General features: G+C 45.9%; 1 pseudogene; it reads left to right on the forward strand.

Annotated features, from left to right (window-relative positions):
* Nucleotides 1-26,145: 26,145 nt before the first annotated feature.
* LOC123153459 (probable ribosome-binding factor A, chloroplastic) lies at nucleotides 26,146-27,016 on the forward strand (annotated as a pseudogene).
* Nucleotides 27,017-72,089: the final 45,073 nt, after the last annotated feature.

Below are 72,089 nucleotides of genomic sequence, written 5' to 3' on the forward strand. Positions count from 1 at the left end.
CGCGTGTGTAGCCATGATGGTCTCTTTTCGGCGGAGTCCGGGAAGAGAACACGGTCTCGTGTTATGCTTGAACGTAAGTAGCTTCAGGATCACTTCTTGATCATTATTAGCTTCTCGACCGTGCTTTGCTTCTCTTCTCGCTCTCTTTTGCGTAAGTTAGCCACCATATATGCTAGTGCTTGCTGCAGCTCCACCTCACTACCCCTTTTACTCCCTTTAAGCTTAAATAGTCTGGATCGCGAGGGTGTGAGATTGCTGAGTCCCCTGAGTCACAGATACTTCCAAAACAGATGCAGGTGTCGATGATGCCAGTGCAGGGGACGCTACCGAACTCAAGTGGGAGTTCGACGAGGATTCGGGTCGTTACTATGTTTCTTTTCCGGATGATCAGTAGAGGAGTCTAGTTGGGGCGATCGGGGATCTAGCATTTGGGGTTGTCTTTCTTTATTTAGGTTCCGTAGTCGGACCTTGATTGTATTGTGGATGATGTATGATATATTTATGTATTGTGTGAAGTGGCGATTGTAAGCCAACTCTTTATCCCTTTCTTATTCAGTACATGGGATGTGTAAAGAGTACCCCTCTTGCGACATGCCTACCATGCGGTTATGCCTCTAAGTCGTGCTCCGACATGTGGGAGATATAGCCGCATCGTGGGTGTTACAAGGTGACTGCTGCACGTTCAAATGACACGACGTCCGTCCGTGCATCTGCCGCCCAGATTGATGGCACACGGTTGCCGATGCGTCTCCTCCGGCGCCACCCGTTCGTCCCTCTACCGCCCGTCATTTCTATATAAGCCGCTGCCCCGGCCATAGCCGCATTCATCCGCCTCCGATCCCTCTCTGGGCCACTCCCATCATGTATTTCTCCCCAACCAAAGCTCTCTAGGATGAGCTGACGCCAGACCAGAAGAAGGAGATGGTCGACTTGCTGCCGGCTGGCTGGCCGATAGGCAACCGAGGGACGACGATGCCCCAATAGAGGACGCGGCCGCCGCCGCCGAGCCGGCGCCACCATCCTCGTCCGCGCCACCCTCTTCCTCCGTGGCATCCTCGCCGGTGCATTGCACCATGACCATCGGCGAGGCCCATGCCCATTACATGGACATGGTGCATGAGGAGCAGTTCCGAGAGCGCAGGCCGACCCCGCCTACAACCATCACCTCCTCCACGAGCATTTGCAGGCGGAGAAGCAGCTCGCCGCCGACAGGGCGGAGAAGCAGCTCGCCGCCGACAGGGCGGTTGCGCCGGACGTGGACATGGCGGAGCAGGAGAAACTGCTCAAGTCCTACGGCTCCGCCCGCGAGATCTGCCTCACCCGCATACTGCCAGCGGGTGGCGGAGTTGGCAGCCACCGGCAAGGAGCGCGACGATGAGGCAGTGTTCGACGAGATTGACGACGAGGAGGACATCGCCGAGGCCGCGCCCTACCGCCACGACCACGAAGTCGGCACATCCGCGGGTAGCAAGAAAGAGTAGTGCACACTAGGTTGCCGTCGCTCTGGTCCCAGAAAGGCCACCGCTCCTCCCCTCCCATCGACGCCAAGCTTGGTGGTCTGAGCATTATCGGCCGAATAGTCACTTGGCGGCGATGGGAAGGCGGACAACTTCCGTTCCCGGGGCTCCGGAGACGAAGGTTATGGAGGCGGAACTGAAAAGCGCTGAGGTGGATCTGGAGAAGAGGCCCCATTAGTTTCATAGGAATAGAGATACTAGATTCCTGAGCTTCATCTCCATATTGGCCGGATTACTATGGATTCTTAGCACTAGGCGAGATCTCCTGAAAATTTCTTAAGGATTGGAGTGAGAATGTCATCTCAATCTTTTACCTTTTCTATTCCTATGGTTTAGAAATAATGTAAACCGAATAAGCACTTAATGGTTTCAGGTTTAAATTGGACCATGGAATATATAGTTAAAGGCTTTCTTTCATAGAAAAGGCAACATGTATGCAATGTATCCATTGCATTATTCTCGGAAGAAGAAAAAAGCATGTATGCAATGCATGAGAATTGAGAAACATATACCAACCCATAGAATAAAAACTCGATCGTTTTGTGCATACATGCATGTTCAGTTTCCCGTGTTTTGCTAGCACAAGAAGTTTCCCTTATGAATGTGCAACATACGTATCAACACGTGGGCCCAGCATAGTAGTACCTTATCCGCAATGCACTCCTATAGTCGTCGTAGGCATGGGTTCGATGGTGCCAACTTTTTCCATGGAACAAGGTTCCCACAGTCACAGGCCATTTTCTCCTCCTCGCCCATACATGTATGTGTTCAGAAAGGATACATGAAAAAACACTACCGTCGTCTCACCATGGTCCAGATCTTGAAGCATCTACAGCCGAACTTGACAAATCTGGACCCTCTATACGTCCACGGGCGCGTCCGAACGCGTCTGCGAAGAGCACCTGCCGGCCCCTTATATAGTTATATGTTACGTCCCACATTCACATACCTCAAATGTTGATCATCAAATTCATACAATTTATGCACGTCGATCTACGATATAAATTGTCCAAATTTAACATTTCAAAACAAAGCAAAACAAATCTTAGTTCAACAAACCGGACATGCCAAAATAAAATCAATGTCCGAGCATGATGGATGGCTTCGCTGGTTGGGCGCCTGCTCTGAGCGTAATGCGTCTTGCTCGTCCTGCTCCGTCCGCATTCGGACTGCCTGCTCCGCCTACATCTTGGTTGTCTCCTCCGCTTGCATCCGAGCCGGTGCCGCAGCCGCGCTTGCCGCCTCGTACATGTCGAGGGCAGCCCAGGCGCCACCGGTGCCCATGCTCATCTGCGTCCGAACAAGCTGCCTTGAGTCACATATGTCGACCGTCGGCATCTGCGTGGGCGAAAAACTCTCCGGAATGGCCTAGCCGGTCGTCGAATCCTTCTCTGTCCCAACGGGGTTGGACAGCGTAATCCGCGTTGGCGCTCGGATGGAAGGGGTGCGGGGTTCCGGGCGCGGTGGAGGAGACAACTGCTCAACTATGTCCAAACCTCCTTGCGACGCCGCCGCCGCCTCCTTATCTCGTTGTCGGCGTCGCTGCAATTTCCGGGCGACGCTCTCCGCCCTGCAAGACGGAGCCAATGAAGGGACGCCGACAGACGAGGTGGACTGCCTTTCCGTCGAGGCGGTCGGGGACGGGCTGGATGACATCTCTGGCGGTGGATTGAAACCGGCGGTGAGGATGGGGAGAAAGAGTGGAGGATGGCGAGGGTTCAGACGCAGGAAAGATTGGAGGGCGGTGGGAGGAGGAAAAAGAGTTTGGTGGATTTGGTGCAGTCTGCGGTGGCATAGGGTTGTCGGGTTTGACGTGGCAGGTGTGTCAGGCACGCCCGGGCGCCCCCATATCTGCCCCATATTTGGGCTGGTATGAGGGGTGCCGGTCAGCCCGAGTAGTTGAGGCCCGTTTAAAGAGCTCGTCTGGATCAAAATTTCGTGACTGGGCGGCTCGCCCGGGCGTATGAGGCAAGTTTGAGGCACCCAGCTGTAGATGCTCTTAGCATCTACAATCTGACTTAGCAAATCCGGCTCCCTAAATATCCGTGGACGTGTTTGCTCAGTGTCGAGGCGTGTTCGTTTTGATCATCTTTTTGTCCGTGCATAGACATGCTTCTAATTTTTTCTCCTCATATGTTCAGTTATTGCACGTGATTGATATAGATGAAAAGAGAGAAATAAAAAAATAAAGAAAGAGAAAAGGTTGTCCATGATACGCCCCATCATAAATGAAGGATTGACCGTGGGTGTCCGCAATCTTTTATATTATTTCCCTTGTTGGTGTCACGAGTATTTCTCGACAATCCGAATGTATAGAGATGATATCTGCGGTCCGGTTGGGTCACATTTGATCGAGCATGTCCGTGGATATTTGCGCAGGGTTTGAGAGAACCAGCGGCTATAGATGCTCCTAGAACCATCACGAGGCCCTAGAGAAATCGACCCACGGTCCATTTCTGCTCGTACGAGAAACTTCAAGTCCGCCAAACAGCTACCTCCCTCTCAGTGTACATGCGTGGGTACATACGTGTTGGGAAACCAACGGTGCCTTGAGCCTTCTAGGGGCTGTGGCACTTCCTGGAACAAATCCCGCTGTTGTTCTCAAGGCGTACGTCCTTCATGCATGTTTGCCGCGTACGGCCGTTGCTAGGTTGCCGTCGAAAAGATTTGAGACGGGAGTGTCAGTGTGACAGTGTGATCCATGCCAAGATTCGTTATGTATCAATGTATGGCCATGTTACTTTCTGATCATGTTACATCAAACAGTACATACACCAATATGGTAGTACCACCATAATGTATTAAATTGTGTACATAAATGAGGATGGATGACATGTTAGACAACTGGTTGGTTTATTCACTGGTTACAAACTAGTAGATGTGGGTTGGCCTGAGCTTGAATCTGAGCTCGAAATGGTTGGTTTATTCACTGGTTACAAACTAGTATGGAGTGAAAGAAACAACCGTATATTCAATAACAAGGTAATCCATTTCTTGAAGGTCGCTGAGAGCATCATCAACGAGCTTAACTCTTGGAGAATCGCTGGATTCAGAGGAGCTCAATGGACTGACGCAAGATAGCATTCTTTCCTCCTTCCATGTGTACATTTGTATAGCTTTTACTTCTCCTTTCTGGCTCTCGGCCGTTCCGTAAATCTTGAACTGTATCTCTTGGGGTGGTTCATCTTACCTTAATGAATGAAATCAGCATAATGTTGTTTTTCGTCAAAAAACAAACTAGTAGATAGCCAAGCTACTCACCACGTGACACGCCACGTGTGGTAAGCAATCCAAATAATTAAAAAATAAATAAATAGCCAAGCTATCCCTACGTTTCTAAATATAAGACTTTTTAGAGATACCGTAATGAACTACATATGGATGTATATAGATATATTTTAGAGTGTAGATTCATATATTTTACTTCGTATGTAGTTCATAGTACATTCTTTAAAATGTCTTATATTTAGAAATGAAGGGAGTAGTATTTTATCAGTAATATAGTGCTAGACTTAATTAGTCTCTTGGTAAGTCCAAATAGTTTGTATGATGCGTCGAATAAAATTGTACTATACACGGAGATCATTCCTTCGCTTCATATCAACAAACGTCACAGCTGTACACGTGTTAGCCATTCGGCACCCATCCGCGAGTTTAAGCGAAAAGTTAGGGAGTACCGTGAACGTGAATTCGTAGCAGCCATGCGTACATAAAACTAGGTAATTTCCCCGTGCGTTGCTGCCGGAATATAAAGATTAATTACAGATGACTTATATATGAAGGAAAAGATCTAAATCAAAAGCTACTAATTTTAACATATAAATGTTATGTACTTGTATTTTGTGTAAATCAAGGCATTCCACAATCTTTAGGAAGTAAATAAATTAAATGATTATCTATTCTACTACATATGTCCAGTGACAAAAATAAACATATTGGTATGGTTTACATGGGCTGAAAAAAATTGTAGTGTATTGTGACGTGAGATGCTTGCATGTTGAGAGAATTAGTGATAATGGAATAATGTTTGCATGGGCTGAAAAATATTGTTAGTGGATGCTGATGTGGCACACTTGATGGGCACACTTGGTGAGATGAATGGCTTGCATGTTGAGAGAATTAGAAATAGTGGGGATCAACTATTTAGGTACTATAGATAAGCTTTGACTTTGCATGCATCTCCAAGCACATCTCAAGAAGGCCGCAGGGAACAGGGACTGCAAGTGCAAAGCTAAATTGAGATAGTGGAAGTCTGACGGGATGCCGCCTCACTCCACGCCCATGCTCCTGCAGCGCGTCGCTCCGGCGCCCGCAGCCACCCCAGCCGCCGCAGCCTCCGCCCAGATTCAAGCTCAGGCCAGCCCCCCTCCATCACCGCTACTCCCCCTAGGTTTCCCCTGCCTGCAGGCGTCTTTCGGTGCCTCTACAACCCCCATCTCGCCGCAGCAAGTGACTGGATCGCCAGATCTGGTTTTGCCGGAAGGGGCGCCGGCCGGATTGGGTTCCTTGTTCGTCGATGACCCCAGCCAGTTACCCCCATGGCCGTGGCAGGCGCAGGTGTAGGGCGGCCTCGCTCGGTCAGCTTCGCCATTAATGTGGAAGTGCTGGATTCCACCCCTCCGCCAGCCATTCAAGGCGCGCACCTGCCTTGCCTTAAGACGACCCCTGCATGCGCCTTCAAGACCCGACGACGTGCGGCGTGGGCGTCCCGTCGCTCGAGCCCCGAGCCGGCCGCTTCTCCCGGAGTCTGCTCTGAAGATGGCTGGCACATAGTTAAGCCGGCGTACTGGTGGAGGGCACTTCCCAGCTACCCAAATTCAAGATAGAGGAGGGCAGCGTCTTCTTATTCCCCTCCCGCGCACCAGGCTTTCGTCAAGCATCGCCACCGCATTTGCCTCCGCTGCCTGGACAAAGGCCACTGCAAGGCCACCTGCCGGAACCCTCTCAGATGCCGTGCTCGTCGGCCCTGCGGCCACCGTGCTCGTGACTGCTCGTCCTCGCCATCTTCCACGCCACCCTCTGCCTTGCCGACCCCAACACCGAGGTCTGCGCCGACTGCCGCCTCGCCTGCTCCGCCTCTGCTGGCTGGGGCTGCTGCAATGCCTCCACAAGTTGGCGACCCATCCCTGCGGCCGGAGGAGTGCCATGTCGTCATCACCTCCACGCCAGCAATGGAGGAAGCTGTAGCCTCCCTGGGCGCCTTCGTGTGGCCCGGGGGCAATCGCCCGCACGTCAACACCGCGGAAATCAGGGACGCCATCGCCAATGAGTTCTCCATCAACCACAACTACATCAAGGTCATCCCGCACTACCCAGAAGACTTCTTTGTGCTCTTCACTCATCCGCATCATCGCGACCAAGTCACGGCGTCCCCGGGCCGCTTCAACCGCAACGGTCTCGACATCCAAGCCGCCAACTGGAGGCCTGAAGCTAACACCGACTTGGTGGAGGCGTACTACCATGTGCATCTCTGCATTGAGAATCTGCCTCTCAATGCTTGGTGTGATGAGGTTGCTGCGCAGGTGCTTGGACCAGATACTTTCCTCCACTACTTTGATGTTGCCACCGTCAAGCGTGAAGATTCATCCTCATTCAACCGTTGGGCATGGTCTGCCAACCCTTCGACCATCCCCAAGGTTCTTCGACTGACGCTCGCCGGCAACCAAGCAGCGGGCTACAGCAGCGGCCCGAGCGCCGTGGTGGGCCGGCGCGGCCTCAAGCGGCGCATCCTGGTGCACCTTGAAACGGTGGAAGACTTCACTCCCGATGCCAATGGAGTTATCCCACGCCGCCCTCGCTCCACACATCCGTTCACCTTTCACTACGGTGTGATCGACGACGAGTCGAGGATGCGAGACCGCTCGGAGGTGGCCGGGCGGAGAAGGAATGACGACCAAGACCGCGACCGCCGCGATGACGATGACGACCGCGAACGCCGGGGCCGTGAGGATCGCTCCTCCTCCTGGCGTGCGCGCTTCTTCCGCAGCCGGTCGCGTGCTCTGGCCCGCCGCGAGGACGAAGACCGTCGTGGCTCCCGGGACGGCCGCCGTGATGGCTGGGGAGGTCGTCGCGACGACCGTGACGAATGCCGCAGGCCTGCTGGTGCCCCTGATGCACGCAAGATCGACTGGAAGCAGTTCCAGCGCCTTCCAGATGGTACTGTCATTCCGGCCTTAGGTAGGCGTGGCCGCCGTCGCCCTGAAGATCATGGCACGCGCTCGGCGCGCTCGGGCGGTGTGGCCAGCCCTGTCTGCGAGGACAGCCGTGGCCGTTCTCCTCCGGCCTCACCTAGGACCACCTCCTGTGATGTTGTGCAAGTCTCTTCCTCACCCGGCGATGCTTCCTGGTTTAGCTAGGTCGCCCCCTGCTTTGGTGCTCAGGTGAGGCCGACAGTGGTGTGCCCTGCAATGCTGCATCTGGACGCTTCCCCTCGCTCAACAATGCTAGACATCATTGAGCTGCATCCCACGCCAGCTCCAGGGCATCCCAATGGCGTGACTACATCACCACTGATGACAGCTGCTTCATCATCCAACGACTTGCCTGCTGCTACGGAGGCGGAGCCGACCACTCCGATTTTCATCCTGATGTCCACCCCGCCAGTCAGCCCTGTTGCAACCAACTCTACTGATCTTCCCACGCAGTCCCCGTTGTTTGTTCCTTGTGCTCCGCCCCTGCTGTCAGCGCCGAGCTCTACACCACCCAGGCCACCCAAGACAAGGAGGAAGACGCTCGCTGGTGCCTCAACCTCAACCGCTACAGCCCGCGTCTTCAAGCAAAGAAGAGGACCACGCCAGTGGCGCAGATGACTGAGAAGCTCCTCTATCAGCGCATGGGCATCATCAATGAAGGACAAGATGCTACTGAAGAAGCCATCAGCAAATTTGTTGCCATGTTCCAGGGACAACTTCCTGACATCATAGTTTCGGCCCTCCGGGCCCTCTTCAACCTTGACTGTGACCTTGCGAAGGCCGTGGAGGATGCACTGGTGGAGTATGGAGGCGCGGCTGGAACAAAACTACTGACCGCCAATGGAGAGGCCGCCGGCGAGGCGGCGTGACTGGGCATCCCTGGTCCTGATGATGTAGCTTATTTCTCCATGTTAGCCAAGGCCAACTATTACTTTCTGTTTGTGTGGGTGTGTGCCTGTTTCCTGCTATCGATAAAGATAGCTGATCCTTGTAGCCCTGGCAAGGCGAAAATGTGTGTGCTTTGTAGTTGCTGCAACTACTGTTGTTATCTGCTGATGTACTACAACCGCTACAGATTATGCTACCTGATGATGTTCTATGGGGTGTGCCATATCAACCCCAGGCAGTCTCTACGTACTATGTCCCAGCTTGCTGATGCTAAATTGATGTACCCAGTTTCAATATGCATGATCAAAACCTGAGTATTCTGAACTGGAATGTTCGTGGATTGAATTGTCCCAACCGTCGTTCAACCATCCGAGAGACCATTGCCGCCACACCTTGCCATTTAGTCTATTTGCAGGAGACCAAACTCGAGCAGATCGATCCCTTCATGGCTTCCTCTCTCGGTTGTCAGAGGCTCAAAAACTTTGCGCAACAACCTGCCATTGGTACTCGTGGTGGAATTCTGTTGCTGTGGGATGAAGACCTTGTCGATGTTAAGGACATTAGCACTGGATCTTTTTTCCTGTCTGCCACAGTCACCATTGCATGTAACAACTCTTCTTTCAAGTTCACAACCGTCTACGGGCCAACCCGAAGCAACCTCAAAGACTCTTTTTTCCAGGAGCTGATCAATGAGAAGCCAGCCCCTGGTACTAGATGGCTGCTTGCCGACGACTTTAATCAGATTTATCGGGCAAGCGACAAAAACAGAGCTAATAGTAACCGAAGCCGCATGACACGCTTTCGCAACACCCTCAATACTTGTCAGCTCAAAGAAATAAACTTGCAGAACAGGAAATTCATGTGGAGTAATGAACAAAGCGCTCCAACGCTAAGCAAACTGGACTTTTTTTTTCTGCAATGAAGAGTGGGACATCGACTTTGGCAATCATCTGTTGCATGCCCTCTCCTCGTCCCTCTCTGACCACTGCCCTCTCCTACTTGCCAATGACCAAGGGCCGCCAAAGACAAAGTGTTTCCGTTTTGAGAATTTTTGGATCAAAATGCCCGGCTTCAAGGAGATCGTGCAAGGTGCTTGGAACCAAAATGTGAACCATGTAGACCCATACCACATGTTATTTCACAAGTTGAAGAAGATCAGCCAAGCCCTCAGAAAATGGAGCAAGACAATCTTTGCACATTCCAAGGTGCAGCTACACATGGCACTGGAGGTCATCCTTCGCCTGGATGTGGCACAAGAGCTCAGGCCTCTCAGTGTAGAGGAACGTGATATTCGTACGAGGCTCAAGAGGAAGGTTGTCGCCCTGGCCATCATGGAACGTGCTCGAAAGAGGCAAAATTCAAGAATCACCAACCTCAAAGAAGGTGATGCAAACACCCGCTTCTTTCACTTGCGCGTCAACCACAGAAGAAGGAAGAACTTCATCCATCGTCTGAAGCACAACAACGGCTGGGTAGTTGATCATGATCACAAAAAGTCCATCATCCAAAACCACTTTGCCGAGGTCACGAAGCGTGGCCCGCCATGCTGCAAGGACATCAACTGGAATAACATCCCGGTGCCTGATGGCGACCTTTCTGTGCTTGGGCCGGCCTTCACGGAGGAGGAGGTCAGGAAGGCGATTTTTGATCTACCCCGTGATAAAGCCCGAGGCCCCGACGGCTTCTCTGGAGCCTTCTTCAAGGAATGTTGGTAGATCATCAAGGATGACATCATGACTGTTGAACTTGCACACGTCCAATCTTCATTGGCTCAACTCAGCCAACATTGCTCTCATACCTAAGAAAGAGGGGGCAGAGAGCATCTTGGACTTTCGTCCAATTAGCCTCATCCACGCCATTGCGAAGACCATCACCAAGGTGTTGGCTACGCGCCTAGCTCCTCATATGAACAATCTTGTATTCCCTTCCCAAAGTGCATTCATAAAGAAAAGAAGTATCCATGACAACTTCATGTATGTCAGAAACTTGGCAAGGAAGCTCCATAGAAACCGTACACCGACCTTACTGTTCAAACTTGATATCAAGAAGGCTTTCGACTCAGTGAGATGAGATTTCCTTATGGACCTGTTGAGACACCTTGGGTTCCCGGCCAGATTTCGAGATTGGATTTCGGCACTCCTCTCCACGGCCACCTTGATGGTTTTGATCAATGGGGTGGTGGGTGACCCGATGAAGCATGGTTGTGGCCTCCGGCAAGGAGATCCGCTATCCCCGCTCCTCTTTGTCCTGGCTATCGACCCCCTGCACCACCTTCTGAACAAGGCCACCATGCAGGGGCATCTCCACCCTATTGGTGGAAGAGCACCGACCATCAGGACATCTTTATATGCAGACGATGCTGCCATCTTTGTTAGACCCACGAGGGAGGATGTCCATTTTCTTGCTTCCTCCTTGGCCGCTTTCGGAGAAGTGACCGGTCTGGTTACTAACTGTGCTAAAAGTATGGTGGCTCCCATCCGGAGTGACAACATAAATCTGGATGACATTCTGCAAGCCTTCCCGGCGGTGCGCTCCGCTTTCCCAATGCGATACCTTGGTCTTCCGCTATCGGTCAAGCGCCTAAAAAGTATTCACTTCCAACACCTCATTGACAAGGTCGCCGGCAAGCTCCCCCCTTGGCTGGGAAGACACGTTGCCAGTGTTGGGCGTGTGATTCTCGTCAAAGCGGTCCTCACGGCCATCGCGATTTATCACCTCACGCCTCTCGACATCCCCGTGGAGGTGTTGAATGCTATTGACAGCCTTCGGCGTGCATACCTTTGGGCGGGTACAGACAAAGTTTCAGGTGGAAAATGCAAGATTAATTGGGATCTCGTCTGCAAGCCTAAACAGTTTGGTGGCCTAGGCGTGCTCAATCTGGACAAATTCGCTAAGGCCCTCCGTCTTCGATGGCTTTGGTTTGAGTGGGTGGACAAAAGCAAGCCTTGGATAGGCATGGGATCTCCATGCATCGTAGACGACCGTATCTTTTTTGCTGCTGCTACAACGGTTACTGTTGGAAATGGGCGCACAACAAGATTCTGGAACTCACCATGGTTAAATGGTTTGTGCCCCCGTGACTTAGCACCAAGCATCTTTGCCATTTCACGCAACAAGAATTCCTCCATCCAGCAAGCCCTTGCCAACAACAACTGGATTTCTCTCATTGACACCTCCAATGGCTTGTCGCTCGCTCATGTTCAGCAGTTTGCTAACCTCTGGGAGAAGATTTCCTTGACCTCTTTGACTGATGACATAGAAGATTCCATCGTTTGGAAGTTCACCAAGGATGGGGTGTACACTACTTCCTCAGCCTACAAGGCTCAGTTCGAGGGTCTCACTTCGTCGGATCTTATTCACTCGGTGTGGAAGGTTTGGGATCCCCCACGGTGCAAGTTCTTTGCGTGGCTTGTCCTTCAAAATAGGATTTGGACATCGGATCGACTAATATGTCGTGGCTGGCCAAACTGTGGTGTCTGTCCTCTTTGTAAGCAATGTCAAGAGTCGGCCGCCCATCTCCTTTTCCAATGCCGCTACACCACTCGCATTTGCAATCATATTCTTTCATGGCTTGGAATGCACCACATCTCTACGGCAGCTTGGCAAACAGTGACTTTGGTGAGAGCATGGTGGAACAGCAACCTTCAGATTCGCCTTGGATCCCCTAAGGCACTCGCCTCACTGATGATGCTTATCTCATGGGAGATATGGACGGAGCGTAATTCCAGGGTCTTCAGAAACACGACCATCCCTTCCACGGTTCTTATCAGTAAGATCAAAGCGGAGGTGTCTCTTTGGGCGATGGCTGGCGCGAAGCACATGAGTGTTGTAATGCCGCGAGAGTAGACCCCTTATTGTTTTTTCTTTTAGACGCTTTGCGGCATTTGTTTGGAACTTCCTTCTTAATCAATGAAATGGCAAATCGTTTGCCTTGTTTAAAAAAAAGAAGGCTGCAGCAAATAAACCTGGGAAAGTTTGCATGTGAGGGGTTGGGCACCTGTGCACGTGTCCTCTGCTGCACTACATTCGCGCGACCATGAGTTTCCTTGCAATTCTTACCTGGAGTGTGTAAGAGCACTTCAATGGGGCGACCCATTTTATCCGTTTGGATCAATCGGACACAAAAACTGGCTCAACTGGGCGATTCAAATCCAAACGGACATAGCGTCCGCCCGCTGTCCGTTTCGTGTCTGCGCGGACCCATTTTCGTCTCAAATTTGAGAAAATTTGGGTCAAAAGCAGATACAAAGCAGGCGCTCTCTGTGCCCTTCCCGTCCGCATCTGTCCGGCTGCATGTGCTGCCTGCCCCATTTGTCATCCACCCATCTGTCCCATCCTGTCTCTCTCCTTCTTTTTCTTCTCCCACCCACCCACCCACCCACCCACCCCGCTCGTCCTTCTCCGGCGCCGGTGCTCTGCCGTGGTGGGCTCATGCTCCTCCGGCGCCCATGCCGGCCGCGCCCGTCGACTCGCCTCACCCGGCCTCGCTGCTGGCCGCGCACATACTGCTGGTGCTGCTGCCATGCGCGTGCTAGCTAGCTAGCTATGCATGCATGCGTTGCTGCCCGCCGCGGGCGTGCTAGCTAGCTAGCTATCCGCCACCGGCCGTGCATGAATGCTGATGCGCGCATGTGCTGGCTAGCTAGCTAGTCGTGGATGCCGTGCGCGTGTGCTCGCGAGCTCGCGTGGCGGGCGCGGCGAACTGCGGGCGAGGTGGCGGAGGCGAGCTTGCGGGGTGTGGAGGCGGAGCAGCCGAGCGCGCGAAGTGCGTGGGCAAGGCAGCCTAGCTCGCGCGACGGGCGCGGCGAGCTGTGGGTGAGGCGGCGGAGCCAAGCTCACCCATCAGGTGTTCGACTAAATGCCAACGTGGAACACATAAAATGCGTCAGTCTCCCGTTGGATGCAGCTGCCGACCCAAATGAAAAAGCGGACGCGGACAGGTGGACGGGCGACCCAAACAGACAAAAAGCGGACAAAGTCGGCGTCCGTTTGGGTCGCCCTGTTGGAGTTGCTCTAAAGGTGGGTAGACTAATATGTTTCTTGACTTAGGTCATCTCCAACGACAACTCATAAATTTTTATCATCCGTGAACACGAATGCGAGAGGACATCATTCAATTGTAGCCGCATATTTTCACAACAACTCGAACAACCGGAGGGAATTCGCTCAAACAAGTCCGGAATTCATGTAAACACATTCGGATTTCATATAAACATACCAGATTTCATATAAACATGATGGACTTCAACGGTCCTAGGCAGAGACTCTGGAGTATAATTAATACCTAATCTAAATGTCCGCCGGCGTCCGATTCCCGTCTCTGGTTATCACCCCCGAGAAATGAAGCTTCACCGTCTCCAGTTTCGCCTCGATGCTCTCCAGCTCCGCCTCCGGAGCCCCTGGAACTGAAACTGTCCGCATCGACATCGCCGCCAAGTGACTAATCGGCCGAAGATGCTGAGCTCGGCAAGCTTAGCATCGACGGGAGGGAAGGAGCAGTGGCCTTGCTGGGACCCGAGCGGCAGCGACCTACCGTGCACTACTCTTCCTTACTAACGGGGATGCCCACGGACGTGCATGCTTCTTCGTGGTCATGGCGCAGGGGCATGGCCTCGACGATGTCCTCCTCATTGGTGTCGCCAAACAACACCTTGCCCGCGTCGTCGTCGCGCTCATTGCCGGCAGCCGCCACCTCTGCCACCCGCTGCCAGTACTGCTAGCAGGCGAGCCGGATCTCACGGGCAGAGCGGTAGGACTCGAGCAGTGCCTCTTGATCCATCAGATCCGCCTCTAGCGCGACCGCCCTGCCGGCGGCGACCTGCTCCTCCGCCTACGGATGCTCCTGGAGGAGGTTGTGGTTGTAGTTGGTGTCGGCCAGCGCCCCCCGGAAATGCTCCTCTGGCACCATGTCCATATAATGGGCACGGGCCTCGCCGATGGTCATGGTGCAATGTACCGGCGATGGTGGAGCGGAGGAGGAGGGTGCCGCGGAGGAAGAGGAGGGTGGCCCTAACTCGTCGGAGGAGGCGTCCTCCATTTGCACGTCCTCCGGCTGCTTGCCGTCCTGCCAGTCGACAGTAATGGCAGCCATGGCCTTTTTCTGCTCCGACGTAAACCCGTCCCAGAGAGCTTTGGCCGCAGAGGGATCCATGGCAGGGAGTGGTGTGGAGAGGGATGACTGTGGCTATGGCCGGAGCACCGGACAGCAATTTATATAAGACTGGTAGGCGACAGTGGGACCGATGGGTGGCACCGAAGGAGACACCTCAGCAACCGCGTGCCATCAATGCGGGCGGCAAACGGACAGACGGGCGGTCATCGTGTCGTTTGACCGCGCGGCAGTCCCCTGCAAGCGGCGCGGGTGGCACTCTCTTGGCCAGCACGCCGCTTCAATGCCGGCGCCAGTGAGTGGTCGTGTTCGCTCTATCCGGGCATGAATGCGGGCGCCGACGCTTTGGAGCGACGTTGACCGAAAACACGCAGGAGGGGGAGTTTTTTTGGTGGGCTAGGGCGGTCAGAAACGGGCTAGGGATCCGTCTGAACTCCCACAGACCTCCCCCGCTTTTGTCTTCGGTTTGCAGGAGAAATCACGTCCGGACCACACCGCGGACTGATACAGGCCCGCGTTGGATGGCCTCCGCGGTCCGGACCTGTGCGGGAGGTTTGTGAGTCGGTGTGGGAGATGCCATTACAAAGACTTGAATAGTTGAATGGTACATGCACTGCCTGTCAGAGGATCTACAGCCATGATGGCCAAATCCGGACGGGCATTGACCGGGCACACTACATATTTTGCAACTCTGCATCCGCGTATCCCATATCCGATGCCTTATATCCATACTACACATGCAATGTTGATATACTATATGTGATCAAATGATGGACAACTAAAATTAGCTGCAAAGGAACCCAAGATCAGCTGCAAATGGAGATTAACAAACTTCGCCACATCCAAAAGATCATAGTTTGTCACCGGACAAGTTCTTAAACTTCTACAACCAAAAACGATATAAACATTGAGGAGCGGGGAGGGAATCACAACTTCCTCGTCGGGCCTTTGCCCTTCTAGTCGTTGGCGCATCTGTAGGTCTCCGTGGCTGGTTGAGGGTCTTGGTTGTCCGACGAGGAGGTGCAGTTGTCGCCGTCGTCGGAGTCGGAGTCGGAGAGGAAGATGAGCGCCTTCATCTAACGGACCACCCTGTCTTGCCCCCGCTTCAACCTGGCGACCTGAGCCTTCTTCACCGCTGCCTCCTTCACCTCACATTCCGACTGCTCAATAGCAAGCCGGTTGCCTTGGAATAGTTTCACAACTCATTGCACCTGGAACACCACAGCGTAATGGTGTGTCCAAACATCATAACCGTACTTTATTAGATATGATGCGATCTATGATGTCTCTTATTGATTTACCACTATCATTTTGGGGTTATGCATTAGAGACAATTGCATTCACATTAAATAGGGCACCGTCTAAATCCGTTGAGACGACACTGTATGAAATGTGGTTTGGCAAGAAACCTAAGATGTCGTTTCTTAAAGTTTGGGGTTGCGACACTTATAAGCTCGAGCCCAAATCGGAGAAGTGCATCTTCATAAGATACCCTAAGGAAACAATTGGGTACACCTTCTACCACAAATCCGAAGGCAAGATATTTGTTGCCAAGAATGGAAACTTTCTAGAGAAGGAGTTTCTCTTGAAGGAAGTGAGTGGGAGGAAAGTAGAACTTGATGAGGTAATTGTACCTTCTTTCGGATTGGAAAGTAGCTCATCAGAGAAATCTGTTTCCATGATGCCTACACCAACTAGAGAGGAAGCTAATGATGATGATCATGAAACTTCAGATCAAGTTATTACAGGACCTCGCAGGTCGAATCGAGCATGTTCTGCACCAGAGTGGTACGGAAACCCTGTTCTAGAAGTCATGTTACTAGACCATGACGAACCTATGAACTATGAAGAAGCTATGATGAGCCCAGATTCTGAAAAATGGCTTGAGTCCATGAAATCTGAGATAAGATCCATGTATGAGAACAAAGTGTGGACTTTGGTTGACTTGCCCGATGATCGGCAAGCCATAGAGAATAAATGGATCTTCAAGAAGAAGACTGACGCTGATGGTAATGTTACTATCTACAAAGCTCGACTTGTCGTGAAAGGTTTTTGACAAGTTCAAGGAGTTGACTACGATGATACTTTCTCACCCGTAGCGATGCTTAAGTCCGTCCGAATCATGTTAGCAATTGTCACATTTTATGATTATGAAATCTGGCAAATGGATGTCAAAATCGCATTCCTTAATGGATATCTCAAAGAAGAGTTGTATATGATGCAACCAGAAGGTTTTGTCGATCCTAAAGGTGCTAACAAAGTATGCAAGCTCTGGCGATCCATCTATGGAATGGTGCAAGCATCTCGGAGTTGGAATATACGCTTTGATGAGGTGATCAAAGCGTTTTACACAGACTTACGATGAAGCCTGTATCTACGAGAAAGTGAGTGGGAGCTCTGTAGAATTTCTGGATGACATATGTGGATGACATATTGTTTATTGGAAATGATGTAGAATTTCTGGATAACATAAAAGGATACTTGAATAAAAGTTTTTCAATGAAAGACCTCGGTGAAGCTGCTTATATATTGGGCATCAAGATCTATAGAGATAGATCAAGATGCTTAATAGGACTTTCACAAAGCACATACCTTGATAAGGTTTTGAAGAAGTTCAAAATGGATCAGTCAAAGAAAGAGTTCTTGTATTACAATGTGTGAAGTTGAGTCAGACTCAATGTCCGACCACTGTAGAAGATAGAGAGAGAATGAAAGTCATTCCCTATGCCTCAGCCATAGGTTCTATAAAGTATGACATGCTGTGTACCAGACCTATTGTGTACCTTGCCATGAATTTGGCAAGGGGGTACAATTGTGATCCAGGAGTAGATCACTAGACAGAATTCAAAATTTATCCTTAGTTACCTAAGAGGATGAAGGAAATGTTTCTCGATTATGGAGGTGATAAAGAGTTCGTCGTAAAAGGTTACATCAATGTAAGCTTTAACACTGATACAGATGACTTAGAGTCTCAATCTAGATACATATTGAAAGTAGGAGAAATTAGCTAGAGTAGCTCCATGTAGAGTATTGTAGACATAGGAATTTGCAATATACATATGGATCTAAATGTGACAGACCCGTTGAGTAAACCTCTCTCACAAGCAAAACATGATCACACCATAATTACTCTTAGGGTGTTAAATCACATAGCGATGGGAACTAGATTACTGACTCTAGTAAACCCTTTGGGTGTTGGTCACATGGCAATGTGAACTATGGGTGTTAATCACATGACGATGTGAACTATTGGTGTTAAATCACATGGCGATGTGAACTAGATTATTGACTTGAGTGCAAGTGGGAGACTGAAGGAAATATGCCCTAGATGCTATAATAAAGTTGTTATTTTATATTTCCTTATATCATGATAAATGTTTATTATTCATGCTAGAATTGTATTGACCGGAAACTTGATACATGTGTGGATACATAGACAAAACACCGTGTCCCTAGTAAGCCTCTACTAGACTAGCTCGTTCATCAAAGATGGTTAAGTTTCCTAACCATAGACATGTGTTGTCATTTGATGAAAGATATCACATCATTAGGAGAATGATGTGATGGACACGACCCATCCATTAGCATAACATATTGATCGTTCAGTTTCATTGCTTCGACTATGAAATTATGCAACTCCCGGATACCAGAGGAATGCCTTGTGTGCTATCAAACGTCACAACATAACTGGGTGATTATGAAGATGCTCTACAGGTATCTCTGAAGGTGTCTGTTGGGTTGGCATAGATCGAGATTAGGATTTGTCACTCCGAGTATCAGAGAGGTATCTCCGGGCCCTCTCGGTAATGCAGATCATAAGAAGCCTTGCAAGCGAAGTGACTAATGAGTTAGTTGCAGGATGATGTATTACGGAACGAGTAAAGAGACTTGCCAGTAACGAGATTGAACTAGGTATGAAGATACCGACGATCGAATCTCGGGCAAGTAACATACCGATAGACAAAGGGAATAACATATATTTTCATAACGGTTTGACCGATAAAGATCTTCGTAGAATATGTAGGAACCAATATGAGCATCCAGGTTCTGCTATTGGTTATTGACCGGAGAGGTATCTCGGTCATGTCTATATAGTTCTTGAACCCGTAGGGTCCGCACGCTTAACGTTTGATGACGATATTGTATTATATGAGTTATGTGATTTGGTGACCGAATGTTGTTTGGAGTCCTGGATGAGATCACAGACATGACGAGGAGTATCGAAATGGTTGAGAGGTAAAGATTGATATATAGGACGATGGTATTCGGACACCGGAAGTGTTCCGGAGGTACCGAGTACATATAAGGTCACTAGAAGGGGTTCCAGGCACCCCTGGCAAAGATATGGGCTTAATGAAGGAAATATGCCCTAGAGGCAATAATAAAATTGTTATTTATATTTCCTTATGTCATGATAAATTTTTATTATTCATGCTAGAATTGTATTAGCCGGAAACTTAGTGCATGTGTGAACACTACAAGAAATATGTCAACTTGTGACCTTCTGTTAGTGACCCTGGAAGAATTAGTCATAGATCTATGACCATTTCAGACCAATTGGTCAAAAGTTTGTCGGGGGGCTCCAAAACCTAAACTATAACGACCATTTTGGTCAGAAAGGTCGTAATTTCCTTACACGAAATGGTCATAAAGCAGATAGTACTGGTCTGCTGCCTTATTTCTAGCTGATCATGACCAATATAGATGGTCATAACCTTGTAAATTGTGGTGGGTTGCTATGACTAGGCGCCACCTCATCAGTTTTGCCTATGTGTCATGTCCATGTGGCAGTTTTTGCCCTAGGTTGTGAAGCAACCTATATTTCTGTCATTCCCAAAATTCCCAAAAAATGTCTCATAAATTCTTTGGGTCATATATTCATCAAATATGTAAAAATCCTTCCTTGCCTAGTTCAAAACTAATTCAACAATATTCATTTTCCTATTCTGTTCACGACAGCACTTTATGAAGGAAGTGCTATTTATATATTCTTGATTGCCCTCGGAATTTTTGGGCACTCTTTCCTATCCAAATCATTACCGCATGACAAAATTCAGCTCCACTTGCCTAGCAAATCTTCCTCGGCAAATTTCCAAAGTTTTTGTCCACCTAGAAGCATTGTGAAGGAAGTACCTTTTTTATATATCCAAATGACATGAAATTTATACAGGTTCTTCATATGCCCAAATTATCACCCTCCTCCAAATTGCAGCTTAGGCAAATTATCTATGTGAGCCCAGGTTCAATTTATATTTTATGGCCAAATTGGCACGTTGCAAAGCAAGTGTTATCTAGACCCCTCCTATTAACCTCAAACTCTTTGGGCACTCTTCCATACCCAAATCATTGCCACAGGATAATATTCAGCTCCATTTTCCTAGTCAATCTTTCTCAGGAAATTTTCAAAGTTTCTACCTCGAGAGAAGCTTTGTGAAGTAAGTACTAGCTAGGCTTACCCAAATGATCTTAAAATCTACCAAGGCATAACCATACCTATGTAACTTACCTACACCAAATTTGAGCTCATTTCATTCATCCAATTTCTCTCACTAGTTTTCCCAAGTTTCTGTCCATAGAAGAGCAATGTGAAGGAAGTACCACTTTAGCATGTCCAAATGGTATCAATTTTCTACGGTGCTTTCCAATGCCCAAATAACCATCCTCCACCAAATTTCAGCTCAATCCATTCATTATTTTAAGCCCAGCTTCAACATTCATATTTCTGTCCAGTGTGGTACTTTGCAAAGCAAGTACCACCTAGGATCCTCCTTTTGATCTGAAAATTTGTAAAGACATTCTTCTTAGTAGATGATCATCCTCAGCAAAAACTCACGCCCATTGGCCATGTGCATTTCCCGTACCGCTAATCAAACACTTGGCTGCTAATCCATGTTTGAGCATTGATCGGTCTCCTCGTGAGAATCTTATGTTGTAATTTTCTTCCTAGAACCTACCTGGGGAGTGCCCAACCCACTAGACATGCCTAGGCTGCCCAGAACACATGGCAACGCCACGGTCACGCGGTGACCACGCGTCGAGCATGCGAGTTTACGCGCTCTAGAGTTGGGGGCCTTGGCCACCGCCCAAACCTCGACGTATCGCCATCAAACCATGTATTTATGATTAAATAGGTACTTATGTAACTATAAATGATTTTTGGAAAAAATAAATAGTAAACTATGAGGCAGCTGCAGTTCAAATTTGACCCGCTTCCTGCTGAATCGGCGGGAATTTGTCTTTTTCACCAGAGGTGGATCAAAACTTTTGACGCCCAACAATTTTTGTCAATTGTGCATTAAATATGGCCTAGTATTTTATAAAAATGATTTGGTCCAATTTTGCAACAATTATTTGGGAGGTCCTTCACAAAAAAACCTCCTTTTGGGCACTCGAAAAATGGAAAATGATTTTTTCGTCCAAAAAAAATGAAAACTTCCTTAGGAAACATTGTTTGCCATTCCAATATACACCCTTGTGCACAATATGGGATCATTTGAACAAATTATGCCATGAATGTGGCCATAAGATTGATCATTTGGCTTGAAAGCCATTGATATCCACACGTGATAGCTCGATTTTTAGAACAATTTTTTAAAATAATTGCCGTATTACAAGTTTGTTATTTTTCCTAGGAACTTGGCCACATATAATGACATAATGCGAAGGTTTCCCAATTTTTTTGTTTTTTTTGAATTTTTTATGCCCGTTTCAAAATGCGGTCAAAACGGCGGGAATGACCGTTCCTAGCTAGTGGTTGAATCTTGAATTTTTTTGGTGTTTCTATGATTAAATAGGTACTTATGTAACTAGAAATGATTTTTGGAAAAAATAAATAGCAAACTATGAGGCAGCTGCAGTTCAAATTTGACCCGCTTCCAACTGAATTGGTGGAAATTTGTCTTTTTCATGAGAGGTGGATCAAAACTTTTTGCACCCAACCATTTTGTCATTTGTGCATTAAATATGGCCTAGTATTTTAGAAAAATGATTTGGTCCAATTTTGCAACAATTATTTGGGAGGTCCTTCACAAAAAAACCTCCTTTTGGGCACTCAAAAAATGGAAAATGGTTTTTTCGTCCAAAGAAAATGAAAACTTCCTTAGGCAACATTGTTTGCCATTCCAATATGCACCCTTGTGCACAATATGAGATCATTTGAACAAACTATGCCATGGATGTGGCCATAAGATTGATCATTTGGCTTGAAAGCCACTGATCTCCACACGTAATAGCTCGTTTCTGAGAACACTTTTTTAAAATAATTGTCGCATTACAAGTTTGTTATTTTTCCTAAGAACTTGGCCACATATAATGACACAACGCGAAGGTTTCCCAATTTTTTTATTTTTTTATTTTTTATGCCCGTTTCAAAATGCGGTCAAAACGGTGGGAATGACCGTTCCTAACTAGTGGTTGAATCTTGGAATTTTTTTGGTGTTTCTATGATTAAATAGATACTTATGTACTTAGAAATGATTTTTGGAAAAAATAAAGAGCAAACTACAAGGCAGCTACAGTTCAAATTTGACCCGCTTCCAACTGAATCGGCGGAAATTTGTCTTTTTCATGAGAGGTGGATCAAAACTTTTTACACCCAACCATTTGGTCAATTGTGCATTAAATATGGCCTAGTATTTTAGAAAAATGATTTGGTCCAATTTTGCAACAATTATTTGGGAGGTCCTTCACAAAAAAAACCTCCTGTTGGGCACTCAAAAAATGGAAAATGGTTTTTTCGTCCAAAGAAAATGAAAACTTCCTTAGGCAACATTGTTTGCCATTCCAATATGCACCCTTGTGCACAATATGAGATCATTTGAACAAACTATGCCATGGATGTGGCCATAAGATTGATCATTTGGCTTGAAAGCCATTGATCTCCACACGTGATAGCTCGTTTCTGAGAACACTTTTTTAAAATAATTGCCGTATTACAAGTTTGTTATTTTTCCTAGGAACTTGGCCACATATAATGACACAATGCGAAGGTTTTCCAATTTTTTGATTTTTTTTGAATTTTTTATGCCCATTTCAAAATGCGGTCAAAACGGCGGGAATGACCGTTCCTAGCTAGTGCTTGAATCTTGGAATATTTTTGGTGTTTCTCTGATTAAACAGATACTTTTGTACCTAGAAATGATTTTTGGAAAAAATAAATAACAAACAATGAGGACGCTGCAGTTCAAATTTGACCCGTTTCCTACTGAATGAGCGGAAATTTGTCTTTTTCATGAGAGGTGGATCAAAAATTTTGACACCCAATCATTTGGTCAATTGTGCATTAAATATGTCCTAGTATTTTAGAAAATTTATTTGGTACAATTTTGCAACTAATATATGGTAGGTCCTTCACAAAAAAAGTCATTTTGGGCACTCGAAAAATGATTAAAAATAGCTAGAAAGATCAGAAATGCATAGAAATTGGTCCTTATCTGTAGCGACCAGACCTCAAACAGTCTGATCTCTGTGCTCTGGTGTCATCCCTGGATCAGTAATGCTGACACCACACAGTACTCGAAGGATTTATAGCAGAGTAGCAATCACACACTTATTACATCGAGTGTCTCAAAAGAGAACTTAGTACAATAAATATGGCTTAAGGCCATCTAATAATGATAACAGCGGAAGGCTTGGAAGATAAGTGAGTCCATCAACTCCAACGGCATCACTGAGTATAGAACCACGATCTAAAACTCCTCAATCGTCGTTTGAAAAGTCTGCAACATTAACGTTGCAGCCCGAAAACGGGTCAGCACATGGAATATGCTGGCAAGGTAACACATAGAGAGTAATGGAATGCAACAACTATACTATATGCAAATTTGGCTGGTGGAAAGCTCTATGGTTACAGTTTTTGCGTAAAGCCAATTTTTCCCTACTTCAAAGGGATAAATTTAATTACTATCATGGTGGTTGTTAAACATTGAGAATGGTTGACAGCATTCTCAATCCCAATTAAATAACATCTTTAAAACCCGACAAAATTAAATTTAGAGTAACATGTTGAGATTCACATGATAATCCAGGTACTAGATACTCAAGATGTCCATAACCGGGGACACGGCTAATCATGATTAGTTTATTACACTCTGCAGAGGTTTACGCACTTTTCCCCACAAGACTCGATCGCCTCCGTTTGGTTTCTGGCACTACATGGTGTTTGAGAAGACGGATGACCGAGACATAGTCTTTCAGAAGCGCTAGCACCTTACGATCGGGTAGACCTTACCACCTACATCCCCTACATCTGCTAGTCTACCACTGTAAGAGTTCGCACAACTTAGTCAACTATGCCAGAGCCCATAATGGCTTGTGGCTGCACACGGAAGTTTCTAGTATGAATAATCTCATGATCCCTTTAGGCCTAGGTGGCGGTCCAAAAGAAAAACAGGCAAGTCCTGGAAACCCCAGGTGCCTCAATCCACCCAGATGTGTGTTTAAGTTGCCACTTTAGATAAACCATTAATTATCAATCTCACATCTGTCATGGATTTCACTCACCCAATCCACGTCTACTAGCATAGCATGGCATAATAAGCAAACGTAGAAGTAACTCCCAAAGGTTTGAAAATAAACAGGTAATAGGTACTACCTCATCTACTTCCCATCCCACAATTTAATTAGATCCTAATCATGCAATGTGTGAGGATTGATCTAATGCAATAAAACTGGGTTGTAGAAAAAGGTATGATCAAAGTGTTACTTGCCTTGCTGATGATCCGCGAAACCTAGAGATTCGAAGTAACAGGCGGCGCACTCCGGGTATTCTATCGCAGACAAACAAACAAGCATACAATAAGTACTCATCTAATGCACAGGTAAAACTCAAATAGAAGATCTAACCAGAAAGTTCAACTTAAGAACCCTGGTTTGCAAAAAGAATCAAATCGAACGAAGCAAAAGAAATCAAACAGCGAAAGAAAACAACTTCGTTCTAGTAATCTGGATCTAGGGCAAATTTTATAGTAGCAAAACTTGTTTAAGTTGGTTATTCGGAAAGAGGGTTTCGAGGCGAAACTCCAGGCGCTTGAATCGCCTGATTCCGATAAACGAGCGAAAAGTTATACTAAAACGAAAAACGGATCAGAAATCACGATCAGAAAATAACCGCGGAAAATCCGATGAAAAAGAAAAACGACAAACAGATTTTTTTTTTAAATGGCACGGAAGTCGAGGCGGCGGTGAACCTCGGGCGGCGCGCTGCTCCGGCGAGTCGGCGGCGGCGGCGGCTAGGGTTAGGCGGCGGCTGGGCTCTCTCTTGGCTCGGGCCTCGGGCGCCTTATAAAGGCCCCGGCCAGCGGTGTCCTGGCCGAGTACGGCCCAAAGTCGGTTCCGCGTTTTTTTAAAAATAATTCCGCTCGAAAAAAAATAAAAAGAAATACTAAACGGACTCCAAAAATCACAAAATAAATTTTCCCGGGTTCCTAAAATCAAATAAAAATACAAAAAACTCCGAAATAAAACTTATTTGATTTTTTTTATTAAATCCTCAATATTTCTATATTTTGGGAAAGTCATTTTATTCCCTCTCTCATATTTTTGCAATAGAAATAATTGATGATAAAATAAATAAAATCAAATGATCCTGTTTACATAATTTGAGAAAACTCAAATATGTAAATAACGAAATCCCCAATTCTCTCCGTGGGTCCTTGAGTTGCTTAGGATTTTCTAGGATCAAAACCAAAAGCAAAATAAAATATGATATGCATGATGATCTAATGTATAACATTCCAAATTGAAAATTTGGGATGTTACATTATCCATAAAATGTGGTCTAAATCTAGTGAAAATTTGTGTGGTGCCATTTTGCAAAATATTTTTGATAGCTACTTCACAAAATCCCTCTATTTTTAGTACTTAGACATTTTTTTTAAATCACTAGTTTTTCGAACCAATCACGACTCTTCCCACGGATTGATGACATGGCGCCCATCCATCCATCCATCCATCTCTCCATCCCACATCCATCCATCCATCTATCTACAGAAAAAAAGAAAATAAAATGAAAAAGAGATACCCCCCACCCGCAGCCCAAACCCTAGGTCAGATCCCATCGACCCCCCCATCGCACCCCTCCTCTCCTCGCCGCCACCGCACTCCTCCTCCCTCAGATCCTCGCCGCCACCACCTCCTCCCAGATCCCCGTCTCCCCGACCCAGACCTCCGTCTCTCTGCCATCCCAAACCCGCCGCCGGCCTCCCCCACCCCTGCCGCCGCCGACCTCTTCATCGCCCCCAGCGCTGGCGATCCTTCCTTCCACCATCCAGATCCCCTGTTTCCTCGCTGTCTCGCGTCGCCGCTACCACCTCCCTCCGGCGGAGCTCGTCGCCGTTCCCCACGCCCTCCTCCTCTCACCCCTCCCCTTCCCACTCCCCACAGCGACGGCCGACGGCCTCACCACGACGCAAAATCCCCCACCACCATGAAGCCAGCGAGGATGTTCCCGTGACGGCCGTTGGTGTCCCCGCCGCTGCCACGGGCCCTCGCCGCCGAGGCACCCGTCTCCATGTGGCGGCTGCGCGTGGTGCGGTGCATGGCCAAGGAGCGACGGGTGCGAATGGTGGCGAAGTAGATCCAGCGGGAGCTGGCGGACATGCTGACCCGCGACCCCGTCATGTAGCGCGCCGTCCTCCCCGAGGCCGCCCTCGGCGCCGACCGCTACCTCTCCTCCCCCACCACCATCGCTGACGTCGAGCTCTCCAACGACCTCCAGGTCACGCCCGGACTCTCCCTTGAAACGATGCGGCTGCGCTGCAATCTGGGATGCTGAGTTCCTTATCTCTGCTCCGGTTTGTGTCTGCAGGTGTGCAAGGTGTATGTGTCCGTTTTCGGGGAAGAAGGTGGCCATGGCCGGGCTCAAGGACAAGACCAAGTACCTCCAGGTCACGCGTGAGCTCTCCAACGACATCCAGGTCACGTTTGCTTACTTCCCATTTTGTTTATAGATCATTATGCTAGTTTCTGTCTTGTTTAATTGGTTAATTGTTCATGCTTGAAGTTAATTAGCCGGAGTAGTTGGTTAGTTACACACTGATTGGTGCATGCTAGCTCAAGTGTATACATGCATGGATGTATGTGTTTTGTAGTTGAAGGAGTTCATTCTGTGCAGCCGAAGGCGTACAAGTTCAAGATCGGCGACCGGGTTTTTCGGAGGCCCAGAGACCCACCCCTGGACCAAGTTATGGAGATACTACAGAAGCACAAGGATAAGTCTCAAGATGAAATCTAGCTAGCTGGCTACAGTATGCCTTATGCTCTCATTGATTTATTTCTTTTGCGCTCTTTTGCAGTTCTATATTGATGAGTGAGCGATCTGGTAGCAGCTAGCTAACTGCCTCTAGATTGTAACCCTGTTATGGGATGTGTGGTTGCGCATGCGTTCTGCATTGTCAAATGTGTTCTCTGTTGTCACACATCGTATGCAATGTTGTTCATAGTTTTTATATTTGTTGTCATGCGATGCGGTCACTGAATTGCTCAAATTTGCTGGCCAAGTACTATGTAGTGCTGTTCTATGCTAGGTTACCAGGCTAGGTAACTTCTGTATCAAAATCATGGATTCTAATCTTTACTATTATCTGCCATGGATCAACAATGATGCATCACAGGTAGTAGTAGTAGAGTCGGACTTGGTGCTGCATTGCCCAGTTATTAGCTCCTCGATCTGTTCCTCACAGCGTGGGGTCAGCACTTTACCTCAACTTGTCTGCATTTTCTCTCACACACTAGACTTGCTCATCCATAACACAATGGCAGTGCGTGAGTGAGTCCTGTAGGTATGTATGTTTTTGGGCTGGTTGTAGATGGCTTTGTATGTTATGGCAGTGTGCTTGCTCTCCCTGCTCTGCTTTCGCTTGTAGAAAAGAAGAGCAGAGTAGGGTAAGTAAAACACACTAGCAACTCTCTAATTAGAACACCAGATGTTGTGCAACTCCCTACTAGTAGATACCAACCACATGTATCTACAGATTTAGTCATGTGTGCACCATGGACAGAAATTTCAGAGCCAACAGAAAGAAATTCTACTCTTTACTGCAGAACAGTATACAACATTACTTTGTTGGTTGCCTGCTAATTGTGTGCAAACTGCTTATCAATAGCTTATCAAGCACTGCCTGACTGGATCGCATCGCTTTGCTGTCGTAGTTGTGCCGTCAGTGCTCTTTCCTCTCTGTCTGTCTATGACAGCAGGATTCAAGCACCAAACCAAGAACCTGAATCTTTTGTTAGGCTGCTAGTAAACTAGGTTGTACTCCTTCCAATTGCAAGTTGGATAGAACCTGCAATTAAGTGCACAGACATACATGGATTCTGGTTCAATTCGTATGTATGTCTGTATGTGCATGCTTACGACTTTGACTAAAACTAGTTAATTTATTGTTCTACCTTGAAGGTGACCAGTCCCTAGCTGCGTGCTTTGGTCGGTCCTGCTAATTTCAGTTCCTATGATTTTTAATCTCCGTTTTCTATTTTCCCCAGCTACCAAGACTCTGAGCTTGTGGTGATGGCAGCTGACATGAAGCCGATCGAAATCTTCCCCCACCCCCTGTTGCTCCCTAATGATAACAAGGTAGAAATTCTGTCCGTATGCTGCATCATATATAGTACTGCTAATTAGTTTGTATGCCATTGCTTGCGTGATATGGTTAGACCGACGACTATCAAGCTCATAATTCTATATGATGTGTCAAAGGTTAACAGAATATATGATATGACTTGTGTGCTGACCTCTAGTATCTTGCTTATCTGTAGTGTGTTTGTTGTACGCTTGCCTTTCTTTGGCCTGCTATTCTTATTTATCAAATGAAAGGACATTCTGTTTGGCAGTGGACGGTTTTGCTCAAAAATAAGTAAATAAATTGTATGTGCATGCTGAAATGTTAGATGTCTGTTGGTTGCTGTATATGGGCAAGATGAATTGAATCTTGATGTGTACTTGTCAATTCTAGCTTATATTGGTGTCTTGCGATCCTAAAAAATTATTGAATCCTGCTGTGTACTTGTCAATCCTGCTGTGTGTTCATATTGCATCTCTGTTTTCTTGTATGAATGAGTTATCTCATTTTAACTAGCTGGAGAACAAAAAGCATGGTACTAGCTCAATTTTGGTTATCATTCTAAATAAGTTTCCTTTTCTTGAATGGTCTATTCTGATTCTTCACCCTTTCTGATTCTTCCCTGCTGATTCATGTAACAGGGCGACCGAGGAAGGCATGTTGTCTGTTTTCTTGAAGGTCGTTTTGTTTGTTCCCAGCCCTAACTACAGTTGTCCAGCTAGTTCGGCATGTTGTTCATATCACTATTGTAGTCCAACGAGTTTGGCATGTTGTGAGTTTGTGATTGCTTGTAAAGCTTGTAAAGTATTGTATTACACTTGTAGTCATTACTGTGATTGCCACTGTATTACATTTGTAAGGATCTGGTTGCTCTTATTTCAAGTATTATGTGTGCTTTTTGTCCGCCCATTTAAATACTGGTTCGAATATGAAGAATATGAGCCTGATAGATGGGACCCACTTACCAGAACATGACAAATGGGACCCAGTTACCAGAACCTGACAACCGGGACCCATCTGACTAGTGGACCCTTCTTTTGGAAAAAAAGAAAAACTAAATTCGTTTAGACAAAAAGGCCACAACCCAACAATAAAAAAAGTTGCAATGTTGGGCTTGGCCCATGAAGGCGATCAAAAATTGATAGAAAAATATATAAAAAGGCCGAATTGTTGGGCTAGGCCCATGTAGAAAATCGAATTGGACCGGGCTGAATCTTGTGCCACATCAGATTGCCACGCTGGATGCCTACGTGGCCTGGGACCAAAACGCCACAGTAGACGTATTTTGGTCATAAACGTCTACGACCATTCCAGAAGAAAGGTCGCTATAGTCAGTTTATGACGGCCAGCTTTTGACCTTATGTTTTTGGTCACAAAAAGGTCACAAATTGAAAACAGTGACCATTCAATGACCAATAGTGCTGGTCACAAGTTGACATATTTCTTGTAGTGGAATACATAGAAAAACAGAGTGTCCCTAGTATGCCTCTACTTGACTAGCTCATTAATCAAAGATGGTTAAGTTTCCTAGCCATAGACATGTGTTGTCGATACATCTCCATCGTATCTACTTTTCCAAACACTTTTGACCTTGTTTTGGACTCTAACTTGCATGATTTGAATGGAACTAAGCCGGACCGACACTGTTTTCAGCAGAATTGCCATGGTGTTATTTTTGTGTAGAAATAAAAGTTCTCGGAATGACCTGAAATCAATGGAGACGCGTTTTGGAATTAATAAAAAATACTGGCCCACACCCTGTCCACGGAGGTGCAGGGCACGCCCCCTGCCTCGTGAGCCCCCTGAGGCTGGACCGACGTCAATTCCAACTCTATATATTCACAATCGATGAGAAAAAAAAATCAGAGAGAAGGATTCATCGCGTTTTACGATACGGAGCCGCCGCCAAGCCCTAATATCTCTCGGGAGGGCTGATCTGGAGTCCGCTCAGGGCTCCGGAGAGGGGAATCCGTCGCCATCGTCATCATCAACCTTCCTCCATCACCAATTTCATGATGCTCACCGCCGTGCGTGAGTAATTCCATCGTAGGCTTGCTGGATGGTGATGGGTTGGATGAGATTTATCATGTAATCGAGTTAGTTTTGTTAGGGTTTGATCCCTAGTATCCATTATGTTCTAAGATTGATGTTGCTATGACTTTGCTATGCTTAATGCTTGTCACTAGGGCCCAAGTGCCGTGATTTCAGATCTGAACCTATTATGTTTTCATGAATATATGTGAGTTCTTGATCCTATTTTGCAAGTCAATAGTCAACTACTATGTGTTATGATCCGGTAACCCCGAAGTGACAATAATCGGGACCACTCCCGGTGATGACCATAGTTTGAGGAGTTCATGTACTCACTAAGTGTTAATGCTTTGGTACGGCACTCTATTAAAAGGAGGCCTTAATATTCCTTAGTTTCCAATAGGACCCCGCTGCCACGGGAGGGTAGAACAAAAGATGCCATGCAAGTTCTTTCCCATAAGCACGTATGACTATATTCGGAATACATGCCTACATTACATTGATGAACTGGAGCTAGTTCTGTGTCACCCTATGTTATAACTGTTTCATGAGGAATCGCATCCGACATAATTATCCATCACTGATCCATTGCCTACGAGCTTTTCACATATTGATATTTGCTTAGTTACTACTCCGTTGCCACTATTACGATTGCTACGAAAACCAATACTGTTACTTTTGCCACCGTTACCGTTACTTTCATATTACTTTGCTGCAGATATTAAGTCTTTCATGTGCGGTTGAATTGACAACTCAGCTGTTAATACTTGAGAATATTCTTTGGCTCCCCTTGTGCCGAATCAATAAATTTGGGTTGAATACTCTACCCTCGAAAACTGTTGCAATCCCCTATACTTGCGGGTTATCAAGACTATTTTCTGGCGCTGTTGCCGGGGAGCATAGCTCTATTCTTTGAGTCACTTGGGATTTATATCTGTTGATCACTATGAGGAACTTGAAAGATGAAAGAACCTAGATTTTTCCCTCAACTACGAGGGGAGGTAAGGAACTGCCATCTAGCTCTGCACTTGATTTACCTTCTGTTTTGAGTAAACATGCGACACCTACTCCTGCCATTGATTCTGATATGTCGCATGTTATTGATGATGCCACTTCTGCTATGCATGATGCTTATGATGAAACTACTTCTATGTTTGATAATACTTTGCCATTAGGTGAATTTCTTGATGAACAACTTGCTAGGGTTAGAGAGAATGACATTATTGAAACTGATAATATTGATGAAAGTGATGATGAAGATTCTCCCCCTAGATATGAATTGCCTGATGTGCCTGAGGGTTATGTTATGGATGAGGAAACTGCTAGAGATCTTTTAGCTTGCAAATATAGATATGATCTTAAGAAACTGTTTGCTAAGCTAAAAGAAAAGTCTTTGAATGCTAGAAATATGACCCTGCTTTTGGTACTTCACCTATCTGTATTTCTGATAAGGATTATGATTTCTCTATCAATCCTAAGTTAATTACTTTGGTTGAATCCGATCCTTTTTATGTCTATGAATCTAAAAATGTTGTGGCACATCTTACTAAATTGAATGATATAGCCACCCTATTCACTCATGAGGAAAAAATTCGTTACTACTATATCCTTATGTTATTTCCGTTCTCATTAAAGGGTGATGCTAAAACATGGTTTAATTCTCTTAATCCTGGTTGTGTGCGTAGGCCCCATGATATGATTTATTACTTCTCTGCTAAATATTTCCCCACTCATAAGAAACAAGCTGCCTTAAGGGAAATATATAATTTTGTGCAAATTGAAGAAGAGAGTCTCCCACAAGCTTGGGGGAGGCTTCTCCGATTACTTAATGCTTTGCTTGACCATCGTCTCAAGAAAAATGAAATACTTGATATCTTTTATAATGGACTAACCGATGCTTCCAGAGACCACCCGGATAGTGGTGCTGGTTGTGTTTTCATGGAAAGGACCGTTGAACAAGCTGAATTGCTATTGGATAATATGTTGAGTAATGATAATGATTGGACACTTCCTAAACCAACCTCTAAGCCAACTCTGAAGAAAAGGGGTATTCTATTTCACAGTCCTGAAGATATGCAAGAGGCAAAGAAATCTATGAAAGAAAAAGGTATTAAAGCTGAAGATGTTAAGAATTTACCACCTATTGAAGAGATACATGGTCTTGATAACCCTTCAAAGGTAGTAAAGGTAAATTCTCTCTATAGATTTGATAAGGGTGAAATCCCGTCTACTAAGTTTGCTAGCCAATGCTTGGATGCGTTTGATAATTTTATTGTTAAACAAGAAAACTTTAATGCTTATGTTGGTAGATAATTGAAACGTAATGCTTATATGATTGAACACTTGAGTGATTATATGTCTAGAGTTAAAGGTGAACTTAAACTTATTAGTAAACATGCTTCTATGGTTACCACTCAAGTAGAACAAGTGCTTAAAGCACAAGATGATTTGCTCAATGAATTGAATAATAAGAAAAATTATGATGTTGTTAGAGTTGTGATTAGAGGGGGTAAAATGACTCAGGAACCTTTGTATCCTGAGGGCCACCCTAAGACAGTTGACCAAGATTCTTAGAGAACTAATGTTGATACACCTAGTCCTTATAAGAAGAGGAAAAAGAAAAATGATAGGCCTTTGCATACTTCTAGTGAACCTGTTGTTGACACACCTGAGAATCTCAATGATATTTCTATTTCTGATGCTGAAACACAATCTGGTAATGAACATGAACCTAGTGATAATATTAATGATGATGTTCATGTTGATGCTCAACCCAGCAATAACAATGATGTAGAGATTGATCCTGCAGTTGATCTTGATAAACCACAATCAAAGAATCAACGTTATGATAAGAGAGACTTCATTGCTAGGAATCACGGTAAAGAAAGAGAACCATGGGTTTAGACACCCATGCCTTTTCCTCCTAAACCATCCAAGGAAAAGGATGATGAGGATTTTGAGCGCTTTGCTGAAATGATTAGACCTAACTTTTTGCGCATGCGTTTGACTGATATGCTTAAAATGAATCCTTATGCTAAGTATATGAAAGATATTGTTACAAATAAAAGAAAGATAACGGAAGCTGAAATTTCCACCATGCTTGCCAATTATACTTTTAAAGGTGGAATACCAAAGAAACTAGGAGATCCCGGAGTACCAACTATACCATGCTCCACTAAAAGAAACTATGTTAGAACTACCTTATGTGATCTTGGAGACGGTGTTAGTGTTATGCCTCTCTCTTTATATCGTAGACTTGATTTGAATAAGTTGACACCTATTGAAATATCTTTGCAAATGGCCGATAAATCAACTGCTATACCTGTCGCTATTTGTGAGGATGTGCCTGTTGTGGTTGCAAACGTTACTAAACGTTACTATTTTAACGGACTTTGTTATTCTTGATATTCCCGCGGACGATAGTATGTCTATTATTCTTGGTAGACCCTTTTTGAATACTACAGGGGCTGTTATTGATTGCAACAAAGGCAATGTCACTTTTCATGTTAATGGTATTGAGAATACGATACACTTTCCGAGGAAACAACCTCAAGTCAACAGTATCAATTCCATTGGAAAAATTTCAACGATTACTATTGGAGGTTTTGAATTCCCTCTTCCTACTGTCAAGAAGAATATGATATTCTTATTGTTCGGGACATGCATATCCCCGTTGAGGTAACTTAGTGTTATTCGAAAATTCTCCGGTTTCATGTTATTCGGAAAGAGTTTGTTAACAAGACTTGATCAACCTTGTTAGTGGATTCCTTTTGATGAGCATGAGATGGATGAAGTTAGAAAGCGCAACTCTATATACCCTTCTTTTACTTTTTGTTATTTAGTTTAAATAAAGCGAAAATAGTATTTTCTGTCTGTTTTCTAAATTATCCTTGCAATAAAAAAATACCTCGAAAATAAAAGTTCTCCAAATGTCCTGAAAATGATATATGATTTTTTGTAGAATATTTTAGAATTACTGGCACTAAGAACACACCAGGGGGACCCACCATCTGGCCACAAGGGTCCAGGGTGCGCCCACCCCCTGGGGCAAGCCCCGTGTCCCATGGACCCCCTCCAGAAAAATCCTCCCATAGCTCAAATTCGTGTTCTAGCTCATCTTGCTGCCATTTTCGATCTCCTTGCTCAAAGCTCCATTCACAAAACTGCTTTGGGAGATTGTTCTTCGGTATGTGACTCCTCCAATGGTCCAGTTAGTTTTTGTTCTAGTGCTTTATTTATTGCAAATTTTTGCTGCTTAGGTGACCCTGTTCTTGAGCTTGCATGTCAAATTTATGTGGTCAAAAGTAGTTTTAATGCATGATATAGCCTCTAGGCACTTGTAGGAGTAGTTGCTATCAATCTTGTTGAGTTTGATTCACTTTTATTTTGAGTGACTAACATCTTTTTTAGAAATTTTCAGAGGGATAAATGTTGAAGAGATTGTTGAGAGGCTCTTCGAGCCGAAGCTCAAATGATAAGCAGAATGAGGAGAATAAAAAGCCCAAATACAATCTTCCTCGCACCGCGGAGGTTCGGCCATGCGAATGGCCATGTGATGAGTTCTTGAGAGCAGTCGGGATTTACAATGACTTTTATTATTTGGCTGAGAATGCAAGGCTCACCGACTTCCTCCGCGACCAGCGCGAACAGTATCTTCTACTCACTAATATGTTCGTGCAAATTTTTTATTTCCATGATAAGAAATCACCACCTTCAGTGGAGTTTTCACTTATATGATGAGGTTAAGGAGATGTCACTTCTTGATTTTTGTCGGGTCTGTAAGATTCCCTTTGAGGGAAGCATCGAGGAACCACATCGTAGCAATGTGGATGGGTTTATTGATAGAATTGCTGTAGGAGAAACTAGGAAAATTTCAGACGCAAGAATTACCAGTATACATTTTCCTGTTCTACGTTACTTTGCAATATTTGCTAGCAGATGCTTTATTGGTCACGGGAATAGTGGAAATCTTAGTGCTCCTGATATTGTCATTTTGCGCCATGCTTTGTTTCGTGATACCACTTTCAGCTTTGGCGCTATTGTTGCTAAACGATTAAATCTGAACCGAACAAAGGGCCCCATCTTCGGAGGCATCTTTGCTTCACGCCTTGCTGAATACTTTGGGATACCTATTAGGCATTATGAGAAAGAGGAAAAGTTGCTGCCTCCTTTTTTTCTAGATTATAAGAGTATGGTAGCACATGATTTTATTTTTAAAGATAAGAAGAAGATGCTTAAGTATAATTTGATATTTGGTAAAACTCACTGTGAGATTATTACCTTCCCTGCACCCTCTCTGTTTAACATACTTTCAGGCACGTACCTCATCTTACCCAAGGCCATTTATGCGTACTGTAGGCTGACAAAGTCCCAGAGCCTGAGCCGGAGCCACCACTTGATCCTTATCATCAGTCTGTTTATCACTAGGATCCGGAGGAGATCGCTAACCAATGGCATCCTGAGGACCCTCCTCAGTACACCGGAGAGAGTAGCTTTTATCAGTGGCCATATACCAACTTAGGACAAAAGCCTAAGCTTGGGGGAATGCGTATTTCTCACCGACATTACATTCATGTTCACACACTCATTTTACTTGTCGGTGCTCATACTTTTTCAGTGTACCATCCATGCTAGTTTATTTTCTTTTCTAGCATTCTTCTTGTGTGTTTGAAAGACCTTAAGAAAAACCAAAAAAATTAGTTGTAGCTTTTAGCTAGTTTACTTTCCATGCATGTAGTAGTAATTAAAATAAAACCCAAAAAGATTCCTCGTTCTTCTTTTTCTTGTTGGGAGCTTTCCTGTGTAAATAGTTTTATTTATTTTCTTTGGGGGTCGAGAGGATAAGACCATGATGAAAATGTTGAGTGGCTCTCATATGCATTATTGTTGATCTAACCAAGAGCCCATATTACCTTGTCTTCTCCCTTGTATTAAATGCTTACAGATTCCAGCTTAGTCCAATGCACGTGCACTATTATTATTATCCACACCGTTCGGTCGTGCAAGTGAAAGGCAATAATGACGATATATGATGGACCTATTGAGATGAGAGAAGCTGGTATGAACTCGACCTATCTTGTTTTTAATATGATTAGTTCATCGTTCTTGATTCAACCTATTATGAATGAGACATGTTTGTAATGACAATTAGAGATTATAGTTGCTCATGCCATGCTTAATTAGCTAGGAATTTATAATGGTTTACCTTGTGTGCCAACATGCTATTGAAATAGTTGTGATATGGTATGATAGGGTGGTATCCACCTTTGAACGATTCGAGTGGCTTGACTTGGCACATGTTCACGCATGTAGTTGAAACAAAATCAACATAGCCTCCACGATATTTATGTTCATGGTGAATTATATCCTACTCATGCTTGCACTCAGTGTTGATTAATTTTAATGCATGTTCATTACTGTTGTCGCTCTCTAGTTGTTCGCTTCCTAGTATCTTTCTAGCCTTCACTTTTACTAAGCGGGAATACCGCTTGTGCATTCACTTCCATAAACCCCAAAGTTATTCCATATGAGTCCACCATACCTTCCTATAAGCGGTATATACCTACCGTTCCAAGTAAATTTGTATGTGCCAAACTCTAAACCTTCAAATGAAATTCTGTTTTGTATGCTCGAATAGCTCATGTATCAACTAGGGCTGTCTATATCTTCCATGCTAGGTGGGTTATTCTCAAGATGAGTGGACTCTGCTCATCATTCACGAGAAAATGGCTGGTAACCGGGATGCCCAGTCCCATGCTTAAATTAAAATAATTGCTAACAAAACTCCCCCAGGATTGTTGTTAGTTGGAGGCACGCATTGTTTCGGACAAGCCATGGATTGATGTTTGTTGGTGGTGGGGGAGTACAAACTTTACCATTCTGTTTGGGAACCGCCTATAATGTGTGTAGCATGGAAGATATCGAGTTCTCTTGGTTGTTATGTTGACAATGAAAGTATAGCACTCAAAATATTATTTATCTCTATTTCAAAACTTGAGCTCTGGCACCTCTACAAATCCCTGCTCCCCTCTGCGAAGGGCCTATCTATTTACTTTTATGTTGAGTCATCATCCTCTTATTAAAAAGCACCAGTTGGAGGGCACCACTGTCATTTGCATGCATTCCTATTAATTTACATTGAGTATGACTATGACTAGATCACTTTTACCATGAATTATAATTTCTAGTCAGTCCTTGATCTTCAGGGGTGCTCTGCATTTATGTTTTGCGGTCTCAGAAAGGGCTAGCGAGATACCATTTTGTTATATCATATTATGATTGTTTTGAGGAAGTGTCGTCATCCGAGATTTACTATTATTGCTCGCTAGTTGATTATGCCATTGATATGAGTAAACATGAGACCTAAATGTTATTGTGAATATGGTTAGTTCATAATCTTTGCTAAAACTTGAATGCTGGTTTTACATATTTACAACAACAAGATCAAATAGAGTTTGTAAAAGTTTTTCTTTATCACTTTCAGTTTATTAACTGAATTGCTTGAGGACAAGCAAAGGTTTAAGCTTGGGGGAGTTGATCCGTCTCCATCGTATCTACTTTTCCAAACACTTTTGACCTTGTTTTGGACTCTAACTTGCATGATTTGAATGGAACTAACCTGGACTGACGTCGTTTTCAGCAGAATTCCAGGGTGTTATTTTTGTGCAGAAATAAAAGTTCTCAGAATGACATGAAAATCAACGAAGACGCGTTTTGGAATTAATAAAAAATACTGGCGAAAGAATCAACACCAGGGGGCCCACACTCTGCCCACGAGGGTGCAGGGCGAGCCCCCCTGCCTCGTGGGCCCCCTGAGGCTCCACCGACGTCAACTCCAACTCTATATATTCACGTTCGGGGAGAAAAAAATCAGAGAGAAGGATTCATCGCGTTTTACGATATGGAGCCGCCGCCAATCCCTAATCTCTCTCGGGAGGGCTGATCTGCAGTCCATTCGGGGCTCCAGAGAGGGGAATCCGTCGCCATCATCATCAACCTTCATTCATCACCAATTTCATGATTCTCACCACCGTGCGTGAGGAATTCCATCGTAGGCTTGCTGGACGGTGATGCGTTGGATGAGATTTATCATGTAATCGAGTTAGTTTTGTTAGGGTTTGATCCCTAGTATCCATTAGGTTCTAAGATTGATGTTGCTATGACTTTGGTATGCTTAATGCTTGTCACTAGGGCCCGAGTGCCATGATTTCAGATCTGAACCTATTATGTTTTCATGAATATATGTGAGTTCTTGATCCTATTTTGCAAGTCAATAGTCAACTAATATGTGTTATGATCCGGTAACCCCGAAGTGACAATAATCGGGACCACTCCCGGTGATGACCATAGTTTGAGGAGTTCATGTATTCACTAAGTGTTAATGCTTTGGTCCGGTACTCTATTAAAAGGAGGCCTTAATATCCCTTAGTTTCCAATAGGACCCCGCTGCCACGGGAGGGTAGGACAAAAGATGGCATGCAAGTTCTTTCCCATAAGCATGTATGACTATATTCGGAATACATGCCTACATTACATTGATGAATTGGAGCTAGTTCTGTGTCACCCTATGTTATAACTATTGCATGAGGAATCGCACCCGACATAATTATCCATCACTGATCCGTTGCCTACGAGCTTTTCACATATTGATCTTTTCTTAGTTACTTTTCCGTTGCCACTATTACGATTGCTACAAAAACCAATACTGTTACTTTTGCCACCATTACCGTTACTTCCATATTACTTTGCTACTAAATACTTTGCTGCAGATATTAAGTATTTCATGTGCGGTTGAATTGAAAACTCAGCTGTTAATACTTGAGAATATTCTTTGGCTCCCCTTGTGTCGAATCAATAAATTTGGGTTGAATACTCTACCCTCGAAAGCTGTTGTGATCCCCTATACTTGCAGGTTATAAGTTGTCATTTGATGAATGGGATCACATCATTAGAGAATGATGTGATGGACAAGACCCATCCGTTAGCTTAGCATAATGATCGTTTTGTTTTGCTGCTATTGCTTTCTTCATGACTTATACATGTCCCTCCGACTATGAGATTATGCAACTCCCAAATACCGGAGGAACACCTTGTGTGCTATCAAACGTCACAACGTTACCAGGTGATTATAAAGATGCTCTACAGGTGTATTCGATGGTGTTTGTTGAGTTGGCATAGATCGAGATTTGGATTTGTCACTCTGTGTATCGGAGAGGTATCTCTGGGCCCTCTCGGTAATGCACATCACTATGAGCCTTGCAAGCAATGTGACTAATGAGTTAGTTAGTGGATGATACATTACGGAATGAGTAAAGAGACTTGCCGGTAACGAGATTGAACTAGGTATTATGATACCGTTGATCGAATCTAGGGCAAGTAACATACCGATGACAAAGGGAAGAACGTATGTTGTTATGCGCTTTGACCGATAAAGATCTTCGTAGAATATGTCGGAGCCAATATGAGCATACAGGTTCCGTTATTGGTTATTGACCGGAGATGTGTCTCGGTCATGTCTACATAGTTCTCGAACCCGTAGGGTCCGCACGCTTAATGGTCAATGACGATTTGTATTATGAGTTATGTGATTTGATGTACTGAAGTTTGTTCGGCATCCCGGATTAGATCATGGACATGATGAGGAGTCTCGAAATGGTCGAGACATAAAGATTGATATATTGGACCATGTTATTCAGACACTCAAAGTGTTCCTGATAGTTTCACGTAAAAACGGAGTGCCGGAGGGGGTTACCGGAACCCCCGGGGGAACTAGTGGCCACCATGGGCCTTATTAGAGAGAGAGGAGGCCAGCCAGGGTAGGCCGCCCCCCTTGCAGTCCGAATTGGACAAGGGAAGGGGCGCGGCACCCCCCTTTCATACTCCCTCTCCCTCTCCTTCCTTCCCCCTCTCTCCCTTTTAGTGGAATCCTACTAGGACTAGGAGTCCTAGTAGGACTCCCCTGTTGGGCGCGCCCTAGGGGCCGAACGACCCTCCCCTCCTCTCTCCATTATATACGTGGGGAGGGGGGCACCCTAGAACACACAAGTTGATCTTTTAGCCGTGTGCGGTGCCCCCCTTCATAGTTACACACCTCTGTCATATCGTCGTAGTGCTTAGGCGAAGCCCTGCGTCGGTAACTTCATCATCACCGTCGCCACGCCATCGTGCTGATGGAACTCTCTCTCGGCCTCAACTGGATCAACAGTTCGAGGGACGTTGGTACGTCTCCAACGTATCTATAATTTTTGATTGTTCAATGCTATTATATTATCTGTTTTGGATGTTAATGGGCTTTATTTTACACTTTTATATTATTTTTGGGACTAACATATTAACCCAAGGCCCAGTGCAAATTTCTGTTTTTTTGCCTATTTTAGTGTTTCACAGAAAAGGAATATCAACTGAGTCCAAACGGAATGAAACCTTCGGGAGCATGATATTTGGAACAAACGTGATCCAGAGGACTTGGAGTGGACGTCAAGCAACCAACAAGGTGGCCATGAGGCAGGGGGCGCGCCCTCCCCCCTTGTGGCTCAACTGACCTACATCTTCCTCCTATATATGTTCACCTACCCCGAAAACATCCAGGAGCACCACGAAACCCTATTTCCACCGCCGCAACCTTCTGTACCCAAGAGATCCCATCTTGGGGCCTTTTCCGGAGCTCCGCCGGAGGGGGGCATTGATCACGGAGGGCCTCTACATCAACTCCACGGCCCCTTCGATGATGTGTGAGTAGTTTACTTCAGACCTTCGGGTCCATAGTTATTAGCTAGATGGCTTCTTCTCTCTCTTTGAATCTTAATACAAAGTTCTCCTTGATCTTCTTGGAGATCTATTCGATGTAACTCTTTTTGCGGTGTGTTTGTCGAGATCCAATGAATAGTGGGTTTATGATCAAGTCTATCTATGAACAATATTTGATTCTTCTCTGAAATATTTTATGCATGATTGGTTATCTTTGCAAGTCTCTTCGAATTATCAGTTTGGTTTGGCTTACTATATTGATCTTTCTTGCAATGGGAGAAGTGCTTAGCTTTGGGTTCAATCTTGCGGTGCTCGATCCCAGTGACAGAAAGGGAAACGACACGTATTGTATTGTTGCCATCAAGGATAAAAAGATGGGGTTTATATCATATTGCTTGAGTTCATCCCTCTACATCATGTCATCTTAACTAAGGCGTTACTATGTTCTTATGAACTTAATACTCTAGATGCATGCTGGATAGCGGTCGATGTGTGTCGTAATAGTAGTATATGCAGGCAGGAGTCGGTCCACTTGTCACGGACATGATGCCTATATACATGATCATGCCTAGATATTCTCATAATTATTCACTTTTCTATCAATTGCTCGACAGTAATTCGTTCACCCACTGTAATACTTATGCTATCTTGAGAGAAGCCACTAGTGAAACTTATGGCCCACGGGTCTATTCTCCGTCGTATAAGTTTCCAATCTATTTTATTTTGCAATCTTTACTTTCAATCTATATCATAAAAATATCAAAAATATGTATCTTATCATTATTATCTCTATCAGATCTCACTCTTGTAAGTGACCGTGAAGGGATTGACAACCCCTTTATCACGTTGGTTGCGAGGTTCTTATTTGTTTGTGTAGGTATGAGGGACTTGCGTGTGGCCTCCTACTGGATTGATACCATGGTTCTCAAAAACTGAGGGAAATACTTATGCTACTTCGCTGCATCACCCTTTCCTCTTCAAGGGAAAACCAACGCAGTGCTCAATAGGTAGCAAGAAGGATTTCTGGCGCTGTTGTCGGGTAGTCTACGCACAAGTCAAGACATACCAAGTACCCATCATAAACTCTTATCCCTCACATTACATTATTTGCCATTTGCCTCTCGTTTTCCTCTCCCCATGCCGTTTTATTCGCCCTTTTTCCGTTCGCCTTCTTCCCCTATGTATCTTTCTTTGTGTTTCCATGTGCCTTCTATTTTCTTGCATCTTTGCTTGCTAAAAATCTATTGATATGGATCCACTTAAAGTGTTCTACTTGGATCATCTTCGATCCTTATGCGCTCGTGCTGAAACCGCAACTAGCCTAGTTGATGTGAAATCTTTAGATGAGCATGCTCATTTTGTGCGTCACCGTTTTTTTGAAAAAGGGAGACTCTTATGGGATCAAATAAACAGATTGCTGTGTTATGCTTGGAATCTTTGTGAAATTTGTGATTTTACTTGTTGCTCTAAGAACCATAAAAACACCTCCCCTACCTATGTGAGTTTAATGATAATGAAATCTTATCTTCTTATGCAAAGGGTGTTTATAGTTACTATGATATCGAACAAATTGAGGAATTTGTTGCTTGTAAGGGTGCTTATGAAGTTGCTTCTTTGATTGAAAAGTATGATATTACTCTCTACGAATCTGAAAATTTTGACATACTTAAATATTTCTATGAAAACTATGCTCAAAATGTCTATGTCAAAGAATTTATTGAAAGAATGACCGTTGCTTCGTAAGAAAATAATGATATGCATGAATCTATAGATAATTATGATTTCGATGATTTGATTGAAATATCCCTTGATGAACATGATGCTTGCTATTCTTGTGGTCATGATGCCAATATTTATGAAGATGAATTTGCTATAGTTCCTTATGTTAAACATGAGATTGTTGCTATTGCACCCATACTTGATAGTTCCTTCGATGAAAAGCATGATTGCAATGATGTTATTATAAATTATCTTAATGTCAATTGTGTTAATGATATGCAAAACCTCAAGCTTGGGGATGCTAGTTTTGCTATGACTACTATTTGTTGCAATGATCATGATTGGGGTGATTCTTCTTTTGATCTTGAAAATTTATTTAAGCCCCATGATGAATATGAGATTGATAATAGTGTTTGAAATATTATTGAAAGTGGGTTTGGAAGAGTGTCAACTTTAGATCCCACATATTTGGAGCATGTTCAATCTTATGATTTTTTATAAAAGTGGGTTTGGAGAGGTCATGACTTTAGTTAATTTTAATCCCACTATTTTGGAAGAGTGTCAACTTTGCATACATGTGGATCGTGCTAAGAATATGTTTTGTGATAGCTATATTGTTGAATTTGCTTATGATCCTACATGTAATTATTATGAGAGAGGAAAATATGGTTGTAGAAATTTCCATGTTACTAAATTACCTTTTGTTATGTTGAGATTGCTATTGTTTCTTTCTGCTTCCTTGCATATGCTAGTTTTTGCTTGCCTTGATAATTTGTTTTCCTATAAGATGCCTATGCATAGGAAGTATGTTAGACTTAGATGTGTTTGTCACGTGTTTTATGATGCTCCCTTTATGATTCAATTCTTGTCTTTCATGTGAGCATCATTGCAATTATCAATGCCTAACTAGGGGTGTTAAACGATAGCGCTTGTTGGGAGGCAACCCAATTTTATTTTTGTTTCTTGCTTTTTGATTCTATTTAGTAATAAATAATTCATCTAGCCTCTGTTTAGATGTGGTTTTATGCTTTTAATTAGTGTTTGTGCCAAGTAGAACCTTTGGGAAGACTTGGGGAAAGTCTTTGTGATCTTTCTGTAAAAAACAGAAACTTTAGCACTCATGATATTTGCTGCAATTTTTTACTGGAGAGTGCTTGAGGGAGTCCTGGATTAGGGGGTCTCCGGACAGCCGGACTATATCCTGTGTCCGGACTGTTGGACTATGAAGATACAAGATTGAAGACTTCGTCTCGTGTCTGGATGGGACTCTACTTGGCGTGGAAGGCAAGCTAGGCAGTACGGATATGGATATCTCCTCCTTTGTAACCGACCTTGTGTAACCCTAACCCCCTCCGGTGTCTATATAAACCGGAGGGTTTTAGTCCATAGGACAACATACAATCATTCCATAGGCTAGCTTCTAGGGTTTAGCATCTCCGATCTCGTGGTAGATCAACTCTTGTAATACTCATATCACCAAGAATAAATCAAGAAGGACATAGGGTTTTACCTCCATCAAGAGGGCCCGGACCTGGGTAAAACATCGTGTTCCCTGCCTCCTGTTACCATCCGGCTTAGACACACAGTTCGGGACCCCCTACCCGAGATCCGCTAGTTTTGACACCGACATTGGTGCTTTCATTGAGAGTTCCTCTGTGTCATCGCCATTAGGCTTGATGGCTCCTTCAATCATCGATAGCGATGCAGTCCAGGGTGAGACTTTTCTCCCCGGACAGATCTTCGTATTCGGCGGCTTCGCACTGCGGGCCAACTCGCTTGGCCATCTAGAGCAGATCGAAAGTTACGCCCCTGGACACCAGGTCAGGTTTGGAAGCTTAAACTACACGACCGATATCCGTGGAGACTTGATCTTCGACGGATTCGAGCCCCTACCTTGTGCGCCACACGGCCACGATGAGTATGATTTAGCTCTACCATCGGACAGTGTTCAGAAGATCGCACCGGCAACCACTCCGACCCTCAATTCGGAACCAGTCGCACCATCCATGGACGGGGGGATAGACCCTGCCACGGAAGCTGTATCCTCAGCGACGATCGAGTCGAATATCGACCTTACCTTTCAAGAGAGCCGTGTTGCCAAACTGTCGGATCCTTTTCCGACCACGGACTCCGAACCGCCTGCGCCCATGCCTATTGAATCCGGCTGGGCGCCGATCATGGAGTTTACCTCCGCGGATATTTTTCAGCACTCGCCCTTTGGCGACATACTGAACTCATTAAGGTCTCTCTCCTTGTTAGGAGAGTCCTGGCCGAACTACGTCCGGCAGGATTGGGATGCGGATGACGAAGAAATTCGCCGCCCACCCACCATCCACTTAGTAGCCACTATTGATGACTTAACCGACGTGCTCGACTTCGACTCCGAAGACATCGACGGTATGGACGACGATGCGGGAGGCGAAGAGGAACCACTGCCCACAGGGCACTGGACAGCCACCTCATCATATGACATATACATGGTGGACACACCCAAAGAAGGCAATGGCGACGGACAACGGAGGATGACCCCTCCAAGAAGCAACCCAAGCGCCGGCGTCTGTGGCGCCGCTCTAAGTCCCACCAAGGCAAAAGTGGTGATACCGGCACCGGAGATAATAGCACTCCGGGCAGTGCCGAAGACAACAGTAATCCCCTCCAGCAAGATTTAGAGCAGGAGGATGGAGAAACCAGCCCTCCTGAGAGAGTGGCAGATGGAGAGGCGGAGGATGATAATTACATGCCTCCCTCCAATGACGAAGCAAGCCTCGACGATGACGAATTCGTCGTGCCAGAGGATCCCGTCGAACAAGAGCGCTTCAAGAGCCGGCTTATAGCCACGACAAATAGCCTTAGGAAAAAGCAGCAACAGCTTCAAGCTGATCAAGATTTGCTAGCTGACAGATGGACTGAAGTACTGGCAGCCGAGGAATATAGACTCGAACACCCCTCCAAGAGTTACCCAAAGTGCAGGTTGCTACCCTGACTGGAGGAGGAAGCACCGAAACCTACATCCCCGGCGTATGACACGGCTGATCGGCCACCTCGTGGCCGCAATAGAGAGGCATCCAGCCAACAGCTCAGCCCGCACCCCGACGCCATTCAAATAAAAAGGCATGGGGAAATACGCCAGACCTGCGAGACGTATTGGAGGAGAAAGCAAAACATGCAAGATCGATCTACGGATCACGAGGGCCTGCCACTATGTGAGACGATAATCGTCCCGCCGGATACAGTAAAAGTAAGTCCGACCGGGCCGAACACAGCGGGCAAGACTCATTTGAGCTGCGTCGCGATATAGCCCAGTAGAGAGGCGCCACACACCCCTTATGCTTCACAGACGAAGTAATGGATCATCAAATCCCAGAGGGTTTCAAACCCGTAAATATAGAATCATACAACGGCACAACAGATCCTGTGGTATGGATCGAGGATTTCCTCCTGCACATCCACATGGCTCGCGGTGATGACCTACACGCCATCAAATACCTCCCACTCAAACTCAAAGGACCAACTCAACATTGGCTCAACAGCTTGCCAGTAGAGTCCATTGGCTGTTGGGAAGATCTGGAAGCCGCATTCCTTGACAACTTTCAGGGCACTTATGTGCGACCACCAGATGCCGATGACTTGAGCCACATAATTTAGCAGCCAGAGGAATCAGCCAGGCAATTCTGGACACGGTTCCTAACAAAGAAAAATCAAATCGTCGACTGTCCGGATGCAGAGGCCCTAGCAGCTTTTAAGCACAACATCCGCAACGAATGGCTCGCCCGGCACCTTGGCCAGGAAAAGCCGAAATCTATGGCAGCCCTCACGACACTCATGACCCACTTTTGTGCGGGAGAGGACAGCTGGTTGGCTCGCAGTAATAACATATCAAAGAACCATGGTACTTAGGATACTAAGGACGGCAACGGCAGGTCATGTCACAACAAACATAACCGCCGCATTAACAGCGACAATACCGAGGATACAACAGTCAATGCCGGATTCAAAGGCTCTAAACCCGGTCAGCGGAAAAAGCCATTCAAAAGAAGCACTCCGGGCCCGTCTAGTTTGGACCATATACTCGATCGCTCGTGTCAAATACACGACACCCCCGACAAGCCAGCCAACCACACCAACATGGATTGTTGGGTGTTCAAGCAGGCCGGCAAGTTAAATGCCGAAAACAAAGATAAGGGGTCACATAGCGATGACGAGGAGGAGCCCCGGCAGCCGAACACCGGAGGACAGAAGAGGTTCCCCCCACAAGTGCGGATGGTGAACATGATATACGCAACCCACATCCCCAAGAGGGAGCGGAAGCGTGCGCTCAGGGACGTATATGCGTTGGAGCCAGTCGCTCCAAAGTTCAACCCATGGTCCTCCTGTCCGATCACCTTTGATCGCAGGGACCACCCCACTAGTATCCGTCATGGCGGATTCGCCGCACTGGTCCTAGACCCAATCATTGACGGATTTCACCTCACTCGAGTCCTTATGGATGGCGGCAACATCCTGAACCTGCTTTATCAGGACACAGTGTGCAAAATGGCTATAGACCCCTCAAGGATCAAACCCACAAAAACGACCTTTAAAGGCGTCATACCAGGTGTAGAGGCCCATTGCACATGCTCAGTCACACTGGAAGTGGTCTTCGGATCCCCGGATAAATTCCGAAGCAAAGAGTTAATCTTTGATATAGCCCCGTTCTGCAGTGGCTACCATGCACTGCTCGGACGAACTGCATTTGCGAGATTCAATGCGGTACCACATTATGCATATCTCAAGCTCAAGATGCCAGGACCTCGAGGGGTCATCACAGTCAATGGGAACACAGAGCACTCCCTCCGCACGGAGGAGCACACTGCGGCCCTCGCAGCCGAAGCGCAAAGCAGCCTCTTAAAGCAATCTACTAGTTCGGCGATTAAGGACCCGGACACCTTCAAGCGCGCCCGGAGTAATTGGCAACAGGACCGCCTGGCACGTTCCGAGCTTGCATAGCAATGCGACCCACCCCGGTCCCAGCCAAACGGCGAAATCCATGCCACGCGTACATAATTACGCATTAAAAATACCATGGGCACAGGTGGGGAGGGGGGCACGACTATGGCACGCTCCAAGACGCGGCTTAAACCGCACTAGGGGCTTCCCGCTTTGTTATTTTTCTATTTCAGGACTTTAATCTCTGGAAACCCTGTCCGACAGCATGATTGCCGAACACATGATGCAGCAACCAAGGAGGCAGAAAGCTATGTCACACCACGAAACTCCCAGGTGGATTATGATAACGAGTGAAATACTTGCTTTAATACTATTCCTCAGCTTGCCCTTGGAGGGGACATGTCAAATAGTCCTGCTTTTTGCTTACCGCACTACTTGTATCATTCTGCTTTAACACACCTTTTTGAATAAACAATGCATAGCACTAAGACTATTATTGCATTCTTCCTTTATATATATATGTTCATTCATGACATCTAGCACCCGTACACTCTGGTACGACCAATACGCTAGGGGCTTAAGCATACCCCACACTACGGCGTGAGAAGTCCGAACGCTTTCGATAGTGCGGCACCCCGAACTTATAGCATTATATGCATCAGCTCCGAATCATGTCTTGGGTCAATAGTTGGGTTTGCCTGTCTCCCATGTTTTGGTACCTTACGTTCCGCTATATCGGCTAAGGTAGCACTGGGAGAACTACTGCGATTGTGCCCCGTTTCTGCTGGGCTAAGCACCTTAGTAGAGAAAGCTAAAACTGACTGTCATGATAAGGCGAGAGACTGGTCGCTGTTCGAGAGGTTTCGAGTCCCTAAAGACTTATGCCGCTTAGAGCGAGGAGTCGGCTCTGTCCGGCCAAAGGCGTGTATAGCGCCCCGAATCCGGCCTTCCGACTACTAGGGGCTTCGCCGAAATTTAAAATTATAGAATTCTATGGCTAAGTGAGAGTGATAACGCATTATAGTCCGAGTGCCTTGTTCATTGTGCTGAGCACCTCCCTCGAAGGACCCAAAAATGGGAACAAGAGTGCTCAGGTTTATCCCGAGCACCCCAGCACTTGTGGCATGGGGGCAGAAGCCGACAACTAGCCATCTCTCCGATTTGATAAATAGCCGCACAAAAGGTAATATTTTCAATTCAAACAAGCGTTGCATAGCGCATATGAACAAGTTTTCATCATATATGATCACATGAGCAAGTTCATTCAAATATTACATCTTTTGCACACTCGTCCACTACAAGGCGGGCACCCTTTAGGACACCCTCATAGTACATCTTGGGGTTGCGATGCTCCCTGCCCTGCGGCGACCCCTCCTTCACCAGCTTCACGGCGTCCATCTTGGCCTAGTGCACCTTCGCACGGGCGAAAGCCCGGCGAGCACCTTCGATGCAGACGGACCGCTTGATGACTTCCAGCCGTGGGCAGGCATCCACAAGCCGCCTCACCAGGCCGAAGTAGCAGTTGGGAAGGGCGTGGCCAGACCACATCCGGACTATAAAGCCCTTCATGGCCTGTTCGGCCGCCTTGTGCAGCTCGACCAGTTGCTTCAGCTGGTCGCTCGTAGGCACCGAATGTTCGGTCCAAGTATACTGAGACCAGAACAACTTCTCCGTCGAGCTTCCCTCCTCGGCCTGGTAAAACTGTGCGGCATCCGACATGCTGCGGGGCAAATCTGCGAATGCTCCTGGAGAGCTCTGGACTCGGGTAAGTAACAAATAATTTACTTTCACATGCTTGCTTTGCATATTGAATGCCTTACCCGCCTCTATCTTCTTCATCGCATCAATCTCCTGGAGGGCCTTTTGGGCTTTAGCCTTGGCACTCTTTGCACTCTCAAGGGCCGCGGCAAGCTCGGACTCTCGCATCTTCAAGTCAAGCTCCAACGCCTCGTGCTTCGTCACGAGAGTGTGGAGCTCTTGCTGCACCTCGCCCACCCGTGCCTCTTGTTTTTCCCACTCGGTGCGCTCCTGGGCCGCTTTGTTTTCGACCTCAGATAGCGCTTGCTTCAGGGTCGCTGTTGGTGTCAAAACCGGCGGATCTCGGGTAGGGGGTCCCGAACTGTGCGTCTAGCCCGGATGGTAACAGGAGGCAGGGGACACGATGTTTTACCCAGGTTCGGGCCCTCTTGATGGAGGTAAAACCCTACGTCCTGCTTGATTAATATTGATGATATGGGTAGTACAAGAGTAGATCTACCACGAGATCAGAGAGGCTAAACCCTAGAAGCTAGCCTATGGTATGATTGTTGTTCGTCCTACGGACTAAAACCCTCGGTTTATATAGACACCGGAGAGGGCTAGGGTTACACAGAGTCGGTTACAATGGTTGGAGATCTACATATCCGTATCGCCAAGCTTGCCTTCCACGCCATGGAAAGTCCCTTCCGGACACGGGACGAAGTCTTCAATCTTGTATCTTCATAGTCCAGGAGTCCGGCCGAAGGTATAGTCCGGCTATCCGGACACCCCCTAATCCAGGACTCCCTCAGTCGCCACCTCGGTCGTGGCCCCTGGCAAATTTAAGATGATCGTGCCATTTTGCAATCACATCTTTTTTATATATATCTATAGACTAGGTATTACTTACCTTTGTTCTCCTCGAGCTGCCTCTTAGCAAGGCCGAGCTCTTTCTCGGACCCCTCGAGGTCCTGCTTCAGTGCGGCGACCTCCGCAGTCAGTGTGGCAGAGGTCAGCAGTGAAGCCTGCATACACATACATACATACTAGTATTAGACTCCTGCAGATATTATTTGATCCTCTATTCGGCTTTTCTTTGTGAACACCAAACAGAGCATCAGGGGCTACTGTCTATGCGGTAATATTTTTCCTATATTTTAAATACTTACCTCAAAGCCTGCTAAAAGGCTGGCACAGGCTTCAGTAAGTCCGCTCTTGGCGGACTGAACCTTCTTGATCACCGCACTCATAATAGTGCGGTGCTCTTCGTCGATGGAAGCGCCGCGAAGCGCTCCCAGCAGGTTGTCCGGTGCCTCTGGATGGACAGAGGTCACCGGAACAGACGTCTTGCCCCTTTTGGAAGGAGGCCGCCTGCCCGAGTCCGGAACCACTGGAGGTTCAGGCGCGGTGTTCGGCTGAGGGCCGAACTCGGAGCCCTCGGGAGCTTTACTCCCTCTGCTCCCGGAGTCCGGAAGGTCGCCTTGAAGCGCCTCCAGGACTGTCTCCCCTCGACCCGGTGCCTCTTGAGACAATACCTCGGCATTATCCGTAGGGCAAGGGGAGGTGGCGGTCGGAAGTGGATCGCTATCCATATCCGACGAGTCCAAGGAGTCGTCCGACGAGGATGCGTCGATACGGGCTCGGGGCGGTCTGCATAATCATATTTGGCGTTAGGAGAAGCAGTGCGACAGAGGTATACTATGAGTTACTCTGGTATCCGAATACTTACGACTTCGCCAGGGGCTTGGCCCTGAGCAGCCACTCGTCTTCGCCTTCGGCGGCGGTGGTGGAGTAGTCCGGAAGGAGAGTCCTTCCCTTCTTGGACCCTTCGCCCCCCAGGTTGGGGCGGCCTTCCTTTTCTTGTCTCCCTCGATTGGAGGGGGAGCATCTTCTTCTTCCTCCTCGTCTTCGGGGGAGGAGTGCGTCTCGGAGTCATTGGACGATGAGTCCGATACCACTTGGCGCCGGGAACTCTTTCGTTCCCTTGGCCTTCTTCTTGGTCTTCTCCGGCACCTGGTAAGGAGCCGGAGTCAGCATCTCCGTCAGGAGAGCGTCCGCATTATCTTCGGGCAGAGGGGCCGGACATTTAATCTGCCCCGACGTCTCCACCCAGTCCTGTCAAAGGCATGGAGCTTAGACCCCGTACATGGTTAAGCTAGGGGAAATAAATGTCCTACCGGACGTATAGAACTCACCGAATGCGCAAGGCGCTTCGTGCTTAGCCCGCGGTCCTCGGTAAGAGAAGGAGGAACTTCGGCGCCCTTAAACAGCACCCTCCAAACATCCTGTCGAAGAGTTCGCTTAGAGTCTGGTGCCAGGCCGGGTCGAACTCCCATAAGTTAAAATCCCGATGTTGACACGGGGGGATCCGGCGGAAGAGCATGACCTGGACTATGTTTACAAGCTTGAGCTTCTTGCTTGTCATATTCCGGATACACTTCCGGAGTCCGTCCAGCTCCATCGATGAACCCCAGGACAGGCCCTTCTCTTTCCAGGAAGTGTGCCGTGTGGGGAATCCGGATCGAAATTCGAGGGCCGCCAGCCAGTTGGCGTCGCGCGGCTCGGTGATGTAGAACCACGCCGATTGTCACCCCTTTATGGTCTCCACGAAGGAGCCCTCAAGCCATATAACATTGGGCATCTTGCCCACCATGGCTCCGCTGCATTCTGCTTGTTGGCCTCCCACCACCTTCGGCTTGGTATAGAAGGTCTTCAGCCACAGACCAAAGTGGGGCCGGATGCGGAGGAAAGCCTCACACACGACGATGAACACCGAAATGTTGAGGATGAAGTTTGGGGCCAGATCATGGAAGTCCAGCCCGTAGTAGAACATAAGACCGCAGACGAATGGATGGAGGGGAAACCCCAGTCCGCGGAGGAAGTGGTGGAGGGAAACTACCCTCTCGTGAGGTTCCGGGGTAGGGACGATCTGCCCCGCAGCGGGTAGCCGATGCGCGATATTTGCGGCTAAGTATCCGGCTCCGCGCAACTTTTTGATGTGTCCCTCCGTAACGGAGGAAGCCATCCACTTGCCTCCCGCTCCGGACATGTTTGGAGAAGGTTGAGGAGAAGGATGTGGACTTGGGCGTTGGAGCTCAAGTGTGCAAGAATGGATGAGCAAGGAGGAAGAAGGCGTGGGTAGAAAAAGGTTAAACCTTATCCCTTTATAAGGGCTGCCGAAACTATGCGCCCCCACTAGCCTGGTAAAACTCGCTTATCCCCCAAGCGCCGTAATTGATGGCACGGTTGGGTTACCCATGCCCATATTGATGAGAATCCCGTAATAAGGGGGACACGATCTCTGCTTTGACAAGACGTGTCAAGAGACTGCCTCGCATTGTGTGCAGGGCTAGTTAAAGAAAAACGGTTCGAATGAACGCCGGGCCATGACATGATGTCATGTTGCCAAAACGTGTCAGCAGATTAGATTTGCGGAAATATTATTCTCTCTACGGTGGTATGTGGAACTTATTTTGCAGGGTCGGACACTATCCTTGTATTGAAATTCTTTCGTGGTATATTTGGAGGAGGAACCTGCCTTGCAATGCCGAAGACAACACTGCGCGCCGGACTCATCGTCATTGAAGCCTGGTTCAGGGGCTACCGAGGGAGTCCTGGATTAGGGGGTCTCCGGATAGCCAGACTATATCCTGTGGCCGGACTATTGGACTATGAAGATACAAGATTGAAGACTTCGTCTCATGTCCGGATGGGACTCTACTTGGCGTGGAAGGCAAGCTAGGCAGTACGGATATGGATATCTCCTCCTTTGTAACCGACCTTGTGTAACCCTAACCCCCTCCGGTGTCTATATAAACCGGAGGGTTTTAGTCCATAGGACAACATACAATCATACCATAGGCTAGCTTCTAGGGTTTATCCTCTCCGATCTCATGGTAGATCAACTCTTGTAATACTCATATCATCAAGAATAAATCAAGCAGGATGTAGGGTTTTACCTCCATCAAGAGGGCCCGAACCGGGGTAAAACATCGTGTTCCCTGCCTCCTGTTACCATCCGCCTTAGACACACAGTTCGGGACCCCCTACCCGAGATCCGCCGGTTTTGACACCGACAGTGCTATTTAGTTATTTATTTTTGCATATGATTAATAGATAAATTCCTCACGTCCACAATTTATTTTAGAATTTATGGGGTTCCATAAGTATTCGAAACCTACAGATTACTACAGACAGTTTTGTTTTTGACAGATTCTGTTTTTCATGTGTTGTTTGCTTATTTTGATGAATCTATGGCTAGTAATAGAGTTTATGAACCATAGAAAAGTTGGAATACAGTAGGTTTAACGCCAATACAAATAAAGAATGAGTTCATTACAGTACCTTGAAGTGGTGGTTTGTTTTCTTTTACTAACGGAGCTCGCGAGATTTTCTTTTAAGTTTTGTGTTGTGAAGTTTTCAAGTTTTGGGTAAAGATTTGATGGATTATGGAACAAGGAGTGGCAAGAGCCTAAGCTTGGGGATTCCCAAGGCACCCCAAGGTAAAATTCAAGGACAACCAAAAGCCTAAGCTTGGGTATGCTCCGGAAGGCATCCCCTCTTTCGTCTTCGTCCATCAGTAACTTTACTTGGAGCTATATTTTTATTCGCCACATGATATGTGCTTTGCTTGGAGCTTCTTGTATGATTTGAGTCTTTGCTTTTTAGATTACCACAATCATCTTTGCTGTACACACCTTTTGGGAGACACACACATGAATTGGAATTTATTAGAATACTCTATGTGCTTCACTTATATCTTTCGAGTTGGATAATTTTTGCTCTAGTGCTTCGCTTATATCTTTTAGAGCACGACGGTGGTTTTATTTTATAGAAATAATTGATCTCTCATGCTTCACTTATATCATTTTGAGAGTCCTTTAGAACAGAATGGTAATTCACTTTGGTTATAAATTGTAAATGCTAAGAGAAGTTGGATGCTTGATAGTTGTTTTGAGATATAAAGGTGGTAATATTAGAGGTGTGCTAGTTGAGTAATTGTGAAATTGATGAATACTTGTGTTGAAGGTGGCAAGTCCCATAGCATGCACGTATGCTAAACGTTGTGTGACAAATTTGAAGCATGGGGTGTTCTCTGATTGCTTTCCTTATGGGTGGCGGTCGAGGACGAGCGATGGTCTTCTCCTACCAATCTATCCCCCTAGGAGCATGTGCGTAGTGCTTGGTTTTGATGACTTGTAGATTTTTGCAATAAGTATGTGAGTTCTTTATGACTAATGTTGAGTCCATGGATTATACGCACTCTTACCCTTCCATCATTGCTAGCCTCTTTGGTACCGTGCATTGCCCTTTCTCACCTTGAGAGTTGGTGCAAACTTCGCCGGTGCATCCAAACCCCATGATATGATACGCTCTATCACACATAAGCCTCCTTATATCTTCCTCAAAATAGCCACCATACCTACCTATTATGGCATTTCCATAGCCATTCCGAGATATATTGCCATGCAATTTTCCACTGTTCCATTTATTATGACACGCATCATCATTGTCATATTGCTTTGCATGATCATGCAGTTAACATCGTATTGGTGGCAAAGCCACCATGCTTAATTTTTCATACATGTCACTCTTGATTCATCACAATCCCGGTACACCGCCGGAGGCATTCACATAGAGTCATATTTTGTTCAAAGTATCGAGTTGTAATTCTTGAGTTGTAAGAAAATAAAAGTGTGATGATCATCGTTAGAGCATTGTCCCATGTGGGAAAGGATGATGGAGACTATGATTCCCCCACAAGTCGGGATGAGACTCCGGACGAAATAGAAAAAAAGAGGACATAAAAAAAAGGAGAAAAGAAGGCCCAAATAAAAAAATGAGAGAAAAAGAGAGAAGGGACAATGTTACTATCCTTTTTCCAGACTTGTGCTTCAAAGTAGCAGCATGATCTCCATGATAGAGAGTCTCTTATTTAGTCACATTCATATACTAGTGGGAATTTTCCATTGTAGAACTTGGCTTGTATATTCCAATGATGGGCTTCCTCAAATGCCCTAGGTCTTCGTGAGCAAGCAAGTTGGATGCACACCCACTTAGTTTCTTTGACGAGCTTTCATATATTTATAGCTCTAGTGCATCCGTTGCATGGCAATCCTTACTCCTTGCATTGACATCAATCAGTAGGCATCTCCATAGCCCATTGATTAACTGCGTCTATTTGAGACTTTCTCCCTTTTTGTCTTCTCACACAACCTCAATCATCATATTCTATTCCACCCATCGTGCTATGTCCATGGCTCGCGCTCATATATTGCGTAAAAGTTGAAAGAGTTTGAAAAGGTTAAGTATGAAACAATTGCTTGGCTTTTCATCGGGGTTGTGCATGATGGGAGCATTTTGCGTGACAAAAATGAAGCATGGCCAAACCATATGACTTTGTAGGGATAAGTTTTCTTTGGCTATGGTATTTTGATAAGACATAATTGCTTGATTAGCATACTTAGAGTATTACTATTTTTATGTCAATAATAAACTTTTATCTTGAATCTTTCGGATCTGAACATTCATGCCACAATAGAGAAAAATACATTGAAGAACATGCTAGAAAGCATTCCACATCAAAAATTCTATTTTTATCATTTACCTACTCGAGGACGGGCAGGAATTAAGCTTGGGGATGCTTGATACGTCTCCAACATATCTATAATTTTTTATTGTTCCATGCTATTATATTATCTGTTTTGGATGTTAATGGGCCTTATTTTACACTTTTATATTATTTTTGGGACTAACCTATTAACCCAAGGCCCAGTGCAAATTGCTGTTTTTTTGCCTATTTCAGTGTTTCGCAGAAAAGGAATATCAAACGGAGTCCAAACTGAATGAAACCTTCGGGAGCGTGATTTTTGGAACAAACGTGATCCAGAGGACTTGGAGTGGACGTCAAGAAACCAACGAGGTGGCCACAAGGCAGGGGGCGCGCCCTCCCCTCGTGGCTCAACCGAACTACCTTTTCCTCCTATATATGTTCACATACCCTGAAAACATCCAGGAGCACCACGAAACCCTATTTCCACCGTTGCAACCTTCTGTACCCAAGAGATCCCATCTTGGGGCCTTTTTCCAGAGCTCCACCGGAGGGGGCATTGATCACAGAGGGCCTCTACATCAACTCCATGGCCCCTCCGATGATGTGTGAGTAGTTTACTTCAGACCTTCAGGCCCATAGTTATTAGCTAGATGACCTCTTCTCTCTCTTTGCATCTCAATACAAAGTTCTCCTCGATCTTCTTAGAGATCTATTCGATGTAACTCTTTTTGCGGTGTGTTTGTTGAGACCGATGAATTGTGGGTTTATGATCAAGTCTATCTATGAACAATATTTGATTCTTCTCTGAAATCTTTTATGCATGATTGGTTATCTTTGCAAGTCTCTTCGAATTATCAGTTTGGTTTTGGATCCGATAACCCGTTAACAGCCCCGACCAATGGGGATTTTCCACGTGTAAAATCATCATTGGCTAGAGGAAACACGTGTCGGCTCATCGTCGGGACAGATGTCATCCACTCACTGGACAGAAGGCGCCTACGATACGTCGAAACGTGGCACGGCCCAACAAGGTTAAATGGGCTGGCCCAACTAAAGGCCCACAAGATTTTGCGGGCCATAATGGGCCGGCCCAGCTAAAGGCCCACGAGATTTTGCGGACCACAATGGGCTGGCCCAGCTAAAGGCCCACAAGATTTCGCGAGCCATAATGGGCCGGCCCAGGTAAAGGCCCACAAGATTTTCATGTGCCATAATAGGCCGGCCCAGGTAAAGGCCCATGGTGACTCTAGCCCATAGTGAACAGTAATTTTCTTTATACCCATTAACGGCCCGTGATTTACATGGGCCGTTTCCAGCCCGTGTTAGCTTTCGGCCTATTGACAGCCCATACGTTCTTGGGCCCTTTTCGGCCCTCGATTACTTCCGGCCCGTTACTGGCCTGTTCCCCTAATGGGCCAAATTCGGCCCATGGCAAGAGTCGGCCCGTTACTGGCCTGTTCCACTAATGGTCCAAATTCGGCCCATGGCAAGAGTCGGCCCGTTACTGGCCTGTTACCCTAATGGGCCAAATTCGGCCCATGGCAAGAGTCGGCCCATTTCTGGCCTGTTAACCCGTTGCGCCGTTTCTAGTCCGTCCTATATTCTGGCCCATTAACGACCCGTTATGCCTGTGACAGAATTAAGCCTTTGCTGTCCTACGGCCTGTTACCGTGCTGGGCCGATACCAATTACGCCCGATTATGGCCCATGTAGACCCATTTATCCGACGGCCCAAGGCCCACCGATTACAGGCCCATTTATCGACGACCCGTAGGAGACCCATGGATCCTACGACCCGTATATGGCCCATGGTAGTTGCAGCCACTAGCAAACCAGGGAAAAAGAAGACTAGGTAATAAATAAGGCCGAAACTAACACTAGGCTATTAAGGCGATTGCACAGATTACATCCACTTGGCATCAAAGATCGCCACTAGTGCAAATATAGGGAACACCCTACACTATACAAAAATGGCTTGCTGTTTTCTTCAGGCGGTGGCTGCACATTAAGAATAAATTTTGTATCGCACCAAAACAAATTACAACTATATAACAAAAGGAAGGTTGGCATAAAACTTAACAGTCTAGCAGATAAATGCACCACCAGAAGTTCAGAAGCTCAGTTCATTTGACCTGATTGTTACATTTTCATGCTGTATTGTTCGATGGAGCACCATAACCCTCGCCTTAATTTCCCCTAGGCTCCTGAACAACATAGCAAATGTCTGATAGTCTGGTTTCAAAACCATGCATATCTTGACGACATTGAGCAATGTTTCTCCTTATTTCACAAAGGGTCTCTGTTAGGGAATGGACTTGTGTCTGGAGCGCAGATACAACATTGCTTTGAGCTTACATATCTTGATCATGAGGCAGTTTGGACGATATTGCCTTAACAACCAACCCAATATTACGCAGGAACGTGCTTTTGGCACTGTTAGTGGACATGTACTGACCCACTGCAGCAAGAGCTAACATTGCAGTTATAGTTGCCTCGCCACCTTCAGAAGGTGGCGGTTCCACCATTTTTTCCATAGCTCGCTGAAAAGTTGAGGTTTTACATTAGTAGTACCAGAACAGAAGATATTAAGGAGGCAGCAAAACCAAACAAAATAGCTTTGGTCTATATACAGAACTTATTCTGGTGAACCCATGTAAAATATTAGTTGTATTTTATTGCAAAGTACATAATAAAACCAGGTTCCAAACATATGACCATGTACCATCGCTAATGTATTGTCTATTTCTTCACATTGTATTGAGGGCTAAGGATAAAGAGACGAAGTTTATAATACAGTAAGCATAGTATGACGTCATTCATATCACAAAACAACTGAGAACAGACAAACAGGCAATTGTAACATTGTGTGGGCAAGTCCAGCACGGAACTAGATTACGGGTCAAGATCAAAGGAACATCACTCCTCTCTTTTAAACCTTGTAAGGTGCAATGATACGCTAAGACAATTGTGTATAAAATTGAAAAGAGTAATAGACATTGGCTACAAACCATGCAGTTCAAGGCACAAGTCAGAGTAAGTAGTAGTTAAAAGGCATGAGGATTAAGGGCTTACAACAACGGCTTTGACTGGTGTAGTCATGCCCTTCTTCTTGCTGGTTTGACAGTCCTTGAAGATTTCCACATCATTTGGTTCAGGTACTTTTTGGTCCTTGCGGGCTTTCCTCTGCATTTGGAACAAGTCAATATAGATATGATAATATGGTAGAGCGAAAAGAGTGAAACAACAACTAATTACAAGAGCCTCGCAGTGTGCAATATAGCTACGAGATCCCGTCGTCTGTTGGAATTTCACTTTCGTACGGTTGGCCTTGTTCTTTGAACAGTTCACCTACAAGAAGATAGATTTGTGTGGCACATGCGTAAATAGGACTTCAACATGTGATCTGATGACATATATATAATGTACCTGATACTTCGGATCGGACCAGTGTTTAACGAGGCCTCTCCAGTCTTCATCAGATATATTTTCAACTGGAGATGTTTGGGCAAGTTCACTGTTAGCCCTGCCTTCAAAGTGAGTTTTCCTCAAGTTATACCGATACTGTCGCAGAGCAGACTTGAAAACGTGGGTGCAAGCTTGTCTGGTTGCATCATCTTGGCTATCCAACTTGAACCTCATCTGTTGAAAATTATGGGAGTCTCATTATCAGCAACCTAGAAAGTATTGGACAGAGCAAGATGATATTACTAGTTTCCATACATAACCATACTTACAGATAAATGGTCGAGGAAGATGTTGAACTGGGTTTCGTCTTTGTCATTCCTGTACTGAATGCATGTTGGGAGGATACGTACATGACACCTAACATCAACCGCTGCCTCTGATACTAACTTGGCTGACTCTGTAGCATCATGTGGCCTTTTTAAACCTGCCTCAAAACGGATCTCCATTCTTCCTCCTCTAGATTTAGTTAACCTATCGAGCATTATCCCTGATGTTTGTTTCCTCTTGCGCCTAGGTGCTAGTCCAACAACAAACATAGGAAGTTTTAGTGTACATCAAACTATGAGACTACATATAAAGAAGCATGCAACTGTAACTTGACTCCAGCAACTACCTTCTTGCTGTTGAAGCTCACAAGGTTCATCTGATATTGCCAACTTGTCTTGTGTCAAGAGTGCTTGGGAAGTAGTGTCAGGTGGCAAGGGAGCTTGGGAACATGCTGCTAGCTCAGTTGACGCACGAGTACGTCGTGCAGCTGGTAGTACTGTGGTAGGTGTTGCAAGAACTAGGGCTGTCTCTGCTTGTTTGGTGGCAGCTATTTGTTTCTGTTTGTCTTTTTTCGAAACTCGTGTAGCATGGGATGCTGTGTTTGTAGAATTTTCTGCTGGACTTTGACCTTCTATTGCACCATCAGTACCAGCAGAATCTGCAGGATTCATCCGCTTCTCATTCCCTGCCATTCTGTGTTTCTTCCTCTTTCTCTGTGCCATGTTAAGTCAAGCCCACAAGAAAAACGAATAACAATTTAGTTCTTCAGAACAAATTGATGCGTGATGCAGACGAACTGAACTTTGATGTTAGACAACCACATGATAGGAGGATGTAATATGTATGAAAAACAGGACAGAAGAGATAACCAGAACTATGATGTGTAAACTAAGAAGAAGACATTTCACCAAATTAGAAGCAATGCAATGGAAGGTAGACACCATATGAAAGATGCTACAAATATCGCTCTGCCAAGTTAACAGTGTCTCATCATAAATGGCATTTAAACAAATGTGAAGTAGTACAAGAAATAAATCATATGCAAGATGCAAACAACATCACACTACCATGTTAGAGGTCTCTCGTCATTAGTGCCATTGCATATTCACAGCTTATGATGTGTAAACTAAGGAGAATGCATTTCAACAAATTAGAAGCAATGAAAGCTATACACCATATGAAAGATGCAACGAATATCACTCTACCAAGTTAAAACTGTCTCGTCATAAGTGCCATTTCAACAAATTAGTAATACAAGCTAGAAAAGAATGTGAGATGTAACCTATATCACACTCCAAAGTCAAACGTGTCTTATGATAAGTGATTGTTGCAGGTTACACAACGGTAGTAATTTGATGTAAGAACATGGTGTGATAGACAGATATTGTATGTTCTAGAAACAGGAACACGTGTCTTATTCAAGTATAATGTGTAAAGTAAGCAGATGGAATTCAACGAAATTAGAAGCAATACAAGCTAGACATCACACATAACACGCAACCACATATAACAGTGCCAAGTTAGAGGGAGCACCGGTGATGCTGCACTAGGGGAGACGTGCTCATCATAAACATAACTTTGTTGAGTGTCTATGCATGTGTTGTCTTGGAAATCATCTTGGGGGTGTGGAGGAGTAGAAACTGTAGAGGCCCTCCGTTCGGAAGGAGCACCTTTATCCGTTGCCTTGCTAACTTCCTTCCGCTTTATTGATTTTGAATTGTCAAGTAAAACCAACAAGAAAAAGCAATAAAATTCTATCTTCATAACTCATTCATGCATGATAATGACAATCACTACTTTGATGTAAGGCAAACACATGATACCAGGATGGAATATGTACGAAAAACAAGACGGCATGGCATGTTCACAACTGTTTGTGTAAACTAAGCAGAAACCATTCTAGCAAATAAGAAGCAATGCAATCTAGACACCACATGAAAGATGCAACCAATATGACTCTGCCAAGTTAAAAGCGTCCCATCATAAATGGAATTTCAACAAATTAGAAGCAGCGCATGCTATAAATCATATGAAAGATGCAACTAATATCGCACTGGATATACTAAAGGTGTCTGGTCATGTTGATTGATGCGGGATACAAAAAAAACAATAGTCTTATGTAAGGACATGCTTAATAGACAGATGTACTATGTACTAAATACAAGAAGGCATGTCACGTTAACAGGTATAATGTATAAGCTAAGCAGACTAGCACATGCAGTTTAACCAGATTGGAAGAATTACAATCTAGACACCATATGAAACATGCAACCACATATCATGCTGCCAAGTTAGTGCAAGCACCTGCGATGCTAGTGTAGGGGAAATGCTGTAGTCAACTACAGAGCTACGTTCACTATCTTCATCTAGCATTTTTATTTCTTGAGAATCATGTCGGGAGGCTGACGCTGCATTCTTTAAATGAGGAGTAGCCCCCTTGCCTGCCTGCCTCATCATAAGTGATTGATGAGGGATACACAAGAACATTAGTTTGATGTAAGAACATGGTTAAAACACAGATGTACTAGTATGTACCAAAAACAGAAAGGCATGTCATATTCAAAGGTATAATGTGTAAGCTAATAAGATGCAATTTAACCAAATTGGAAGCAATACAAGCTAGACATCCGGCTGGAGTGGTGAGCATGATCATCTAGGACCTGAGAGCCTGGTGGGAGGCGGGCTGCTTCGCCACCATCGCAGCTTTTTAGTCGGCTTCCAGGTGATGCCTATCTTTGTTGGGCTTGTCACTGGCTTGGCCAGTGCTCTGACTAGCTATTTGTCTTCTGGTGCTCACGGGATGGTGGTTCATGTAAAAAAAATATCTTTCCTTATCTTACCGACTTCGGCCTTTCGAATACAAGCTAGACACCGTATGGAACATGCAACCACATATGACACCGCGAAGTTAAAGCAAGCACCTGGGATGGTGGTTCATTGCGAGCGAGGTCATCAACTCCAGAGCTACGTTCCCCGTCTCCATCTGCTGACACTGCACCCTTTAAAGCGTTGAAACGTGTCTTGCCTAGCCGCACATCAAACTGGAGCGACTTCTCTCTTTTATTTTTGGCTTCTCTCATGGCAACAGAGTCTGAAATACCCTTGCATAAAAACACAACAGTGAGAGTAAGGGTGAAGTGTGTGCAGAACTAGTGCACTGTAAAAGTAGTAGATAGCAGGTGGCTGAAAAATAAATGACATGAGACATATGATAGCTCTACAACATTGCATGGCAAACAAAATTAGATTCTACTCTATATGATTTTGTAATATATGAGCACAGGAAATGCAGGTACTCCTCCAGCACACCACCACATGTGGTCATATCTAAGATAACAATCGACTGAAATAAATAGGTCAGTCGGTTTTTTAATGAACCGTCCGATCTATAAGGAATGGGCAGATGGCCTTCGTCTACCTCCCGCCAGTCACCGTTGACGATCTTTCTCGAACCGCCAGCGACCACCGACCCAGACCCCTGCCTCCGCCGCCCCGCCCCGCCCTCCCATCAACCTCACACCACCGCCGTGCTTGGTAGCGCCCCAGGCCATCCCTTTAATCCCGGCCGACCTCCAGATCGGGCGCCAGTAGCTCTAGGCCGCACACGCCCCTAAGATAAATACCAAGGTGCTGCTTCCCCAGCGTAATAGGCGTACTAGCGCCTGTTACGCCGGGGAATGCTTGCATTAATTGGGAATCAAGTGGCTAGAAATTGAAATTCAGTGGGGAGACGGACCTCTAGCTAAGGTGAAATAGTATATGAGGAGAAACCTTGTGCATCACAAGTTACTAGGAACATATAGTATCAAGAAGAAGCGGTCAACTAGTGTCTTCTGTGGGATGAATATCGTGCAAGCAGAGACGTAAGATTTGCACGAATAAGGGAAGAGGAGTACCTTTTTCGGTTGCCGGTGTGGTCACCTCCACAAGCCGCGCCGATTTTCTTCTTTTTACCGGGGAAACTGATGTTCTGGAGGGTGCAGGCTTGGACGAACCCATGGCCAAATTGTTGACTGTGTTGCCGTGGCCGTATGTCGGCGGAGGGGAAGCAGATCCGAGGCGGCGAAGGACGGCGTAGCAGGAACAGCTCAGGTGCGGTGGAGGGTGGCGAAGTTGGAGCGGCAGCGGTGAGGTGCAGGATGGCGTGGTTGAACTGGCTCGGGTATGGACGGCTCGGCCTCGGCTTCAACTACTAGCCGTGGAGGGCGTTGCGGTTGAGGTTGCGGTGGACGATGACCTCGGGGTATCGGCTCCGGCGTGATGGAGGAGGGCGGAGGTTGATGGGTGGGATGGGGGGTTTCGCGGCTGGTGGAGAGGTAGTTTTGGCGCCCACGGAGTACGAATGGGGAATCGGACGGGTGGGGGGGACCATGTTTCAGTCTAGGACGCGCTTGTTTTTGGCTTTTTTGAACAGAAATGGGATGCGCTTGTTTGAAATTTGGGGAAAGTACAAACTTTGCCCCTCTTAAATTTCGGACCTACTGCGGGTCGGGGGTAGGATGGTAGTCCCAGGTGTCCCAAATAGTGGGCGGGAGCGACTTCGACCGCGCGCATGTGTGCTTAGGCGGCTGTTGTGTATGAATGTTTTTCGGATGCGGTTGCGTGGCGTCTAGATGAAGCTACAAATCTACCCTGGTTTAGACCTTTGGACGTCGGGCCGGTAGGTTTCACGGGTCGGAGTTATTAGAAAAGTAATTTCCTTGTACTACCAAACATTGGTCTCACGCGATTTCGGGCGAGTAGAGGCTCTTTTGGCGCTTCGTTCAAAATTTTGAAACACAAGCATTCACGTTTAGAGTACTCTTGAACTATGAGGATTGACCTAAATATACAACGTTATATTTGACCTTGTATGTTTGAAAACCTCATTAAATTATCCGCTTCTTTTTGAAATTTTGACACTTGAAAATCCTATAACTACGATTATTTTGGAATGGAGGAGCTAAATTTGAACCTATTTTGTACACGACTACATATGCTATTATGTACAAAACCAGAGCAAAGATTGGTGCCCCCATAATTTAGGGATGGTTTACAAATGCCATGATATCAAATTCAAATAATTGAATGCACTTCATGTTGAATTTGATTTTTTTAAACCACCTTAAGTTGAATTCAAATGTATGCTAGTTCATAGGTAGTAGCTATTTATAATGTCCATTGTGTAACTTTCGTATGTATAATGTGCTTTACACACACAACATGAACTATACTCATGTTTATATTCGATTGCTAAAGCGATGCATTGTCTGGAGTTCAAAATACTAACTATGTGGATCAATTGTGTCGAATAATAACATAGACATGCTCAAATTCGATAGAATCTAGATGTCTGATGGATCAATGACCGCTCCTTACACGAATTGCAAATATCATGATCCCATCCTAATATTTGGATACAATTATATCTTTAATCAATGTGTAGAGCAGTCTTTTACGTGTAGTTTCACTCTCCATCGGTGGTCTCTCGCACATGCTCACACACTCTCTCCCGAGGTGTCTTTCTCGCACACATGCTCTAGATATAACCCTCCCTCCCTCTCGTAACCATTTACAACTGTTTTCACTAACCTTTATCACAAGCACTCTTCCTCTCGCAAACATACACATGCACAATCCTCATCGACCCTTTCTATATACATGGACCTGCCTACGTGTCTCATGTACGCACATTATCTTTACGTCTATCTCTCACGCATTCTCTCACACCTCTCTTCCTAATCGACGAGTATGATTCTAGCAGAGCATTCTGTAGGATGCCCCTTAAAGTTAGGTTAGATGAATAGTAATATCAGAGATAAAGGGGTTACCTTAGTCCGAGAACCTAGGGTTACAAATCCTAGCCGGCTTTGTCAGTGGACACAGAGTCCTTCACAATTCTGCTATCTTTGTCTTGTACGACTAGTCATCCATGGGTCTTCCTAAATGCATCACGGGCCGACCAATGTGGCGCAGGACGGAACAGAACGAAGGGCCTCACCTCGACCCACCGGACCTCACGCGGTGACACACCCTCTGCCCCCACGTCTCATTATCTTCTCACACCCACACATACCAACACAAACACCACACACACAGAAAATTTCTCCTGGTGCCTCTATTCCCTCCCCCTTGCATATACACACTCAAGGGAATGGAATCTCTTGTCGTGACGTCATATTCGTCTCTCTCTCTCTCTAGACCACTCTCATTTCTCGTGCTATCTCTCCCACGCCCCGCCCCCTCCGGTCGGCCCCTCTATCCATGCCTCTCTCGAATACGTAATACACACACATACCTCTCTAGGCCCCGCCAAATGCATCAACTACACATTCACACATGTTACATCACGTACCCCATTGATCTAAAAAGCCCTCTCTTCATGTTTATTTCGCATACAACATTCCTTTTGAATAAAGTGTGGCCAAAAAATTATTTTAGAGTTTCTACATATATACAACACTACAAAGTTATATGGAGGAGTACGAACGCTAATTTGCATTGCATGGTGCCCACAATGATATTTATTCCGCACTGTGAATTTGTATATTTTTATACTATATACAAAGTTAGTCATAATAAAGACAAATGAAGAGCATCTCTCTCTCCATTGCATACCCCCCCTGTACGCCCCTTTCACGTATGCAAACAAAACTTTCTCCAGGTCCTCTAAAAGTAAGCCCCCAGAAAATTCACGCATGTTTCATCTTTCTCTCGCGATATTTGCAACGACGATCATTGTATTTGAAGCGAAAGCATGATACGTACATTGGACTTCAGAATCCACTCATTACGGTCACCATTTACGTTTAGTGGTTATTATGCAGTAACGGGCTCACCGTACAACTCTGTATTTTCTCATGACATGACTAGTTGACCAGTTAAACGCTCCACGTGGCACCTCTAGTGTTGCATCACATTATCTCACTACCATCGTGCCCACCTGTCGACTTGTATCTACTCTACATCTACACTCTTATAAAATACATAAAATACAATCTTATAAAAAACAGAGTTGGTGATGATGGTGTTCCTGCCATCCTGCAATATAGGCCGTCCGATTTATATCTGACGGATAGGAAAGAAACTATGGCAATTTTGCAAAAAGGTACCCACACACCTCTCCACATTTGCAAATAAGGCCTTCCCTCGTTCATCCTTTTCTCTCACAAGATAAACAAGTCATACAAATGCATCTTGATGTTACATGCAACACACGGGCATCTTGCTAGTAAGAATGAAAACAAAGGACAAAAAATATTTGGACGGTGGTTCGAAGTCATGATCGCGGGCACAGCGGACAAGGTGGCCTTGTATTGGTATGCTGAGCCGTCTGTTTTAACACACAGGAGCTGGTGTGGTGATTATACACACACGCACTCATGCACACGAACTGCATCCACACAACACTGACACAAACACATGCACCCACGCACGCACGCAACACTCACACGTACACACACAGCCACACACGCACGCATGCAACACTCACACTCACACACGCACACATGCATGCATGCACCAGTACACCACACGACCAACACACACTCTAACGCTCAAGTGCTCAACCTACACGTGCATGCGCACACATCAGGCCCTGACAGACACATACACAACCAGGTGATTCCCACGCACGGGTTGGAGCCTTGTCGCACCTGCGTAAATTTGTGTTTATCTGGCCTTTTGCCTATGCGAACTAACAGGTGGGACCCAGAATGAACATGGTCAATTTAACTAGTCAACATGGCACCACGCAGACTATTTGGCTGGTCAATAGAGTGCAATCTGATGTTGAGCTGTGAGCATGTGACCGTATAATCACCGCAAAACGTATATAGTGACTGTAATCAGCTTATTCTGAAGTTCGGTGACCGTATTACGCTTTTCTCTCTATAGGCCCTCCAAAACTACATCTCTACACGTTCTCGCATGTTACATCTAACAACTATGCAATACAACACTACTACTACACTCTAACATAATAAATCATATGTGTTTTTAGTTTTACTAGATATCATATTGTTACTTATAATTATTCAGTTTGCATACATTAAAATTGCCTTTGAAATGTATGGCCAGTATCATCTACCGCGCGGGAAAAATCCCGCCCTTTCTTGTTTAATCGGGTTTGTATCGATGGATCGTGCGAACCAGCAAAACTATAGTACTATACAGTACAAGTGACAGTTCACTGGGCCGTCGTGTCGTCTACTCCTCCATCGTAAGAGTGGAGCGCTCGCTTTCATAAATCTTCTAGTCCCTTTCGCCGACATGTGGGACATCAAGCTACCGGGTCCACGTGCCATACCGGAATACAGTGTAGAGCAGCCGGGGTGAAGCACCCCAGTCATGGCGCCGGCGTAATAATGAGCAATGAGGCGTCAAATCACAAAGCTGCACCTTTCCCGCAGTTAAGTTGGAGGGACGAAGTAACCATCATTTCACTCGTTGCTGAATCCGCTTCTCCCTCATCTTCTCCAACTTAACCACGTGTTGCTTCTGCCGTTGTTCTGCCTCATGTGGGATGCGGATCGGCTTGGTAAAGCACTGACACATGGGACCGCATGTTAGCAAACCGCCAGGACAACGTCCTCCAAAAATAAGAAGCCTAATCCTAGACTTACAAAGGGCTACATAGCTGCTACGTATACTTTCCATCTAATCTATACATGCCCCCTGATTTTCAGGTGGGGTGGGCCTAATCCTCTCCTTTAATCCAATCAAATAGTCCCACATCACATCAGTTCGTAACTTTACGTAAAGCATTACGTGGATGTAGCATTGCTCAAATAAGAAACCTCACCCGCCATCCGCGTGGCAAAATCACCTCCTTTTTACTAATCTCGATTCTATAATTTTTTAGATCAATATAATTGAGATTTGTATAGATAGCACACAGGAGCAAAACCAAGTGGTACGGTTAAGGGCATCCACAATGTGTAACCAAATGTGAAAATAGCTTTTGGCATCGTGGGAACCATTGTGGACGGTGTTGCCAAAGCCAAAAAGATGGAACCGAAGCTCCCTGATTGATTGATTGAAGGAATAGAAAAATGCAACGTCTCTCCTCTTTCTCCCATGCTTGGACACATGTAGTACAGTATAGAGCATGGAGTCTACTCCCCTGTCCCTTCTATCACAAATCACAAAGCAGTGAGGCGTCAAATCACAAAAGCACGGACGAAGCAACCATCATTTCACTCTTCGATGACTCCGCTTCTCCATCGTCTTCTTCGAGAAGCCATCTCACCGCATTAGTTATAGTAGTACTAGTAAAGGACTTCTTGGATGCAAATAAGGCGGTTGTCTCAGCTTGCAGGCGGCACTTGCGAATGACTTACCGTGGTCTCCCTCAATGGTGTTCTCCGTCGAACGCACTTCGCCAAACCACCAAAAAAAATATCATCGACGTCACCGCAATGGGGAAGGAAGTCAAATATAGTTACTACCTCCATTTTTTGTACACAAGGCCAGTATATCAAAATTACAATTTGCAAAGGGCCACTAACACTAAACGAGGCAAAATTGATGGGGTTAGCAACCAAGGACATTAATATCCCCTGCATGCATGCGAAAGTGAGAAGGTTGGTTTGCATGGCGCTGCATTAATCAAGCGATGAGGAGTGAGATGGTTAGCTCTTTGGTCTTTGGAGAAAAAAATACACATTAATTGACATGTGAAACGAGGATTTGTATCGATTAAATCCCGCGAAGGAAAACCCAGCCTTTCTTTTTTAACACTAGTACTCCTAGTAGTACGTACGTACTTATCCTTTTTGGGTCTAGGACTTGCATTGCCAAACTTCGCCACACATTTTTTCCAAGCTTGCCTAAAGTTTTCAAAATGAAAAGGAGGTACACTTGCGCACGGCTATCGCGGTCGCACCGCACCCTCACATGGTCGCTCCTGCACGCCGCGGTTGCACCGCACCCACACACGGTCGCTCCTGCACGCCGCAAACCCAACCAAAGGAACGCACCCTCACTGACACGTGCTGTCGCATGTGAACACACCAAACTCAGCCATCCTAACGCTGACACATAATTTTCGTTCAAAGAGTATGTTTATCCAACCGCATGTTGGGGAGTATCCGTACGGCCCGTGCGGTGGTCTGTTGGGGAAGAAGGAGAGGTGAGGAAGAAGGAAAGAAGGGTTAGGAGACGTAGGATATTCATCCAACCGCCTGAAATGGTAGACTGACCCAAGTCAGGCGACTTGCATAACAAATATATGTTTTTACACAGCAAAAGATCCATAAAAACAACAACATAAAGAAAAACTATCACTGCTCGCGGAAAGAGACGACCTTGTCGTCTTTGGCTGCCGACGCGAACCAGCCGTCGCTGCCGACGTGTGTCTCCGCACCGTGGTTGTCCTCGGCCTCCAGCTACTCGTTCGAGCGGAGTGTGCGGGCGCTCTTCACGGACGAGAGCACAGCCCGGTTCAAGTTGAGGACGTCCGGTTCCGCTTGCAAGAGGGCCTTGATGGCAGCGGCATCCGCGCGCTCCGCGTCGAGTCGAGCCTCCGCCGCCCGGTTCAAGTCCAGGACGTCCAGTTCCGCCTGCAGGAGGGCGTCGATGAGAGCGGCATCCGCATGCTCTGCATCGAGTCGAGCCTCTGCCGCCCGGTTCAAGTCCAGGATGTTCGGTTCCGCCTGCAGGAGGGCCTCGATGGCAGCGGCATCCGCGCGCTCTGCCTCAAGTTGAGCCTCCGCCGCCCGGTTCACATCCACGACATCCGGTTCCTCCTGCAGGAGAGCCTCGATGGCAGCGGCATGCGTGTGCTCCACGTCGAGTTGAGCCTCTGCCTCCTGGTCCTCCTTTAGTATCGCCATGTTGAACCGCTGGTCCGCCTGCACCATGGGGGACTCGGACGCCGACACGAAGTCGACGTCCATTGTCTCATACCCATCGGGGGCCTTCTGCACCGCGACCTCCACCATGAACATTGGATCGGCTTCCTGCTCCTCGTAGCTTGGCTCCAGAGAACTCAGGGATTGGCCCGCTGCAAAGCGAGCTTGGGAATGGAGGTCTGTGGCGCCGACCGTCGCCGTGATTTCTGCGCGGCGCTCCGACGTCAGCATCTTGTAGTAAGTGATCTTGCGGTGCACCATGGCTTTCCGGCGAACTAGGGGACGCTTGATGCGGGCTAGGGGATCGAAAGGTGGGGGAATGGGCTGGAGATTTGGTGTGGTTTTAGGGCAGTGGCTGGCGTAGGCCGAGCAGCGAAGGTTCTTGTGTGAATAGTGGTTCCGGTGACGACCGGTCAATCGGTTTTGACTGTACATCGCTCTTGTCGCGTTCGCGTTGCAGCCCGACACACTGGACCCTCCACGTCGCTCACTGAATGGAACGCGTTTCCTCTTGCATTTTCGCTCGCTTGTGGGACCGCAGTTGAGAGCAACCGACGTCCCTCCCCCTCCCCGCCCGCGTCATTTATTATACCACCACTCCCTCCATTTTATGCGGAGTAAATAAAAACAGAGGGAGTATACTACGGATGAGGATCCGCTGACGTGGCCGAACCCATTGAGTAACTAACATGCGGGGCCTAGCAAGCATGGGGTCCGCCAGTAAGTGACCGAAAGGGAGGGTAAGGCAGGGATACCTACATCAGAGGATCCACTTCCACTATACTACTTTGACCAAATGTTAGAGTAATAATATATGACATGCAACTTACACAAATGTTAGAGTAATAATATATGACATGCAACTTACACAAAGCACAGGGTCTAATGCATTTTTCGAGGCTAACTTTGACCAAATGTTAGAGTAATAATATATGACATGCAACTTACACAAAGCATACGGTCAAATTTGTATGTGAAAGGAGTTTCCAATGATATAATTTTCACATTATACATCTCATGTACTATTAATCTTGTCAATAGTCAAATTGGAAACCATCTCGAGTACAAATCTAGGAGTACGTACGAATCCAACAATATTGATTGGGCGTTGTTGAATGTTGATAACTTTTTGATCAAAGTAGATATACTTTGATTACACATAAAACTTATATGTAAACTAGAAAGGATAGGAGGGAGTATATTGTACGTTCAAAAACGAAACAAACATTGAATACCCTTTATATATGATTTGCGGATGCTATGATCACCGGTTCAAATTTTTTAATCTGCCTTAGGTATCACGTGCCCCCACTCGTTCCCTCTCGATTTCATCTCGGGGTCCGGATATCTATTGAAAGAGGACTAGGGTGGGTACATGCGAATGATAATCGGCGGAATGTTCAAATGAGGCATGCGGGAGGATGGACTCGACTGGAGGGCGACATGATCGATGGAGAAGAGGGTTGGAGAGGAATGAGAAATAAGAAAACGCCTGTCGGTGTCAAAACCGGCGGATCTCAGGTAGGGGGTCCCGAACTATGCGTCTAGG

The sequence above is a fragment of the Triticum aestivum genome, chromosome 7A (assembly GCF_018294505.1).
Source record: "Triticum aestivum cultivar Chinese Spring chromosome 7A, IWGSC CS RefSeq v2.1, whole genome shotgun sequence".
NCBI classification, from domain to species: Eukaryota; Viridiplantae; Streptophyta; class Magnoliopsida; order Poales; family Poaceae; genus Triticum; species Triticum aestivum.